Source organism: Ruditapes philippinarum, unplaced genomic scaffold (assembly GCF_026571515.1).
Source record: "Ruditapes philippinarum isolate M1 unplaced genomic scaffold, ASM2657151v2 ctg11011_1_1_1_1, whole genome shotgun sequence".
In the NCBI taxonomy this organism is placed as follows: Eukaryota; Metazoa; Mollusca; class Bivalvia; order Venerida; family Veneridae; genus Ruditapes; species Ruditapes philippinarum.
The window spans coordinates 1-66,390 of record NW_026861895.1 but is presented as its reverse complement, the minus strand read 5'-3'; the positions used below and the strand labels follow the sequence as shown (position 1 = coordinate 66,390).

The 66,390-nt window shown below is 32.4% G+C and overlaps 3 protein-coding genes and 3 long non-coding RNA genes across 7 annotated transcripts; 5 read left to right on the top strand and 1 right to left on the bottom strand.

Annotated features, from left to right (window-relative positions):
- Positions 1–11,166: 11,166 nt before the first annotated feature.
- Positions 11,167–12,435, bottom strand: LOC132717289 (uncharacterized). The gene is made up of 3 exons (XR_009623939.1): positions 12,255–12,435; positions 11,811–11,924; positions 11,167–11,288 (listed from the first exon to the last, which is right to left on the bottom strand). It is a non-coding gene; the product is annotated as an uncharacterized LOC132717289 (long non-coding RNA).
- Positions 12,436–14,802: 2,367 nt separating this feature from the next.
- LOC132717290 (uncharacterized) lies at positions 14,803–16,351 on the top strand. Its single transcript, XM_060700723.1, has 2 exons — positions 14,803–15,393; positions 16,124–16,351. The coding sequence occupies exons 1-2, from the start codon at positions 14,821–14,823 to the stop codon at positions 16,349–16,351; spliced, it is 801 nt and encodes a 266-aa protein (XP_060556706.1). The 5' UTR covers positions 14,803–14,820.
- A 551-nt stretch (positions 16,352–16,902) lies between these two features.
- On the top strand, positions 16,903–27,997 carry LOC132717288 (uncharacterized). 2 transcript variants are annotated; one of them, XM_060700720.1, is made up of 3 exons: positions 16,903–17,222; positions 20,515–20,584; positions 27,049–27,997. In XM_060700720.1, the coding sequence occupies exon 3, from the start codon at positions 27,332–27,334 to the stop codon at positions 27,947–27,949; it is 618 nt and encodes a 205-aa protein (XP_060556703.1). In that variant the 5' UTR covers positions 16,903–17,222; positions 20,515–20,584; positions 27,049–27,331; the 3' UTR covers positions 27,950–27,997. Both variants share the same exon structure in this region, with proteins under 2 accessions (XP_060556703.1, XP_060556704.1).
- A 2,021-nt stretch (positions 27,998–30,018) lies between these two features.
- On the top strand, positions 30,019–36,084 carry LOC132717292 (uncharacterized). The gene is made up of 2 exons (XR_009623940.1): positions 30,019–33,705; positions 34,113–36,084. It is a non-coding gene; the product is annotated as an uncharacterized LOC132717292 (long non-coding RNA).
- Positions 36,085–41,554: 5,470 nt separating this feature from the next.
- Positions 41,555–60,534, top strand: LOC132717291 (uncharacterized). The gene is made up of 4 exons (XM_060700724.1): positions 41,555–41,632; positions 53,896–54,470; positions 59,637–59,795; positions 60,218–60,534. Exons 2-4 carry the CDS (start codon positions 53,904–53,906, stop codon positions 60,464–60,466), a joined length of 975 nt encoding a protein of 324 aa, XP_060556707.1. The 5' UTR covers positions 41,555–41,632; positions 53,896–53,903; the 3' UTR covers positions 60,467–60,534.
- On the top strand, positions 56,980–58,777 carry LOC132717287 (uncharacterized). Its single transcript, XR_009623938.1, has 3 exons — positions 56,980–57,373; positions 57,688–57,755; positions 58,051–58,777. It is a non-coding gene; the product is annotated as an uncharacterized LOC132717287 (long non-coding RNA).
- Positions 60,535–66,390: the final 5,856 nt, after the last annotated feature.

The window sequence follows — 66,390 nt, the reverse complement described above, 5'->3', positions numbered from 1 at the left end:
GTTCTTATATGTCAACGATAAGTTTTTTTTTTAAAGATTTGTCTTTGTTAAAAATTTAGTTTTAGTGAAGAATACCAAGCGTAGTACCAACACCTTTTTTCACACAGAACAAATAGATTTATTTTAATGGAATTGAATAATTCTTTGTCATTTAACCCCTGATCTTTTAATCATAAATCAATATTTCTTTATTACAATATGTTTTGATTTTGATGAAAATATGTATACAATTATTGATCTTAAAGATTTATCAAATACTTAATCTTATTGTTCTACACGCCAAAACAATGTTGTGCCGCCTCGCTTTTTAGACAAGCCGAAAGACAACATTAAAAAAATTGAGAAATGTAAGCAAGGGGGTCACATTAATTAGTTAACTGTCTAAATCTAAATCCAATTTTCACGTGAGAAATACGTTGAAATATAAACATTATTGAAAACTATTGATTAAGGAATGAAAAGAATTGGACTTGACCCCATATATTTTCAATCACTTTTAAGAGCGTGCTTATTGTACAACCCTCTTTAATAATATTCTCCTAAATATAAGAGATGCAAACATGATATATAAGAAATATAAAAGTGAAATATTTTAATAATATAAAAAGAAAACAGCCCAGCTTATTGTATTTTTTTGGGTGAATAAGTTATATAATTTCAACCAAATGTGAACAATAAAACAAAACAATACAAAAATAACAATTTTATAAAAGTTTATTTGTACACAGCAGCGACCACCAATTCAAAAAGTAGGCAGGACCAAAAGTCCAAAGCAAAGACGGAATAGTTTCAAGTATCTTCTTTAGCTGAATGCAAGTAATAAGGATGCTGTAAATTAGTATTCAATAAATAGTTTGTTTTCAATATAATCAGCATTATTAGTTAACAACAGGTTCAGATTAAATATCTTGAAATCCCTCGGAAGCACTGAAAATACAGTGTTTAAATATATACCGAAAATTTTCTCACCCTTTTTTTTCCCTTTTATCAAGTTTACACAAAAAATCTTTCTAAGGATGTTTTATATTTCACGCTATTTTTAATTTGCACCTAATACACTAATATGGGCATTTGATAATATACCGTTTATGCGTAATCTACACTCTCATTTAGTAATTTATTTTGCTATAAACAGGATGCTTATTCGTTATTTTACAGCAGGTTTCCGATTAAATATTGGGAAAGGTAATCCCTTTAAGGGCACTCATCAATTTAAACAGGTTTGTTTGAAATATATTAACCAGAAAAATGACCACACTCCACGTCCTCTTTCCCCCTTTTATAATCAGACTACATAACATTATATTTTTAGATATTTTTATAATGTTATGTCAGCTATGTTTAATTCCCATAATACAATAATTTATCTTTTTGTTATTTTCTTTTTCATTGGAGTCCGCCCACTGGTAATATTTTTTTAAGTTATATGGATTTCATTGCTGGCGGTATTTTAAGTATCGTAATAAATCAAAACCCAAATAAACGCCCTAAAGGATTGTCCTTTGCAACTTAATCACAACGATTGGTCGATTTGTATAAATGAAGTCACGATTATTTAAAGTAACTTTACTAACGTTTTTTAAATACCTTTTTGAATATCAATAAACGTAGGTATCAATTACATGTTAACCTCAAAGATGAAATCTTTTTCAAAGCCACATTGGGGGAACACGTCAAGATGGCCGCAGAAAGCCCAGGTAAAAATTAAAAACTAGGGCAGAAAAACTTAATGTTATGTTTTATATAATCAGAAATATTACGCGTTTTGTGTTTGTAAATAGTTTATAAGAAATGAACAGACTTACCTAAAATTAACATATGGAGTGTTTTATGAAACAAAGAAGTAGAAGAAAGTTAAAGATAAGGTTGGTAAATAAGAGTGATGAATTAACAGATTTACGATTCACTTATAAACGAAAACATATGCATTTGTTTAAAACTTATATGTCATAGAACGCTTTGTTTGAATGATTTTGGTTTACAAACAATTGATAAGACATTATACCGGTGAATATCATTATCATATTCATGATTGATTTAAATAACAATTATTATTGTGTAGCACAATTTGATAAAAAGGTAGTTATTGACTATTCATTGTATATAGTAAGTAGATTTTTATTTTTTAATGAATTGAATAAAGAACTTGATAACCATAAAGATTCATACCTTAAAAATATTAATACCGGGCAGATAAAGGCTACTTCAGCTTAATAAAAAAAAAACTCAACGTTACAGCGACACTATCACTGCTCATTCAAAGGGTATTCAAAATATTTCTGCAACTACTGTTGTCAAAGGTGATTGTATAATCTTTATATATTGACGAGTATATATTGTTGCAGTATAATGCTTCGGAAGAAAAACCTTGGGGACAAAGTTTAGTTGTTGTTTTGCTCTTTTGATGTCAAGATTATTGTGAATTTTATCTAATAAAATTAAAAGAAAACTGTTGGAAAGAAGTTTTTGCACTCCAAAAGACAACAACAGTGGTTACACAGTATTTCAATGTTTCATGGGTAAATATTAATCATGAGAAGTTTGACCGCTTTATCATATTTGTAAATTGATCTTTGGTTGCCTTTTAATATGTTTTTACCATATATAGTTTAACTATATTGTCAGGTATGTCAGCGAAGCGATTACTTCTTTATCATATTTTACCCAAGGATGTTTATCTACTTGATTCTATTTGTCATCAGGTGTCTGCATGCATTATTATATTTGTCATGAGTGGTTTGTCTACTTTATCATGTTTGCCATGAAAGATTTCCCTGCTTTATTATATTTGACATGAGAGGTTTGTGTACTTTTTAAGGTTTGCAATTAGAGGTTTGGACAACTTTTATCATAGTTGACATGATAGGTTTGTCTTCTTTATCATGTTTGACATGAGAGGTTGGACTGTTTTATCATCTTTGCAATGATATGTTTTACTGCTTTATTATCTTTGAATTGAGAGGTTTTACAATTTCATCATAGTTGAATGAGATGTTTGTCTACTTACTCATGTTTGACATTAGAGGTTTGACTGTTTTATCATGCTTGTCATGAGATGGTTGGCTGCTGTGTCTTACTAGCCATGAGACATTTTCTACTTCGTCATGTTTGCCATCAGATGTTTGCCTGCTATTTTATATTTTCCTTGAGAGGTATGTTTACTTTATCATGTTCGACTTCTGTAACATTTGTACTAAGAGAGGTTTATCTAACTTTGTTATTTTCGCCATGAGATATTTGTCTACCTTATCAGTATGACATGAAATGTTTGTTTACATTATCATGTTTGCCATGAGAGGTTAGTTGATTTATTATGTTTGTCATGAAGTATTTGGCTACTTTATCATGTTTTCCATGAAAGGTTTGACTGCTTTATCATCTTTGTTATAAGAGGTTTGACTTTTGTACCAAAATTGCCGACTTCTATCATGTTTGCCATAAGACGTTTGACTGCGTTATCATATTTGCAATGAGATGTGTTACTGCTTTATCACGTTTGCCATGGGAGTTTTGACTTTTGTTTCATGTTTGCCATGATATATTTCAATTTTTCATTATCTGTTTCATGAGAGGTGTGACTGCTTTATCACGTTTGCCATGAGAGGTTTGCTGATTTTTTCTTTTCCACGTTGGATTTTGGCCATTTTTTCCAACCTTTTACTTAGAATGCATCCCAACTTTAACATAAGGCCCAAAGGTGGGTTTTTATGCTTTACCTAAGGGGGAAATGATTTTTAAATTTTTACGGTCAAAACTTTGAAACTGAAATTTTTACTACTATTTACTTTTTTTTATTTTTTTTCCAAGGAGATTGACAAATGTTTATATCTTTAAGATTTTTTTATTGTAAAGTGTTTTAAATTCTTTATTACACAGACAACCCATTTACATGTTTAAACGCAAGAATTTTGAAGTTTTTTGGAAAATTATTTAAATTTTCAGTTTTCCCGTTTTAAGGGAACTTTTTTATAATTCCAAAAGTTAGAGTCAATGAAACCTTTGAAAAAAAAAAAACTGAAACCAAAACCCATGAAGGAAATATTTTTAAGCAAAAACCTTAAAAAAGAAAAAATATATTTAAAAAAATCCCTTACAAGACAAGATCATTTTTTGTATAATATAAGTTACCTTTTTCTAATGAAAGTCTTCATTTTAATATAAATATATATTTTCAGGGCTTTTAAAATATAGTGAAGAAAAGGAAATTATTTCTTTAGATGCAACGAATTTCTTATATAAAATGAAAAAGTCTTTAGCAAATACAATTTGAAAAGAAATTAAAATCGTTGTTTTGTTACTAAATGTAATTCAACTGTTTCTAAACGATTCTATCATCTAAGGACATCATTTTCTTTCAATTTGATGATCTAAATTTTAACAGAAATGCGTTATTCCGAAGAATTGAGTTGATTGTATTCTAAACGCTTCAAAAAGACACTAGGTTCTAGTAGTCAAACATTAATTTAAGATATGATGTAAAACTTACAAGGCAATACCAAACTTGCATTCAGACCGCAATTCTATAATTATCTGAATTTTATATAACTTTTATATAACTTCAGTACAATGCTTTTGATTTATTTGACAAAAAAAAAAAACGAATTTGTTAATTCTAGATTGATATTTTTTATCTATGTCTGCCGACTGATTATAGTCATATGAATCAAAATTTGTTTTACTTTTTATGTCAGACTTTGTCTAGTTTGTTTCTGATTATTTGTAGGAAAAAGGGGTACGTAGCGCACATAAATATCCTGGTTAAGATGTTGGCGTTATATCTGTTATATCTTCGAATAAATGTGACATATATATTAACATCTATTGCACTCATATCGTTCACCTTCATCAATCAATGGTTTTGATGGTTTGTCATATACAATTAACTAGATTAACATCTAAATAATAGGCTAAAATCTCAATAGCATTAAAATCTAAATCTAAATAATAGGTGTTACTTTCGTTTTAAGAAAGTGAATGGACCCATAACATGTTCGTTTTGTATAATATCAGGAGAATTGTTCCACGAATAATATTAATCTTTGGTCAATAAAACAGTTATCTAGATTAGGCAGGTACATTTAATACAAAACTCAAGATCATGCAGATTAATTTATTATATTTACCTTTACTATAATGAAATTCGGGCTTTTGAAATATAATAGTTTAGTTAACAATTGACACTTTATTATATTTAAATAGAATGTTCTTATGAACGTTCTGCACCTTTATAATACTTCGTAGAATCTTCCAAGAATGAGAGCTATTTTTATGATCATATAATTGTTTTGTAAGTTTTGTCGACCAACAAGAAGGTTAACTATATAGCGAGTGTAATTAAAAACCCTAGATCACGCATGTGGAAGTATGACACATTAAACTTTACATTAATAAATTCGGGCTTTGGAAATATAGTAGTTTTTTACATGTGTTTACAGTACAAGTACAATTAACACTTGATTATATCTAAATTGAAAGTTCTCATCCATTGAACATACGTTTTTTTTAGATTTGTTACTGAGACAAATAGAAAGCTATGTTAAACATGAACGCTTAGTTATAGTAATTGTCATAATGTCATAAATTAAACGAGTTTTATTAACAACTGTGTTCTAATGATGCATATTTATAAAAATAAATATCAATATAATCTAGTATTACATGTTTACATGTACAAATAAGATTCTTTTTTATTTTGTGCCAACAATAAAATGTTCTTATATATTTACTTTTGTATGCATGCGACATTTAAAATTCTTTTACAAAAGGTCTTTGTTGATATCTAGATAAAGATTTTAAATCACTGCCTTCTTTGTATTCATAAAGTTTAAAATTAGGAAAAGATACCCAGCATAATTATTTCTTTTATCTTCAAATAATTTTGCAAAGAATATGTCATAAGATTATTATAACTGTTATAACAATAGACCGGGTAGTAGTCTAAGTGGATATAATACAAAAGGAATTCTATTCTTAATGTAATCTAAAAATGAATCAGAGTTTCTAAAGAAGTTAAATATCTTCGTGTTATTTGACACTCTATTTACATGTTATAATTTAGCGCACTTAAATACATAAGACTTGTCTTGTATGATATTCAATCAAGACCTAAATTATTTGAGAAATAGCTTGGTGTCTTTTCAGATCTATCGACCGATCATTTATGTTTTACTGAAACATGTTCAATTGCCTACTACCCAATGATTGGACGTTTGATATACAGCAAAGTCACGTGGTAGTTTTACATTCAATTCGGTCTGAAATCCATTATGGATAATCAATAAGGTGTATCAAAATATGTTAATCTAAAGTTAAAAAGTACCTTTTTCATAAGCTATTACATTGGAGATATGTCAAGATGGCCGAAAAAAGTCCGGGATAAACAGAACAACTTGCGGTAAGTTTTAATTAATTATGTCTCATTAATATGCACATTTTGTGATTATGATAATGTAGATGTCATGTTCATACTAGAGAGCTTATGATATTTAATGTTTGATTGTTTATGATCAAAGAAGCTAGGAAGTGACAAAAGTTTTATTATCTATTAAATATCAATTTGGTCAAACAGTGAAAAACGAACCGATGAATGGCATTATGAACGAAATATATTTAATACATGTATTTTATACTTATAAGGTAGATACGTTGACAACTGAATTAACCATTTTTTACCATTTAAAGGTAGACTTTACGTGATTTTTTACTTCTTCATTGTCGCGGGTCTGCTTATACTTGGTTTGCCTCAGGCGGACTTTATTGACGGACCGCGTGATGTGCCTTAGTTGGAGTATATTCATACTGGCTGTATGTTTTGTTGTGTATGATTTGGTTGTCAAACAGTTGCTTTTTACATTATACTAGTGAATATCACATCATATTTAAAGGCTTATAAGTCAACATTTGTTTAATACTAAATAGTATTAATGTTAGAAAAAATATAAATTGCTAATATTGTATATATTATTTATTGATAAGTCAGTTGATGTTTTTACATGAATAGAACTAATTTTTCAAAATGTTTATACAAATTCATATACATATATCATTGCTGTAGAGATTGATCGGGAATATTGTTTCTTTAAATATTTATCGGGGAATATTTTATTAAGACATTTCTCATGACGTTTAAGTTTTCATCTGTCCAAAATTATAAAAAAGATCTACGGACACTGTTCTTACAAAGGGTATTCTGAGCAGTGTTAAGAATTTTAACTAAATAATTCATACTAAGATAGATTCTACCTTTTTTATAATTGACGAGGACAGCTTGTTACATATCAACCTCTTCGGAGCAAAACCCTTCCGGATATAACGATTTAGTTGTTGTGACACGTGTTTCTCTACTGACGTTTATTTTATTTCGATATTTGTTAGAAAGACGTGTTTTCTCTACAGTAGGCCATTTTGCAGAGGTTTCAAATTGTTTTAATTTGTCATCGAATATTTGACTACTTTTGCATACATACCATTGATAATTTTAAATATCTGCCTTAATATGCTTAACTGCTTTATCAAATTAAATTATTTTCTCTTGGAAGTTTGGCTTTCTTGTTAACATATCGGCACATATAGGTTTTATAGCTTTTATTTTTATCTTTGGATGGTCATGTATCAAATAGTATTTCGATTGAATACTTTCCACAAATAAGGAACACCGTCTTACCCTTTTTATCTCAAGGTTTAATATCAAATTAATCATTCATCATTCAAAGTTTTGTTATCTTTTTGAAATAACATTCATGTTTATTCTCGCAAGGTGACTTATCAAAAACGCGATATCAAGATAATACTATTCTTCTATAAATGAATTTCATTGATATCAATTTTAAATGAAAAAATATCATCTGTTTTAAATATATATTTTTTCTTGTCTTTTAGAAGAGTTCAATACAGAACAGTTTTTTTAAATACATTAATTTCTATAATATATATTGAACTTGTCTTCAAGTTACTACGCTGTTTAACGTGTCTCTGTTTTATTTTGAACAAAGATAGAATGATATAAGTACAATACATGTAATAAATTATATAGTTTGATAACGTTTCTATAATATCTTATACCACAAATTAGTTTTTACTTTTTAAATAATTTATTTATTTTTATTATTAATTTTAACCTGCTTAAAGTGGGGCTTAGGTAGATGGTACTTGATAGCAAAGACTTAATGAATTGCTTTAGATGGTTCTCTAGGTTGGTGAGAAATGGTAACAAAATAAACTGCTTAAGATGGTGCTTAGTGACTGAGAGATGTTTACAAACACTGGATATTCTCTATATAAGATGTGCTAGGTGGATATACATGTATATGAGACGTAAACAAAACTTAGGTTACTGCTTAAGTGTATGGTAAAATCTTACAGGCTATAAACATTCTCTATCGTATCAATATGTTTCATGCTGAGTAAATGTTTGTTAATATTTGCATAAAATGACAACGCATAGTTTACTTTAAATGTTATTTTTGAAATGTATATTTTACCATGTAAATGTTTGGCAGTCTCCAGAGATAGATAGATAAATAGATATCATGTATATGGGCAAATGAGATTCAGTATGTTCAGTATCTGGAATCTGGTTGCTTAACACGTGTAGCAATTGAGATAAAAAAAAGAGTTCAAAGTTGATTATGTTATATTACGACCGTTGGATTATCTTTTCTCTATAAAAACAAAAAATGTATATACTAGAGTTATTGTTGGTTATTCTGACAAATTTGAATGAATTTTAATAAATAATTTTGAGAGATGATATCTAGTAGCTATTTGCTACGAAAAAGATAGTGTGGTCAACATCCATTTTTTTTTCGAAAAATAATAAATTTGAATAAATAAATAATTATTTGCCAAGAAATCAGTTAAGATATACAGTATACTGTAAATAACTGAGAGACCAGCTGGGAAAAGTGTGATACTTATCCAATCTCAGGTATTTGCCTGATAGAACTGGGAGTTAACTGGCAATCGAATAAATATCATATCCCAAACTTATACTCACAATTAAAATAAAAAAAGATCAGAAAGAATCTTGTTATCATCCATACAACATATCATTAAAGTAATCCAATTTGTGTTGAAAGTAATTACGGGAAAACTATTTATAATCAGGATGCGCAGTCTGATCAGGATCCATGCTGTCTACTAACCAACCATTTTACAAGTAGAGAAACTGATAGCGAACAGCATGGATCCTGATCAGACTGCGCGGATGCTGGTCGCAAACGCACTACGTTGGTTTTGTCGTGACGCGGCTCATTTATCTTTTATACAAATAAAACAACAAATCATAAGCATGAACAAGAAAGACGTTACAACTTACAACAACTTGCTTGCAACTTTGACACTATTATCAAGATTACAACGCTTTCATTTTGGATTGAGAATTTGACAAATCTGAAAAAACGGTTTGTTATAGTTACGTGTGATGTTTTGATTGAACAGTTATTGCAAATAATAATTTAATTGTATTACAAGTGTATATGAAAAAAAATATATTTATATGCGCAATATACATGTAAAACAATATTCATTCATGCGCAATATAAAACAATATTCATTCATTGCGAATAAACTGCCGTTCAGTCGGGTAATTTTCCCAAAACTTCAGCGGTAATATTTCTGTCGACTGACTCTTGTGGTCTCTTCCAGACCACCTAATGTTATCTTCTTATAACTTGAAGTTATGGTAATGACATATTTTTACCTTTAAGTCAGTAATAAATTCCCTACCATTAGTATCAATTTTTTGAAAATTGGTGTTTGAGCTTTGAAGTTATGGATTTCATAATAAGATGAGTGCTGAAATATGAGCAGTGAGTTACATACCTTTACTTAATATATATGTATATGTTTTTTATTATTTTTTGTGGGGAATGATTGACATAGAATTAAAAGTGATTATCAAATACAGGGCATTTTTGTCAAAATTGTGAAGGGGCCTGGGCCTGTTCATTTTGTGGAAAAAAGCACGATGCGTCATGAAATTGTGAAAAAAAAACCTGTAAAATAAGAACTCAGCACCGCTGCACGGGTCAACTCTGCCCATAATTATATATAACTGGTAATGATTACTATATGTTTTCATCATAACTTTCATTGTTTAACATTTTCACAGCAATAGACCTCTACTCAAGAAAAGTTTTATTGACGAAAGTACCAATTTGTTTGTGAATTTGTAGAGAAAGGAAGAGTTTACAATTTATACATGTAAGCTTGTTTTGTCTACTTCAGATGTTTTCAGTAAAAAATATCGTTAAAACAGCATTGATCGTATTAAAGAACAAACAGTATTAAATACAATAACATCTATTGTCATACAAATTCGATCCAAAAACTTAATTTAACATGTATCGTACTGTTTTAATCTCTTTTCTTAACCAAAATAATTTCAAACAATACGTACATGTACACAGAGTGCCAACCTTTTCAATTTCTCTTTGTAATTGATCGTACTTCTGAATACTTTTATAATAATTAACTCCTTAATTTTTTATTAACTAAACAATCTAAACAATCTGTATCCTAATATAAGTTTTTAATAGAGGGCCGAGTTGACCCGTGCCGAGTTGACCCGTGCTACCCGTCGGTACATTTTCCATGAATTTCCATGAAAACTTCCGGAATTTTCATGGAAATTGCCAACTCTGGATAATTCGGACTAGTTTTCCGGAGTTGTTCAAGGAAAACTGAAAAGAAAATCGCGAATTTCTCCATGAATTTCCAGAGCTTTTTTCATGAAACTTTTCCAGAGTTTTCCATGAAAATGTTCCAGAGTTTTCAAAGCAACTCTTGAAATTGTTCTGCTAAAATGACATTCTACTCCGGAAAAAATGTTCCAGAGCTACTCTGGAAAATGTTCCGGAGTTACTCTGGAAAATGTTCCAGAGTTACTCTTGAAAATGTTCCGGAGCCGCTGTGTAAAAAGTTCCGCAGTTAAAAATAGGATATGGGGTAAGATGCCATTAGCCTTGAAATAATTCTTGAAATACTATGGAATTCACTCTGGAACATTTTGGGATTACTGAAATGATCAGGTTGCATAATGAAATAAAATGACCTTTTAATTTGCATTTAATATGTTTTTATTAGCAATTCCAAAAAAGCACTCTAGTCATCAAGAATTCAAACACATATAGTAATTTGCACAGTTCACAATTATTTCTAAGTGAGTAAGTCAGAGTGTTTTATTCAAACAAATGTAATTTAACACCCATCTAGTACACATGTATATATCCTTCACTTCACATGATGCAACATCTTCTTGACTTGTGGTGTGACCTCTCTGATGGATACTGAAAAATATGAATAAATTGTATATAAATACATGCACTTGAGTTATATGCACAATGTCAATATAATTAGTATTGTTTAAATAGGATTGAAAAAAACATGAAAGGGTGAAAAAAGTTATAAGATGGAAAACTTTCAATTCAATGATTTTTGCAGAATATCAGCACAGAGTTATCAAGTAAATACAATGCTTTGATGAAAATATTTTTTTTTTTGGTCAAAATCAACATTATGATAAATTTGTGTCAATTATTTCCCTGCTTTTCCTATATCTATGTAATGACAACTTTATGTAATGGCAGTTTAAATTACTAAATGATTTTAACAAGTACTTAATTACCACTGAAAGTTTAAGATGTGTTCAGTGGAGTCAGAATAGAGATGTGTTCAGTGGAGTCAGTATAACAATAATATATGCATAAAACATGAAGAACAACATTTTGTTCAGTGTTTGGAAAATAGCATGCATTTATATGAAAACATGTTACTTCGACTTTTTTCAACAAAACAAACTAAATTATTACCAGGATAGTTCTGTAAGCATTCTGTATTCAACAGTACATTTATCACTTTTCCCTCATCTGACATCCTTTGAGTTGAAACATCTCATGTGACTCCAAGACTTGAAAGTTTGCAACCTAATATGTTGAAAAAATAAACATATGCACATGAGTAACAAGAAATTACAATTAAGGCATATTATGAATTTTATTAAATGTGAATTTGGAAATTCATTGCTTCATATGGAATCTGTTTCAATCACAAATATTTTGAATGGAAAATTATAATCTCTGATTTAAAATTTCCCGCCATTGTTTAAAAATGAAAAAGATTTTCTAAACTATAAATATTGAAAAGATACATGTATGTAGAAATACAATCACTAAAACCGTGTATACTTGCAAAGAAAATTTGAAAAAAAAACTAAAATAATGAGTGTTAAAAAGTAAAAATACATTTGTACTTACTGTTAGAAATGGTTATATATACAATGATATACATGTAGTTCCCTCCATTTTAACTGAATCATGAAATACACATGTTTAAAAGTTCATATTTCCAGAAAACTTTTGTAAATTTGTCCAGTTTAGACTTATTTGATCTAATATCCAATGCTCAAACATAATTTTTCAAGTTATAACTTTTAAGCAGTTATAAGCACTAATAAACATTATCTTTCAATGAGCTGTTCAAATGACCCGCCTGGAAGGAGTGTTCTGACCTGTGATTTGTTCTGCAAGGGTATTAAGTTACTTGGGAACTACAGTGTAATAAAGTATGTTGTAAACCTGCTTTACCTCTTTCTATTTTCTTATATCAGATAGAAGAGTTTAACTTTGGTGTTTATGAAAACAGTGGGTTCCACTTGAGGGGTCATAAATATTTAAATTGTGGCTGATGCTGATTTGAATGTCCCAGAAATTAATCACTATACCATGTATACATTTATGTATAAGTTACTTCTACACAGGATGAATATATAGATAAAATATATGCTTCAAAAGAGATACATAATAAATTTATCATCAATTAATAAAGAAACATAAGTGCATAACAATTACATTTGTTCTTAAATTTAACTTGTTTCTCTTTAATTTTGTATTTATTTTTTTTCTAACTTAGGGTAATATATAATAATGAACCACTCAGATCTGAGGCTTGATATGAGATACCTTGAAAATAATGAGAGTTAAATGAAAAAATACCTTAATGCGTTTTCAATGCCAAAGTGTGGCAATGGAGTTGCATGTGTTTTTTTCTTTTTTTTTTTTGTTTTTTTTTTTTTTTTTTTTTTTTTGCAATAAAAAAAGAAACGGTTGAGCTCTTGAGGGGCTTATTACGGTTTCATTTTGTTTAACTATAAGTGTTTATTTTGCTAACTGCTACTTTTAATTACAATGAGTACACATGTATGACCAATTTCAATGCTAAGTAATTAAATTCATTTGTTCTTGCTGTTTCAACAATTTACAATTGTGTCAATGCAATATTTTAAATTGTCTTTATTTTCATTATGTCTTAAAACCAGAAAACTGTCTTATATTAAAAAGATTATTTTTTATGCCTTGTAACTTAGGAAAAAATATTAAAGTTAAATGTATTAAGTGAAGTATATGTAAATGCAGAAATAAAATGAAAACTTCCTAAGTCCAAAACTTTCTCAAAAATGACTAAGTGTTTTCCAGAGTAAAACTCCTTGAAAATTGTCTAAGTGTTAACTTTCCAGAGTTTCAAGAACTGTTTCATGGTTATTTCTTTGATGAAAAAGTCAAGTTCCAGAGTTCTCCATGAAAATTGTTCCAGAGTACTCTGTAAATAGTGTGGAAAAAGCTTGTTTCCATGAAAATTCATGGAAATTCATGGAAAATCAGTTATTTTCCAGAGTTTTTCCAGAAATACTGTGGAAAATCTACAGACGGGTAAGTTGGTATAGGGCAGAGTTGACCCTTTACCATTTTTATTCACAGGAGCTTGACATTTAAAATAGAAGCAAAAAATTATCAAATAACGGCAAATGTACCTCTCTGAAATAAACTCATGTAATTCAACGTGATATACATGTATCATAATTCTGTGGGATAAAGTTGAAATATTACCTGGCATTTCGCTTCATTTTTGTAAACGGTTGATTATGATATCTGACCATTTTGTTTACAGTAGGGTAGTTACATAAATCTCGATATTTGCGAGATTTGCTTTCATTGGCGGCAAATAACCACGTGATGTTGATGTCTGCTTTATATGCGCATCCTGTATGTGTGATTTTTCTATTAATTATCACTAAAATCCGGTTAACATGCGCAAAAACCATTTAACTTGATTAAAACTATTTCTGTGTTATTTCAATTGGAGTATATCAAATTTTACCGAAAGGTAAACATTTTTTTTCAAAGACAAAGTCCCAATATTTTGTGAAATCTCTCTTGAAATTGGGAATTTTTTCTGCTGCTTTCTGAATTTTTTTTTTTTTGAATTGTTAAGAGGCCTTATATCAGTCCCTGTTATAGAAGGAAAAGAAGCCCTGACGTGTGATTGATCATTCATGAGTGCATTCCATGCATAAAATTAGGGTGTTCTATTTCAAGTATAACATAAATAGCTACAAACCAGGGAAGGGATTTTCCGTATGTCACGCTCTTACTGCATGCGCACGGAAATTACTAATTATCGAACGTATCAAATGGAGGCGTGGAAACTGGTTTAAAAATAATGTTTGTTCAATTAATGAACATTTGTAAAACATTTAATTATATGGTCACTAGTTTACAATTTATTCCATTTTTTTAAATATCGGGTATCGAATGCCAACCACAGGTGCTTGAAGCAAACTTTTTTATGTTCTATATGGCCTATATACTAAGTATATACTATAATCTTAATATAAATATATATAATAAAGGCTGATTATGTAAAATATTTGATAAAGTGACAAGCGCCTGTGATGCCAAATGTTTTCAAACATTTTTCTTCCAAAACGAAAATGAAAACATAATCTTTTTGTTTTGTTTGTTTAGATATTGATAGAGTATCAGGATGGCACATCAACTTCAGTTAGAGAAGGAAAAATACAGACAGTGGGTAAAGGCTGGTTTAGGACTTGGATATTTAAAGGAGGGACTGGCACAATTCTGTAATGACATAGCTGACCAACAACATAAGGATATCTTACAAAACATTCGGTCTAGACAATCACTACCGTCAAATGTGACGTGTGGCAGCTGTCAAGTTGAAACTCTCAAACCAGACCATACGTCAGAAAAGAATAATGGAAAGAAAGTTTGTCCTCTTGGGCAAATAAAATGCAGCTGTTGCTTTAAGGGCAAAATTGCTTGTCCGAACAACATATGTGGCGCCATCTATGACTATATTGTTGAGAATCAAGCATCCCCACCACCTGCACCTAACTGGAAAATCACCGATGCTCAACAGTGGTCGACAGACCCTTGGAGCATTTGTAAATGTTTTATAAATGCTCCAGGGTACGAGCAGAAGCAATCTGCTGGTGAAACTGATTGTACTGGGTTATTAATTCTAATGATAAATAACCAGTATTTTCATAGCCACATTGAATGCAATGTCATAAAAACAGACAACCTTTTTTCAAAGGTAAATCATTATTTTATTACTATCGGAAATTTTTCTATATAAACAAAGAAGGCCCGAAGCGTGCATTATTCTACAACAATGCACTCAGAATTGATATAATTTTCCTATAATATATTCGGTATCAAAATAAAGAGAAAATGAAAATATAAGGATTCACAACAAATGTATAGAAATTTACCAATCACGTTTTGATGTAACAATTCACAAGGCTTGTGGTTAATATTTACTGATAACAATTGTAGATTTGTATATAGCACTATTTGTATACAGGCCTTATTTTCCCAATGCAAACTTTGTCCTCTTTTTCCCAATCCAAAAAAAAAAACCCTATCCCGAAGTCGGTGATTTGAAAAAGGTACCATCTTTTTGTATTTGGTGTGGACGTTCTTGATGTTTCGGATATCTTTTGAATCCTTACCAGTTTCAGTAATAATATTTTATTTAGCTTTGTTTAAAGAGTTTGCACATCTTATATGCTTGTATATTTTTTCACAATTAATGAATTTCACAATTATTTTTTTTCCTAAATTGAATCAAAAATTAAGTGTAAGACACAATTCCCCCAAATTTGCAATGAATGTATACATGTAAGAAAAAAGGCCTGGTATAATTCATGATTGAGTCTTTTATGAAGGTTATTACCTAAACAAGTGTCAACAAAACAATTTTGATTGTTTAACAGTTTATATATGCATGGAACAATATTGAACCTGTGTTTTCTATTCAATAGGTACATCAGTATAGAAATAATATTTTCCACTCAAGCAGTATGGAATTGGAAGAAAGTGAGGCCAATTCTTATATTGACGATATGATAGCAGTTCTTAAAGATGGTAAGGAGTTATTTCAACAATCAGATGCCCAAATAGCGGTGAAAAAACTTCAAGATGTAAGTGTAAATAATGAATTATATCAGTTTTTAGTCTTTATGGAGTTAAATTATAATGATTTAAGATAACATGCCACTTAATTCAGGACAAAGTTAAGGTAACAGAGATTGAAGTGGTAATAATAATTCCCTTAAGTTAATTGATAAAGTCACATGAAAATATATATGTACCTATAAAATGTTAAATTATAAACAAAAGAGATCTTAGTTTGTAAAGAACTTCTAAATTCCAAAAACTTTGAAATCTGAACAATTTTAAATTTTATATAATTCATACCTCTGAATTTTTGAGGACTTCTGAATTCTGATATTGTGGTAAAGTTTGGATTATAGCAATACAAATTTACTTCCAATATCCGGACATTGAAAAAGGTTGTAAAGGATTATCATACTTGGGAATAAAACCTGGAAAATATTTTTATCTTCCAATTAACTGTGACCATATACCTTGACCCCCACTAGAACATAAAACTTTCAAACACGTCAAACCCTTGATATAATTGAAGGCTTAAGATAAAGTCTGACCTTATATATAATATGTTGTTTAGAAAAGTAAATATTATAAATCATATAGATACATTTTTATGAAAGAAAATGTTACAAAACTGATTTTTTTCATCAGCTGAAGAACAAAGATTTCATTATTACGACTGAAAGCTTTGAAGAGATTCTGAGGCAAATCAAAGAAGAAATGGGAAAAGTATTAAAATCAACAGAAAGTTCTGTAACTCAATATGATGATCTGAAGAGGAAGCTATTAGAACTTGAAACCAAGATGTCTGACCAAAAGAAGGGAAAACTGGAAAATGAAAAAGAACTTGAAGAGATAAAGAAAACAATTACAGAAGAAAAGAAGGAAAAACTTGAGATGGAAATTGAGCAAGCCAAATTGAAAGAGAAACTTACTGTTCTAGAGACACTTGTTTCAGAACAGAAAGAGGTAAAACAAATTTCTTTTTGATTGTTAATGTAATGATGTATTTGTACACATGTACTTGCAAAGGTCAAATAATATAATATATCTTGTTTGTTTTGTTAGGGTTTTACCCGTTGAAGGATTTACTTCAATCATTTCTTAGTTTTCTCAATTCAGCACTGATAAATGTTGAGTTTGTTGTCCAAAAAAAGATTTTGTTATACCCCCGCACAACAAAGTTGTAAGGGGGTATACTGGAATCAGCTTGTCCGTCCGTCCGGCCTATCGTCGGTTTTTTCTTGTCCGCCCAATAACTTAAGATTCCTTTGACCCTTAGTCTTCATATTTGGCATGGAGATTAGTCATGATTAGAAGATTACCCCTATTGATTTTGAGGTCACTAGGTCAAAGGTCAAGGTCACAGGGGCCTTGACTTCAAAAAGCTTGTCCGCCCAATAACTTAAGATTCCTTTGACCTACAGTCGTCATATTTGGCAGGGAGGTCATTCATGATTAGTAGATGACCCCTATTGATTTTGAGGTCACCAGGCCAAAGGTCAAGGTCACAGGGGCCTTGACTTCAAAAAGCTTGTCCGCCCAATAACTTAAGATTCCTTTGACCCATAAACTTCATATTTGGCATTGAGGTTAGTGGTGATTAGTAGATAAACCCTATTGATTTTTAGGTCACCAGGTCAAAGGTCAAGGTCACAGGGGCCTTGACTTCAAAAAGCTTGTCCGCCAAATAACTTAAGATTCCTTTGACCCATAGTCTTTATATTTGGCATGTAGGCTAGTCATGATAAGTAGATGACCCCTATTGACTTTGAGGTCACCAGGTCAAAGGTCAATGTCACAGGGGCCTTGACATCAAAAAGCTGGTCCGCCCAATAACTTAAGATTCCTTTGACCCGCAGTCTTCATATTTGGCATGGAGCTTAGTCATGATTAGTAGATGACCCCTATTGACTTTGAAGTCACCAGGTCAAAGGTCAAGGTCACAGGGGCCTTGACTTCAAAAAGCTTGTCCGCCCTATAACTTAAGATTCCTTTGACCCACAGACTTTATATTCAACATGGAGGTTGATCATGACTATAAGGTGACCCCTATTGATTTTGAGGTCACTAGGTCAAAGGTCAAGGTCACAGGGACCTTGACAAATAAAAAGCTTTTCTTCTCAATTGCTAAAAAATGTCCTGTCCGCAATGTATTGATTTTGACATTTTCACATTTGAAGCATGTAGAATACATAACTTAGCAATGCACTGGCTTAGTACGTGCTTCAATGCATGGCTTCACATCAGTGTTGTTATATTTTCTGGTCCTTCGGGATCATTGATGCCAGCACTTTTAAGTGTTGAGAATTGAGTACCGCTCAAGCCGGTGCTAGGGGGCGTGAGGGTTGTTGCACTTATTCATTATCTCTCATGTACAGACTTAATCAAACCGAGTCTGCAATTCTTATGTAATTTTGTTGGGATTAATGCTTCCGAGGGATCACTTTGTTTCCAGAATTTAGTAACCTCGGATTTGGCAGGGAGGTTGTCCTTGAGCTCTAAATGGCCACTGTTGATTCTGACAATGTGGTATGCGGGGGTATTCACGCCATGATGGTGGCAGTTCTAGTTATATTTAATATAAGATAAGGTATAGAACTATAAACTTTGATAATCATGTTGATAATTTTAGCTTCAAATTTGTACCACTTCGAAACAATTTTTATGCCCCCACAATGTGGTAGCATATAGCGTTGCACTTGTCCGTCCGTCAGTCCGTACGTCCCGAAATCTTGTGAACGCAACTCCTCTTAAACCGGATGGCAGATTTTGCTTAAACTTACAGGGATGAACAACCTTAATGTGTAGATGGTAGTAAAGGAAGGAATTTTTGCTGCGACTAAATTTAACTGAATAATGGCCCTTTGTTGATTTTTTTCACTAGATACTATGTAGAAATTTTGTAAACGCAACTCCTCTTAAACCAGATGGCAGATTTTGCTTAAACTTACAGGGATGAACAACCTTAATGTGTAGATGGTAGTAAAGGAAGGAATTTTTGCTGCGACCAAATTTAACAGAATTATGGCCCTTTGTTGATTTTTTCACTATATACTATGTAGAAATTTTGTGAACGCAACTCCTCTTAAACCGGATGGCAGATTTTTCTTAAACTTACAGGGATGAACAACCTTAAGGTGTAGATGGCAGTAAAGGAAGGAATTTTTGCTGCAACCAAATTTTACAGAATTATGGCCCTTTGTTGATTTTTTCACTATATACTATGTAGAAATTTTGTAAATGCAACTCCTCTTAAACCGGATGGCAGATTTTGCTTAAACTTTCAGGGATGAACAACCTTAATGTGTAGATGATAGTTAAGGAAGGAATTTTCGCCGTGACTAAATTTAACAGAATTATGGCCCTTTGTTGATTTTTTCACTAGATACTATGTGGAAATTTTGTGATCGCAACTCCTCTTTAACCGGATTGCAGATTTTGCTTAAACTTACAGGGATGAACAACCTAAATGTGTAGATGGTAGTAAAGGAAAGAATTTTTGCTGCAACTAAATTTAACAGAATTATGGCCCTTTGTTGATTTTTTCACTATATACTACGTAGAAATTTTGTGAACGCAACTTCTCTTAAACCGGATGGCAAATTTTGCTTAAACTTACAGGGATGAACAACCTTAATGTGTAGATGGTAGTAAAGGAAGGAATTTTTGCTGCGACCAAATTTAACAGAATTATGGCCCTTTGTTGATTTTTTCACTAGATACTATGTAGAAATTTTGTGAATGCAACTCCTCTTAAACCGGATGGCAGATTTTGCTTAAACTTTCAGGGATGAACAACCTTAATGTGTTGATGGTTGTACAGGAAGGAATTTTTGCTGCGACCAAATTGAAGAGAATTATGGCCCTTTGTTGATTTTTAGTTTTCAACTTGTGGCACATGTAGTCCAAAACATATTTGACATAGAGTCATAAGATTGACAGAACAGTGGCGTGTGGGGGCATCCATGTCCTATGGACACATTTCTAATTTTCTTTAAGAATATAAAATGTGACCCGATGACCTACTCCTTAATTGCAGAGCATTTTCTTACAAAGAATATTGGGCGAGTGATTAAATATGATCATGGTGATTATTTTGCTAAAATATAAAAATAAAATAAAAATATGTACACAATTCTGCACATACCTTTGGGTATTAAATACTATTAATACTTACATCTTAATAACATCTTGTTGATTAGTTTTGAACTAAAATGTCTTTTTTTTTTGGAGTAAAGAAGATGATTTGTTTTTGTAGGAGATGGCAAAAATTAAGACACAAACTTCTTCAGATCAAAGTCAGACAGAGTATGAGCAAACCAAGTTAGGTAAGTTAATATTTGTTTTGATGGTGTACATACAAGTGTATGATATTGTAATTAATATAAAAACAAAACATAGATCATAGTTACTTTATCATTTAAGAAATTTATATAATGATTTAGTACTCCGGATCATATAATATCATTGAATTAATAATGTTATTTAATTTTTGCATTATACCCTACCACATAATGTGGTTGGTGCTATAGACCCTTTCATTTAAGACCGTATTCAAGTTGTCGCCCTTTGATGACGTCATTGTGGGATACGTAGGACATTGTCGATACGATTAAGTACATTAATAGATGGATATAAACATCTTAAACCTTTCTTGTAAGATTGGCAGATTGAAATTGCCAATAGTTTGTGTAATTGAATAAGATATTACATAAAAAGGATAGTGCAATGAATAAAAATGTTTACTATAATAAGGTTAACGATTTGATTTAATACTAGACCAAATGGCTGGTTAACTGATCATGGTTACTATTTTCGTTTGATTCTAAATAATGGAAATTGTCGCACCGTGTTTTACCAGGCAGTTAAATTGTACTAACTTGCTTATACCAGAGATGTAGATAATTATGTTTTTGCTGCTAATATATGATATGCCAAGAGATATTTTAGGTTTCAACAAGATTGCATTTGAGAAAAATGCTATGCCACCGCATTAATACAACACTAAATAGTAGTGTAGGAACAGATTTTTGTTGTTTCTTTACAATTGAAGATTGTCATAATGCATAGATCCCTGACCTATCTTATTCTTATTATCAGATTAGTGGTTAAATCTATTCTTTCTCCCTTTAAGAAAACATTTGTTTTATTTTCTGTTTTTACTATGTGTACATAATTAGCTCATAATCACTGTCCCTGGGCAGGGCCAATTTTGACACCAGTGGAAAAATTTGAACAATTTTGGTAGAGGACCTATAGAGGATATTATAAAGCAAACATCAAAGCTCTATGCCTTGTACCTTCAGACAAAATATTTTTTTTTACTATATGTACATAATGAAAATCAATGACCCCTGGGGCGGAACCAAATTTGACCCCAGGGCTTTAATTTGAACAATCTTGGTAGAGGTTTACTTCACAATGTTTCATGCAAAATATCTTAACTCTAGCCTTTGTAAATTTAGAGAAGATGATTTTTTTTAAGTTTTCACTATATACATATAAAGAAAACCTATGGCCCCCGGGGAGGGGCTAATTTTGACACTAGAGGCAAAATTTGAATAACTTCGGTAGAGTACCTATAGATGATATCATTTAACAAATATTAAAGCTCTAAGTCTTGTACCTTCAGACAATAAGATGTTTTTAATTTTTTACTAAATGTATATATTGAAAATCAATGACCCCCGGGGCGGGGACATTTTTGACCCCAGGGCTATAATTTAAACAGTCTTGCTAGAGGTTCACTACACAATGTTTTATGCAAATATCTAACCTCTAGCATTTGTCAATTGCTAGATTTTTTTTATGCCCCCACAATGTGGGAGCATATAGCGTTGCACTTGTCCGTCCGTCAGTCCGTCCGTCAGTCCGTACGTCCCGAAATCTTGTGAATGCAACTCCTCTTAAACTGGATGGCAGATTTTGCTTAAACTTCCAGGGATGAACAACCTTTATGTGTAGATGGCAGTAAAGGAAGGAATTTTCGCTGCAACCAAATTTAACAGAATTATGGCCCTTTGTTGATTTTTCATTATATACTATGTAGAAATTTTGTGAACGCAACTCCTCTTAAACTGGATGACAGATTTTGCTTAAACTTCCAGGGATGAACAACCTTTATGTGTAGATGGTAGTAAAGGAAGGAATTTTTGCTGCGAACAAATTTAACAGAATTATGGCCCTTTGTTGATTTTTGGCACATGTAGTCCAAAAAATATTTGACCTAGAGTCATAGGATTGACAGAACAGTGGCGTGTGGGGGCATCCGTGTCCTATGGACACATTTCTAGTTTAAAAATGTTTTTACTGTAAGTTGTCTGGTAGACCCTAACCAAGTTTGTTCAAATTATAGCCCTGGGGTCAAAATCGGCCCTGCCCCGGGGGTCATTGATTTTCACTATATGTACATATATAATCACTGAAAAGCCTCCTGTTACAAGTTCAAAGTGCTATGAAACTATGAAAAATGCTTCAATACTAATCAAACTTGGAACAAATGTTGACTGGACCATTGCCGTTGTAACGACGTGCTCAGTTTTAAATTTCCTGTTACCATGGCAACGAGGGGTAATCTCAAAATTACCAAAAATCACTATTTTGCCTCGATTTTTTCCATCAAAATTTATTTCAAACTGCTGCAACTTCTCAAGGGATTGAGATAGAGTCAAAGGCTTTTCAGCGTTGGTTACACGTTACAGCATGATCGACCTGGGGTCATTTTTAGCCTCTCACAAGTCCAAAATTTTTTTGACGATGAGGGGGACTCCGCCCCCCTTCAAACCCCCCTAACAGAAGGGGGCACATTCCCCTTCTGGCAACCCCCTGATGTATCTTTTGGATGGGGCGGCGCCGAAAAAGTGCTTAATTTTTTTAGCAACATTTCTCAAACGAAAACATGTCTTTGGGGCCCAAATAGGACATTTTGTCACTATTTGAGGCCTAAAAAAGGGGGGTCGAAAGTGTGTTGATCGCGTATATATGAGGTAAAGGGTTAAAATGACATCTCCTCATAAACCGCTGAGCCAATTTCATTCAAACTTCACAGGACTGTTCCTTTGGTGGTCACCTTTACAAATTCTTCAAAGAATTTAATTCCATGCATAACTCTAGTTGCCATTGCAACCGATAGAAAAAAACTTAAAATATCTTCTTTAAAAAAAAAACCAAAGACGTAGAGCTTAGATATTTGTAATGAAACATCTTCTAGTGAGTGTCTATCAAGTTTGTTAAAATAAAAGCCCTGGGGTCAAAATTGGCCCCGCACCGGTGGTCTTTGTTTTTCCCTATATGCATATAGTAAAACTTATAAAATCTTCTTTTAAAGAACCCAAAGAGCTAGAGCTAAGATATAAAACATGAAACATCTTCTAATGTGTTTCACCAAAGTTTGTACAAATAAAAGCCCTTGGGTTAAAATTGGTCCTGCCCTGGGGGTCATTGATTTTCCCTATATGCATATAAGTAAAACTTATAAAATCTTCTTTTAAAGAACCCAAAGAGCTAGAGCTAAGATATTTAGCATGAAACATGTTCTAATGGGTGTCTACCACATTTGTTCAAATAAGAGCCCTGGTGTCAAAATTGGCCCCGCTCCAGGGGATCATTGATTTTCCCTTTATGCATATAGTAAAAACTTATAAATCTTCTTGCCACGGGGCGGATATTGATTTTATTTATGCGTAAAGCAAAAATTTAAAGGTTTGTTCAAATAAAAGTCCAGGGTCAAAATTGGCCCTGCCCCGGGGGACATTGATTTTCCTTATATGTGTATAGCAAAATCTTAAAAATGTTCTTTGAAAAAAACAACAAATAGCTAGAGTTTAGATATTAAGCATGAACAATCTTGTAGTGAGTGTCTTCAAGGTTTGATAAAAAAAGCCCTGGGGGCAAAACTGGCCCTAGAGGTGTCATTGCTTTGAACTATATATGTATAGTTTAAACTTAAAAAATCATTTTTTAAAAAACTCAACAAGCTAGACCTTAGATGTATAGCATGAAACATCTTGTAATGGATGTCTACCAAGTTTGTTCAAATAAAAGCCCTGGGGTTTAAACTGGCCCCACTCTGGGGGACTATATACAGGTGAGCGACTTCAGGGCCATCATGGCCCTCTTGTTTAGCTCGACTATTCGATAAGAATAAGTAGTGCTATTGTATTCACCCGAGCGTCGGCGTCGGCGTAACCACTTATGTTAAAGTTTTTGTAATACCTCAAATATTTTCAAAGTCCATTGACATATGGCTTTGAAACTTTGCACACTTGTTCACCATTATGACCCCAACATGTAGACAGAAGGAGGTAACTCTATCAAGCATTTTGACAGAATTGTGCCCCTTTTTCGACTTAGAATTTACGTTAAAGTTTTTGTAATAGATCTACCTCAAATATTTTCAAAGTCCATTGACATATGGCTTTGAAACTTTGCACACTTGTTCACCATCATGACCCAAACTTGTAGACAGGAATAGGTAACTGTATCAAGCATTTTGACAGAATTATGCCCCTTTTTGACTTAGATTTTACGTTAAAGTTTTTGTAATACCTCAAATATTTTCAAAGTTCATTGACATAATGTTTGAAACATGTTGAAATTTTATACTCTTTAATAGCATAATAGGACTCTCTCCAAGGCTTATAACTGTAATATGGATTTAAAGAAAAAAATTGCCTTTTTCTTTACATAGAAAATTTTACCTTTTAATCAAGGCTTTTTTTACTATCAAGCACTAAGAATAGTCGAGCGTTGCTGTCCTACCGACAGCTCTTGTTATTTTTTTATTGTCTTGATATTGAATTTATGTATTCATAAGTATTTTTGTCATGTTATAATCATAATTAAACGATCAGTATTTACGCATTTAACTTTTCAATTAGCTAACATTAAACGCGGTCTGTATAGTATAATCCCCCATTTACGCCACGTCCAGTAAGGAAAGTAACTATTCCCTAACTTTTATCGCTAAGATGAAAGGGTCTATACTGGAATTACTTTGCGGCATCATTAGGTCAGTCATTCCGACTATCTGTTTCCATTGTGCCCGCTCTATTAATCCTATATATAAGATTTTCTTCAAATGCTTACCTCAACCTGTCTACCTGCAGAACCAATGCCACCACATTACCAGCTCAAGGTCAATATTACACTTGGAGGACAAATGCCAAACATCAAACTTTTTTTTCTTTTTTTCTATAAATTCTATACCCCGAGTGTGATTTTCCTTAAACATGCCTCAACAAGGCAATGTGCAAAATCAATGTCTTGTTTGTTTGAAAAAGGTAAAAGGGTCATTTTTGGGAGGCAAAGGTAAAAATATAAACATTGTCCTTTTCCCTTTTATGCATCCTAAAAATTCCTTTAAAGGATTTTTAGTTTCACCTGCAACAAAGTAAACTGGTGATTTTTGTAAATCCCCTTTTCCCCGCCCGGGCCCGTATGCCCCGCCCTTCTTTCCGCCCGAAAACCTTTTACTTTAAACAAACTTTCTCATTAAACGTTTAACCCAAATTTTAAAATCCCCCCCACGGGAAAAATTGTTTTTTTGGGTTTAGCCCAACTTTAAAAATTTTTTCAAAAAATTTTAATTTCCAACAAAAACCCTCTGGTTGCCATGCCCAACCCAAAAAAAAACTTATCTTTTTTTAGAAAACCCCGTAAGACCTGACTTAAATTTTTGGCCCCATAAAAAACATCATCTATTTCAGTGTCTACCAAGTTTGTTCAAATAAATGACCTTGGGTCAAAATTGGCCCCTCCCAGGCAGGGGGTGTGTCATTGATTTTCCTTATTTGTAGATAGTAAAAATTTTAAAATCTGCTTTAAAAAAAAACAAAATAGCTAGAACTTAGCTTTTAAGCATGAAACATCATCTAGAGGGTGTCTACGAAGTTTATTCAAATAAAAGCCATTGAGTCAAAATTGGCCCTGCCCCAGGGGGTCATTGTTTTTCCCTTTATGTATATAGTAAACACATATTCTTTAAAAAAAACAAATAGCTAGAGCTTAGCTATAAAGCATAAAACATCTTCTAGTGGGTGTCTACCAAGTTTGTTCAAATAATAGGCCTGGGGTCAAAATTGGCCACGCCCCAGGGGTGATTGTTTTTCCTTTTATGTATATAGTAAAACTTTAAAAATCTTCTTTTAAAAAACATTTGCAGCAAGAGCTTATATATTTAGCATGAAACATCTTCTAATGGATGTATACCATTTTTGTTCAAATAAAGGCCCTGAGGTAAAAATTGGCCCCGCCCCGGAGTTCATTGATTTTCCTTATATGTATAGTGTAAAAACTTTAAAATCTTTTTAGAGCTAGGGCTTAAATATTTATCATGAAACATCTTCAAATGGGTGTCTACCAAGTTTGTTCAAATAAAAGCCCCTGGATTAAAACTGGCCCCGCCCCGGGTAAATAAAGGTGAGCGATTTCAGGGTCATCACGGCCCTCTTGTTTTAAATTGGCATAACTGTTTACAGCAACATGAAAAGCCATGCCACAGTTGTGCCAGTTCAAGGTCAAGGTAACACTTAAAGATCAAAAGTCATATATCAAACATTTTCGTTTCTGCTTTATAAATTCTACAATTGCCAAGGATTTTCTACAAACTTGGCACTGATCACCTTATGGCAATGTGCTGAAACAAGGCTACTGCCTCAACAGCTCAACGTTAAGGTCACCACGTTGACTCTTAAAATGTACTTTATCCTTTTAGGATCTTGATGTGAGGATGTTTTTATTAAGATTATTTGTAAGTATTTCTGAGTTTAAGGACTGCTCAATAAATTTTCAGTTTGTCGTACTCAATTGATGGAACATTATCGCAGTGATGTACTTAAAGTATCAGCAATACCTTTACAACCAGATGAAGAAAATTATAACTTCAGTGACATTTATATAAGACCCACTATAACAAATAAGATAGAAAAGAACAGAAGGGAGTCTGAGGAGAAAGAAATAGAGTCCATGTCAGAGATTTTCACAAAGAACGGAGAACCCCAGAAATTTATTTATGTTGTTGGAGATGCAGGTCTGGTAAGAGTAGTTTCTGTAAATATTTGATCAACTGTTGGTGTATGGCACACAGTGATGGACACAATAAAGATGATGAGTTTGAAGGAGTCAATGAAATGAAGAAATTTGATTTCATGTTTTATATTTCTCTAAGACATAACATAAAGATCCGAAGTATCCAAGATATGCTTGAAATGCGATATGATAAGATAAAAAAATTAGGTAAACTTCTGGAAAATGATTCTGAAAAGATGATTATTTTGCTTGATGGTTTAGATGAATGGTCTTTTGACAGTGAGATTAGGAATGAGTTCCAGGCAGGCCTTCCTGGACGTGACTTTACAAAGAAATACACCATTGTTACTACATCACGGCCATGGAAAATTCACAGTTTGAGAGTAAGTAATAGAGAGATTCATCAATTATTGAAATTAGAAGGGTTTGATGAAAGACATGAAAAAGAAATGATTAAGAAAACAATAACAGCACTGGACGAATCATTAGATCCTAGTGAGTGTGAACAAGAGCTTAAAGAACCGTCTGTGGTTAGCCTGAAACAGGTACCAATTATGCTGCAGCAATTGATTTGTCTATGGTGTGATGGTAAACTCAATAAAACCTCAAGGTGTGCTATTTATACTGGTATGTTAGAACTTTTATTTCACCTGGAATATCAATAAAACTTTAAGTAATAATACAGAACGTATGAAAAGTTCTCAGAAATGTTGAACTCCCCCAGTATTTAACAGATGTAAAGAGATATGTAGACTAAATAGTCATCTTATATATGGTGTGTCGCACTTGGCTTATGAGACATTGTTCAATTATCCGAAGGATAAGCCCTTAACATTTTGACAAATCTTGTTTGATGATTTGAAAATATCACATGCAGTGCGAGAAACATGTTTGAAACTGGGAATTTTGACAGAAGAATAAATGTCCTTCTTTTTCTGTTTCCAAACCTAAAAGCTCATTGTTCTCTTTCATTCACAAAAAATTTTGCAAGAATTTCTGGCGGGCAGTAAAAAAATTTGGTTTTTAAAATTTAAATAAAAAATTGGCATCAGATGACAAACGGGTTTAAGTTTCAAAAATTTATTTTTTTTTTGGGAAATTTGTTAAAAGAAAATAATATTAGAACGTCAAATTTTATGATTTTTGCTACGGGTTTTAAACCCTGATTAGTTTTAAAAAAGGGGTTTAAAATTTACATATGGTATGGTTTTCAAAAAGCCCTCTCGGGGTTTCCGGGGTTTCGGGGGAAGAACAAAAAAGGGTGGGTAATCTATTTTGAAATTATTGGAAAATTAAAAAGTTTATTTTGGTCAATTGGAAAAAATTAAAAAATGCAAATTTTGTATAGGAAAAAATCCTGTTTTTTATATGGAGATTTGGCCCTTTAAAAAGAGGGTGTCCAGTTAAAATTGGGGAATATTGTTTGTTCGGGTTTATGGAAAAAGCATAAATTGTTCCGGAACTCTGTTCTGTCTATTAATGTAGATGACATCGGCATAAAAAATGTTAAATTTACAAAATATTTACCAATGTTTCATCATCTTGAAAAAATTGAAATAAAATATGAATTTCAATTTCAACCGTTCTTAAAAACACAAAGTGATAGTACACAGAGTAATGAACAGATGATTGATGAGATAAACAATTGTGTTTCTGAGACAATAAAAGTAAATACTTTAACATTAAAATCTCTGTCTCTTGATGTCTCTTACACTGACGAGTATTTCCCAGTGTGTAAAACAGTTGTTAGTTACCTACCTAGTATGATCAATCTTGTAGCAATACGTATGAGTCTTATAACAATGAGTCATGATGATACTACTACATTTTGTAATTTTCTTGAGAGAACCAGTCATCTTGAACAAATACATCTTGATAATGTTGCATGTATGTGTAGGAACCAGCATGATGTAAATTTATCAAAACATAAAAACAACTTAAAGAAAACCTTTTTTTGTTTTGAAAACTGTTAGTGTTTAGATGCTGATTAACAAACCTTGAAATATTTACTTTTTAGAAAAATTTTGAAAGATAGAAAATTGTTTTTAAAAAATTTTTGGGATTTATTAGAAAATCTAACAAAAAAAAAAGGAATTTGGGAATTTTGTAATGGGTATACCAAATATCTAAAATTATTTTATCCCAACTTTTAACAAAAAAGACTAGTAAAGGTTTTAAACCATTGTTAAAAACAATTCAGTAAGTTTGGGATTTTCCCAGTATTGTGGGGTTACTGACAATAAATAAAATTTTAAACCTTTAGAAAATTGAAGATTTTAAAAGAACATTAAGCTTTATTATGTCAAAAGGGATTTTGGGACAACAGGGCCCAAAAGGGTTTGTTGATAGTTTTCCCTCTAAGTCCTCACACTGTATTTTGTGAGATTTAGAGCACTTGATATAAACGGGGAGTTTGGTGAAAGAGTTTTAATGATGGTATGTTTAAACAGTGATATATGAAGGACTTAGAGGAGCGAAGGGAAATGATGCTATACAGTATGTAAAAGATAAGGATCAGTTATTTCATGTTAAACAGGATGATACTATTTGGTTTGTATTTTCAACAAAAAAAGTAAACTTGTAGTAAACATAAATTATTGCATGTTAAAAGAGATGATTTGTTTGAATTTTCAACAAAAAGGGGATAAAAGTATCAATTTAGAACACATGAAGTGTTTAAACTAAATTATTAAAAAGAGATTGATAATTTGGTTTTTTCATTTTCAACAAAAAAAATGATCTGAATGTTTAACATAGTGAGATAGAATACATGCAGTTAACATAGTGCTAATAATCTAAATTATTTCATGATAAAAGACATAATTATTAAAATAAACATTATCAGCAAAAAAAAATACTTAAGTTACATATTGATATGTTAAATAATGAATGTAATCCAATATGATAGATAACAATCATCAAAAACAGTTCATTAAATATCAATTTCTGATCATTGTAGTAATATTGAAATTGATGAAAGTAATACCAGTTATATGATATATAAGACAAGGGAATGGTATATAAATACCAGTTATATGATATATAAGACAAGGGAATGGTATATATAAATACCAGTTATATGATATATAAGACAAGGGAATGGTATATATAAATACCAGTTATATGATATATAAGACAAGGGAATGGTATATATAAATACCAGTTATATGATATATAAGATAAGGGAATGGTATATATAAATACCAGTTATATGAGAAATATGTCAAGAGAATGGTATATATCAATACCAGTTATATGATATATAGGACAAGGGAATGGTATATATGAATAAAAATTATATGATATATAAGACAAGGGAATGGTATAAAGGAATACCAGTAATATGATATAAAGGACAAGGGAATGGTATATATAAATACCAGTAATATGATATATAAGACAAGGGAATGGTATATATCAATACCAGTTATATGGTATATAAGACAAGGGAATGGTATATATAAATACCAGTTATATGACATTTAGAACAATGGAATGGTATATATGAATACCAGTTATATGATATATAGGACAAGTGTTTGGTATATAAAAATACCATATATGTATATTATATGTTAAATATGCAAAGGAAATGGTATATATCAATACCAGTTATAAGATGTAAAGGAAAATGGAATGGTATAAATGAATACCAGTTATATGTTATATAAAGCAAAGGAATGTTATATGTAAATTCCTGTTATACAATATTTAGACAATGGAATTATTTATATCAACACCAGTTATATGATATATAGGACAATGGAATGGTATATATAAATACCTGTTAGATGATATATAGGACAAGTAAATTGTTTCATTGAGATGAGGACCATTTACATGTTATATTTTAGAGATTCCTTCTTTGATTGTTTTATATTGTAAAGATTGTAAAAATTTACAAATTGTAATTATGGAAAACCATAAATGTGTACAAGTTAATACTGTTAGTCAGTATCATTCAAACAGTATCGTTAAAGGGATAATATTTTCTTAATTTCTTGACATGATAGGACAGGAGTTATTTTGTTGAGGTTTCATACTATTTGAAGAAGATATATTATTTTTCATGTAAAAAATTTGTATGCAAAATATCAGATTATTTGCTCACTTTGTTTTTCCAAAATACTAGTAATCGTTTAAGCTCGACAATTCAATGAGTAGTTAATGCTATAACAGTACTTACCGCATTGGCGTCAAACTTAGGTTACTTTTATGTGTGCAAGTTGGTATCTAAAAAACTACTGAAAGAAAATTTCAATTGACATTCTTGTTCTTTAACATGACTAACACAAATCCCATACCTCTGATATTTTTTTCCTCATATTCATTCCCCTTTTACGACTTAAAAAATCTTGGTTAAGTTTTTATGTATAAGAGTGGATTAGAACTTCACACACATATATGAGAGTAAAAGGAAGTCACTTTCCGAGCACATATATATTTTACAGAAAAAGTTCCCTTTTTGAAGTTCTGCATTATCCATCACTGTGGATAGTCAAGCACAATGTCCTGTCAACAGTGTTTAAATGTTTATAGCTAAAGTCTGTCTGAAAATTACACTTCATTAATATCGATTTTCAATTTTATTCCGAGTATATATCTTTAGTATCATTTTTTTCCTTATTCAATATCCCGATTGATCAGTTTTGGCTTTTCTATTTTTAGCTCACCTGTCACAAAGTGACAGGGTGAGCTTTTGTGATCGCTTTACGTCCGGCGTCCGTCCGTCGTCCGTCCGTCGTCCGTCCGTAAACTTTTGCTTTAAATGACATCTCCTCATAAACCACTGAGCCAATTTCATCCAAACTTCACAGGAATGTTCCTTTGGTGGTCACCTTCAAAAATTGTTCAAAGAATTTAATTCCATGCAGAACTCTGGTTGCCATGGCAACCGAAAGAAAAATCTTTAAATATCTTCTTTTAAACAACCCTAAGAGCTAGAGCTTAGATATTTGGCATGAAACATCTTCTAATGAGTGTCTACCAAATGTGTTCAAATAAAAGCCCTGGGGTCAAAATTGGCCCCGCCCCAGGGGGTCATTGATTTTCCCTATATGCATATAGTAAAAACTTAAAAAATCTTCTTTTAAAGAACCCACAGAGCTAGAGCTAAGATATTTGGCATGAAACATCTTCTAGTGGGTGTCTACCAAGTTTGTTCAAATAAAAGCCCTGGGGTCAAAATTGGCCCTGCCCCAGGGGGTCATTGATTTTCCCTATATGCATATAGTAAAAACTTTAAAAATCTTCTTTTAAAGAACCCAAAGAGCTAGAGCTAAGATATTTAGCATGAAACATGTTCTAATGGGTGTCTACCAAGTATGTTCAAATAAAAGCCCTGGGTTCAAAACTGGCCCCGTCCCGGGGGTCATTGATTTTCCTTATATGTGTATAGCAAAAACTTAAAAATCTTCTTTGAAAAAACCCAAATAGCTAGAGTTCAGATATTAAGCATGAAACATCTTTAAGTAAATATCTACAAAGTTTGTTCAAATAAAAGCCTGGGGGTCAAAACTGGCCCTGCCCCAGGGGTGTTATTGTTTTTAACTATATGTGTATAGTAAAAACTTAAAAAATCTTCTTTTAAAAAACCCAATGAGCTAGAACTTAGATGTTTAGCATGAAACATCTTCTTATGGGTGTCTACGAAGTCTGTTCAAATAAACAAATAAAAGCCCTTGGGTAAAATTGGCCCGGGGGGGGCTATATACAGGTGAGCGACCTCAGGGCCATCATGGCCCTCTTGTTATTCTTTATTGTTTAACCTCAGTGGAGCTCCTTTAAGTGAACTATTTATTGTTTATGTTAGAATGATAATTTTAAACACTAAGCAAGTATAGATATATCTTGCTGTAAATTTATATGTACTAGTATATACTGTAACTACATAGACAGTATAACATAAGTTTTAATCAAAAAATGTTATACACCGTAGATGTAAATATGAATTTTAGCTCACCTCACCTGTCACAAAGTGACATAGTGAGCCATTGTGATCGCTTTTTGTCCGGCGTCCGACCGGCGTAAATTTTTACTTTAAACGACATCTCCTCATAAACCGCTAAGCCAGTTTCATTAGAACTTCACAAAAATAATCCTTTGGTATTCAACTTTAAAAATTCTTCAAAATTTTATTCCATACAGAACTCTGGCTGCCATTGCAACCGAAAGAAAAAAACATAAAAGTTTTCTTACAGAAAAACTTAAATATTTGGCATGAAACATTGTCTAGTCAGTGTCTACCAAGTTGTTCAAATAAATTCCCAGGGGTCAAAAATAGGGGGGGGGGGTCATTGATTTTCCTTATACATACCAGTTCTCAGCTGCCCCTTGGTGATATATACCAGTTCTCAGCTGTGCCTTAGGGATATATACCAGTTCTCAGCTGCCCCTTGGGGATATATACCAATTCTCAGCTGTCCCTCAGGGATATATACCAGTTCTTGCTGTCCCTTGGGGATATATACCAGTTCTCGCTGTCCCTCAGGGATATATACCAGTTCTCAGCTGTCCCTCAGGGATATATACCAATTCTCAGCTGTCCCTCAGGGATATATACCTGTTCACAGCTGTCCCTTAGGGATATATACCTGTTCACAACTGTCCCTCAGGGATATATACCAATTCTCAGCTGTCCCTCAGGGATATATACCAGTTCTTTCTGCCCTTGGGGATATTACCAGTTCACAGGTGCCCCACGGGGATAAAAACAAGTTCTTAGCTAATCCTCGGATAAGTTCTCGGCATGGTTTATACCTGTTCTTGACTGCCCCTTGGGGGATATATATAAATTCTCGACTACCCCCAGTGGGGGATGTATTCCAGTTTTCATCATAAGTCAGTGCAGGAATATAATAAGTCTCAGCTATACCTGAGGGATATATACCAGCTCTCGGATGTCAATATGCTCTTTCACACAGACAGCCATATTTTATAAAGTTATATACTATCAGATATTTATGTTCATAGATAATTTATGTAACGGTTCAATTAGAACTTTTTAATTAAACAATTGGTCATATTTTAGTACCAAGACATTATAACATTATAGGCATACATAAGTTATATTTCTGCTGATGTTAACATAATTATGATATGTTAGTTTACATGTATTGTAAAACATATGTTACATGAAATTACTCAAAAGTTATGTTGTAATCTTGTGTCTAAAAATGCATCCAGGGTAATTAAAGCATACTGGTTATGAATACACTTCATTCGTGATGAATTTAGTTCAGCCAAATCTGTACGTATGGGTTCCGACAATGCTAAAATATATATTAGATGTTTTCAGACAGTAAAGATATAACTATATTTTATTATAGGTATGTAAGATTTTTATGCTTGCTGATGTTAGTATATACCAAGATTAAGATATGTTATATATAAATATAGTTTACACATGTCTGTTTGTTACATGAAAGTTTGAAACATGAAATTCTGATTGAATGTATCTAGTACATAATGTAAACATATTATTTCATGTTAATAAATGTTTATTGTATAATTACATACTATTGCAATCCTTTTATGAAAATAAGATAATACTATTTTACATAAAGAAAGGTTTTGTGACATGTGACTATACGTACATTTGAAAATGTTATACGTGTTTGCTTTAAAGGCCCATTAAGCCTTAAAAAATGCAATCACTTTTATTTTTCAAAAGCTTATTTTTTTGTGTCCAAAGAGTCTTTCATTGTCCATATAGCACAGCCATCATTTGTTTGTTTTGCATTTATTCATGTTTGATTTAAAGGCCCATTAAGCTTAGAAAATGCAGAATGTTATTTTTCAAAAGTTTTTATTTTTGGTGTCCAAAACGTCTTTCATAGGCCATATATCTAAGCCAACTTGTGTTTGTTTTGCATTTTAGCAACCAGTACAATTATGATGAATAAGTATTATATATGGAAGTCAAAATTACATTTTTTTTTACATTTTGCATCTCTATTAACAAACTCAATTTTTTGGCAGGTGATAAAAATAGCACTTTTTCTAAATATATTAGTACAACATTATAAAACACATATTGGCCCTTTTACAAAAATAAAAATCTATTCATTTCTGAGGCGAAATGTGCCTTTAAACTTTAAATGTATATGTAGAGAAAATTCATCTGGTATATAAGTAAACATACAATTACATGAAGATGTTATTAATTGTTAACTAGATATATGAATGTTTATCTTTATTTCATGCTTAGATTTGTTATGTCTTGTGAACATATGCATCAGACATGTTTGTTTGTGACTTGGAATCTAGATTTTACAATTCTAGTATATTTGTAAACATTCAAATTACATGTACTCATAACAAATCTATATTGTCCATGTTTATGCATAAACAATTCTATATGAAGTTAAGATAAGTTCATGCTGTAATATGTTATGTCAATTGTACATTATATATTAACTATGTCTGTTTAGTGAATATTGTATGATTAAATCCATCTCATACATTTATAATCCTTTAATTACATATACTTGGTAACTTATATATTTATTGTTTTGGCCATGTTTATGCTAAAACAATACTACCGTATATGAAGTTAAGATAAGTTCATGCTCGAATATGTCGATTGTACATATACATATATACAAAACATGACTGTCTAAAACATGAATTGTTTATGGAAAACAGTATTCAGTATATGATCTTATCATGGAAGCTTCATAGAGAGCATTATACTGTTTTTGTTATTAATGTAGTACTATTAAATAAATCATGTTTGTTTGATTGGTTTTGATAGCATGAATGTGTGACTTTTCTTAATAAAAGATTGTACAAAATGTGATTTGTGTATCATTTGTTTTTCCTCTCTTGCAGAACAAGTTGGTTTATAAACCTTGTCAAATATTTACTTCCCACTATTTCCATATATAGCAAAGACTAAGCTGCCAGTACATAAATAACGTTTGTAAAATATATGCACTGTACTAGGGATGAGACATTGACTGATGAAAAAAAAACGTTTGTAAAATATATGCACTGTACTAGGAATGAGACATTGACTGGTGAAATAACATTTGTAAAATATATGGACTGTACTAGAAATGAGACATTGACTGGTGATATAACGTTTGTAAAATATATGCACTGTAGACTCGTGAAAAAACGTGTAAGATAAAACGCAATCGACAAGTCTACAAAATGCATTAACACATGATATATACAAGGCGTTACAGTTATAAGATGTCACATATGACTTTATACAAATTATTTCAATTTTGTAAATACGTTGTTACTGCATGTGATATGATCCGAGTTTTCTCCTTATAGTATATATTATAAAGCTGAATGTTATTCTATGATCCGGGTGCATTATAAGTAAGTCTGAGAAATCTTGCATAAATAACAACAAAATTACTTGAAAATTTACTCGGTTTGCTTGTATGACTTGATTGTGTCGGGGGACTGCGTTCCGTGGATGTCACCTTGCATTGATCTTTGTTCTCATTGTTTTGTTATCGAGTCTGTACACGAGGAATGATGATAAAGTACAACCTCCCTCACGCCCCATAGCACCGGCTTGAGTAGTACTTAATAATTTTCAACACACAAAAGTGTTGGAATCAAAGGTCTAGAAAGTAAAAAAAAAGACAACAACAACAACACTGAAATAGTACGGCTGCTACACAGAACTTGACACCTGCTGTTTTGAAGTATAAAAAATCAGCAAAAAGTTTGATCTTCTGGAAGCATATAATCACAATTCCTTTTGAAATAGTAAAAAAGTTCTACATCCCTCACGCCTCCTAGCACTGGCTTGAGCGGTGCCCCATTGGCAACATTGTTGGAATCACTTGGAATAAAGTTATACCAAGTTGGAATCAAGTTATATTATCATCACTATGTAAGTGGAGATACATAATTATGTACCTCTTTAGCCCACCCATAGATTGAGTTATGACAGGTCCAGTTAAATTAAATGTGTAACTGTGTTTATTTTATGATATGACAGAAAAATGCCCTGTCACATATATAATTATAATATCATTAGGAGAAATACTGAAAAAAATTACATTATGGGGCGATAAAAATAATCCAGGGAGACTAATACTGTTCGTATACATGTATGTATCAAAATACTTAATTTGTACATTCGGTAATAACAATTTGAGGGAGACTAATCATGCATTTATATTAATCTTTTTACAAGGATAAATTCCCTTTGATCATATTTCAGGTAGCCATACATATAAATTATTTTTTTTTAAATGCGGCGGCTTAAAAACAAGTTTTCTGTTTTCTTATAAAGTGATCACATGAATGGGTGTAACATTTTACAAGGTTACGTTCATTACCATTCATGGATACATCTTTGCTCTAATCACTTTACCTGTATTAAAGGACAAAGGGACACCTGAGGTCTTCCTCAATCATTAGAGCTGGAATGTCGTCTTGTGATCTGTTAAAAATGGCGTTATTTTTAAGGAAAGGCCTACATCGACTTAACCTGTAATAAGAAATGCAGCTCCCGAAAGACAATTTGAGCATTCTCTTGTTGAAAAATCCGGAAAGAAAGTGATCCCTCGGAAGCATTAATCACAACAAAATTACATAAGAATTGCAGACTCGGTTTGATTGAGTCTGTTCATGAGGGATACTGAAAAAGAGCAACTTCCTCACGCCCCCTAGCACCGGCTTAAGCGGTACTCGATTCTCAACACTTAATAGTGCTGGTATCAATGATCCCGAAGAACCAGAAAAATATAATAACACGGAATTGAAGAACAGGGCAACTTTTTACAACTGCCACACAGCACTTGACACCTGCTGTTGTGAAGTAATAAAAATCCGACATAAACCTTTGGTAGAATTAAAAGTATTTTGCCCAAAGATGATCGAGTCTATTATATCTTTATTTTTTTCTGAAACCGACCTCGGGTCATTTAACCCTGTATGGTATGGCACATGATATCATATAATTGCAGCTGTAATTATTTTCCTATTCTTTATTTTAAGTTGTAAACTGTTCGTGTTCATTAAAATAAATATTCCACAGAATCAAACGGGTGATAACAGGTTTTGTTTGTTTGTTTGTTTCATTTTACGCTTTTTCCCCAACAATATTTCAGTCATATAGGCGGGTAGTTTCCTAACCATCGTTCCTGGATAGTTACACCAGTACTAAAATTCCTCCGTGCTAAACTATCAAAGCATCTCCCGGGGATCGAACCCACGCCAGACAAGTAACTGGATTAGACTCTAACTCCTCGACCACGGAGGCAGTGAAAAAGCAGGTACTAATTTCTTAAGTTATAGTTTTGTGGAGGATCTGCTTGTGAATTGTGTATAGGTGCAAATGTATGATGATAATAATTTCAGTATAATTATGTATAATAATGATAATGAAGATATCAGTATTATAATGAAGATATCAGAATAATAATGAAGGTATGAGAATGACAATAAAGATATTGGAATGACAATGAACTTGATAAACAAATATCTTTATTATCATTCTGAAATCTTCATTGTCATTCTGGTATGTTTATAATCATTCTTTTATCATCATTTTCATTCTGAGATTTTCATTGTTATCTTGACTTCATCCAAAAATATTTGCAAAAAAAGTAAACATAAATATATTCATAACTGTTTAAACCAGGAGACCTATTTTGACCAGTTCCGAACACGTACATGTATTTTTGATGACGGACTGTACCCAACTGAAAACGTTTCCGCGTTTTCTTATCAGAAATAAAATGTTCTTTAATGTTGAAATATATGAATGAATATATGTAAGAAAGTGTGCCAACATTTCATTTGAGGTATATGTATTAAATTATAATCATTTATTTAAAATGCGTTTACTGTAGGCCACTATATATATATATATAATATAGTAGGAAAGTCGTAACTTAAAATATCCTACCATGTTATTATTTTATAAAAAGTACTGTACGTGTAGTGTAATATTAATATACATTTATCTCTGAAAACTGAATAATGAAATAAAATGCAGAATATAGATCAAAACAAAACATGGACATGGATGTCTGTGTCAGTGTTGACAGATATTATTTAAACTAAAGATGCACGTTTGTCAGTATGGACAAAATTAAAAACATAGATTATCTATAAAAAAAGTATTTACCAGTAATGGGACTAGAACTAGTGTTGTTCAAGCATTATTGCAAAACAAAAAACTTATTTTCATCTTGGACATTGTATAAGACCTTGTTTTAAACAGAACTTTCCAGAAATAATGAGAAAAATCAAATGCATGCAATGCAATTGCAGTTCTACTTCATCTCACGCCAAGCATGGTGGTGCTTTAAAGATTGCAATACCATATACATGTATACCCCGAATGAATATTAAAATAATAAATCAGACTGAAAGTTGGCAGTGTACTTACTTAGTTTAAGTATTAGCTCGCAAAAATAGTCAAATTAATATTACAAATGGCATTTGTAACGTTATGTGCACCGGAACTTGCTTCGGAACTGGTGAAACTAACCAGATTCGATCAAGCAGTATTCTTACTAGAAAAAGATAATATATTTCCTAATACTTGTTAGGCTTGAAGTCGAATCAAATATCAACTAGCTAGCAGGTACATTTTTTAAACCAACTTTTTGTTAATTTGTAAGCAGACACCAAACGTTGAAAAACTGAACCGGAACCGGTCAAACAAATGTATCACATTTTTATAGATTTATTTTATAACAAAGTAACAGATATATTGTAATTTTTTTAACAAAAAGAAAATGCTGAGGCCATTATTATACTTAATTTTATTGCATTAAGAACACATTTACGGAAACGCTATATTATATGTTATTTTGGTTTTGGAGTGATATATGTGGATATATTACCTGTTAAGATTTTATATCACCCGAGCCGTTAGGCGAGGGTGATATTTTATCTCGGCAGGTAATATATCAACATATATCACTCCAAAACCAAAATAATAATTTCATTACCCTTCCCCTGCCGAGTTTAGACGATTTTTAAAATAATCATTGCTGTTTCAAATGAAACGTCGAAATAAGATTCCCTTTAGGATACCCCTTCGTCACAACATGACGTCACATAAATACATGACGTATTTTTCCCGTAAGTAAACAAGAGAAAAGGAGTAGTCTATTGAACGCACTTTTTTGTAATTAATATCAAGCTTTCACAAGGTCATATTTGTTTTCGATACTGATGGTTATATGTATCATAACTCTACTTTGGTAAATATTTATCATTTGACAGTTAAAAAGTGTTTTTAAATCGGAATTTACACCGGGTAAAATCGAACCGTACGCGCATCATCTCCGCGCATGTTGTTTACAACGTTGGGTACCAAACGGGGAAATTTAGTGTGTATATTACCCGTCTGGCTCGGTTATATCATTTTCTTTCGGGTGATCAATATCCAATCAAAAAGGCGGAAAAAATCTGGAAGGGTAATAAAATTTTATGTAAATCATTATATAATACATTTTACCATTGTGTTTTTTAGTTAATATAGAAAAACAATCAAAACAAAATCTATTATTTTTTTAAAAGTCCAAATGTTTCATGCTATTTTTTGCCTCATTATTTAGAAAATTAGAAATCTATATCCCGGTACAACCCGTTTCCGGCAACTTAACAAGATATCGGAGCGTAAAATACTATTTATGTTGAAGAACGTAAAAGTTTGTCATGGATATTATAAAATCGTCTTCCCGCTGATTCATGATACAAATAAAATTTACTGACGGCATTTTTTGTTTTAGTTATCCATATTCAATATGGCCGATCCAATGTCCCAAATACGGAAGTAGCACAACCTGTTTCCGGCAATTGTAGTAAAAGTATACTTCACGAAAAAATATGCGTCACATAAGTTAACTAACATTCACAACTTAAACTGTAAGTAATATTTTAACTGTAACAACACTTTTAACTGTTAGGAACATATTTACAAGAGCCTGAGGACCTGATTTGATTGTCTCTATATCAACTTTGCCATATAGTCTATCCTGTAGGGTTGTTCTAGGTACATTAAAGACTTTTGAAGCTTTATTTGTTGACATTTTGCTTTCTTTGACAGCAAAATAAGCTTTTGACAAGTTGTCAGGATCATAGGTTCTATAAGACCCCCTGTCTGGCACATGATGCTGAAAAAAATCAAAACAACATCTATTAGCATTTATTCAATTAAAATTCAATTAGTAAACAATTAACCTATCTATTAATAAGGAACTATGGTTATGTTGTCACGTTATTTTTTCTGTGAAGTATACTTTACGAATCATTGACAGGGGGCGGAGCTTAGATTATGCTGTAAAATTGAATAAAATATCATATGGCGGAGGCTAGTCCAGGCTAAGATTTTCTTAAAATTTGAAGAAATTGATGTAAGTATCTTTTAAATCTTATAGCCGTTATGTTACATATTTTATACTGAAACGAAATGATTACTTCATGAAACAGAAATAACTAATGTGCCAACACAAATTACAAAAAGTTAACAATTAAAAACGAAAGTAGATTTATGAAAAGCTGGGGTCCGAATTCCCACATTAGGCTAATAATTATAGATGTTTTCAAATGGAAAGGTAACATCCATTTATTAAGCATTTGTAAATCATGTTTTTTTATCTGAAATCATAAGTTTGAGGAATACTTTATTAAACTAATTTTAATATGAAATTAGGCAAAGCCTATGAACGGGGAAGTCGTTAAAATATTCCTTTCATTCCTTCCGTTTTAAAGGTGTCATTCAGTATTACATGCACTGCTTCCGTTTTCACTCGGAACACTCGACGATTATTATTTATCCGAAAAGTTGAGATTTGGTACGTTATCAGAATGCCCCGCCTATTATCATTGAGTTACATTGTAAATGGCGGTGCCCGACTAGAACTGACACTGAAAATTTCGTTGATAGGTATAGAATTCTATATATTTTTTAATTGTTTTTTATTTGATTTTCTTTTAAATATACACGTGTAGTCTATAGCCGGGCAAGCCAAAGCCCGGACCCGCTTCGCGGGCCCGGTCTTTGACTTCCCCGTATTAGGATTTGATAATTTACCAAAACGGCAAAAGCATAGGAACGCAGATCGCGGCGCATATTTTCGATCACAGGGGGCCCACACAGTGTTTGGATGGTATATACTGCTTGATAGTGACCTTAAAATGAGATTTTAGTCATAACCTTATAATATGTATATAAATATAGACAAGGGGCATTACTCGCTAAATAGAGAATTTTCGATCACACTCAAATTCATGCGAGATTTTCCACTAATTAAATAAAAAAATTCCAAAAACTATACTGCGTTGCATAGCTTATATAATCCACAATTGATAAACACTAAATCTATTCTGATTCCCTTAGCCCATTTTAAGAAATTTATTCAAAACCGTTCACTTCTGTCACAAAATTGCTTAGTCGTACTAGATGTCGCAACACCAAATTCCACGGGTAAAATATCAATTTTAAAATGGGGAGGTACAAATAAAAGCATGCAAACAATAACACAACATAGTTTCTATTACCTACCTGCGCAAATAGTCGTTAAGCGCTCTATATTCGTCTGTTTCGAACGAAATCTTCAAATCAGAGCAGAAATCTGCTTCGACGTAGACATCTTGGGGAAACCCCGGTCACGTGACCAGCCGGTGTATCGAGACCTTTCATTGGTTCGGTAGGAACTTTGTTTATAACGACAACCAATGAAAGGTTTCCATACACCATGACCAGAATTTCCAACATGTATTCGCCGAAGCAGATTTCTTTGTCTATATTTATATACATATTATAAGGTTATGACTAAAATCTCATTTTAAGGTCACTATCAAGCAGTATATACCGTCCAAACACTGTGTGGACCCCCTGTGTTTTCGATCGTGTAACGGTTTTTAAAAACGTTTCCGCTTCATCTAAATATCTCTTAAGTATTATCCGAGCATATGGCCCAGGGCTCTCGATTGACACGGGGATCCGGGTTTTGACTCGTGAAAATCGGGAAATACACAAATTTGACACGTGATAAAATCTGCTCAAGAGTCAATTTGCCACGTGGGATTTTCAGCTATGCAATAATAATTACCTTAAATCCACACCTAATTACCTATCAAATCCTACATATATATTCAAATCACACTCATTAAAAATGTCAACAGGCAGTATAAGTCGTGTATAAAATGCTTTACACACAGCAATTGTTTATACCCTGTGCACTGAAGCGCAACAATTCAGTGGCTGCAATTTGACAGTGCTAAAAATAGCTCTACACAACTGATAAGAATTACATACTTCAGGTGTCAGTTATTGATGCTTTTAAAGGTTTATAATACGTCTTTGATTTACTTGGAGTACCTGTGCATTTGTTATTTCTTTTTCCATTAAATATTCCTGGTACATTTTGGTATTTAAAATTAATATGATATAGCATACCAGTAAAGATAATTTTTTTATATTTTATACATTTAATCAGAAAAGCTGCTGCTTATTTTATTCTTTCACAGCAATTCATTTTTTTGTTTTATTTGTTTTTGTTTTTTTTAGGTGGGGGGAGGGTATAGACATTTATAATTATAGATTTTTTTCTGTCAATTTAGACTTTGGAATCTCTAAAAATGACCTCCAATACAGTCATTTTTGTAACATAAAAATGATTCATGTAGTCAAATGACACTAGAAAAAAATGATTTGACTCACAAAAATTTTGGCCAAAGAGTCTTTGACTCGTGAAATTCTGACCCTACTGAGAGCCCTGATATGGCCTCAAACAATATATTATCACTTGGACCCAATCTGTTACTTTTAAAACTGGTGAAATTTTACGGTATTATAAAAAAAAGACAAGGAGTGACATCCGCCATTTGCCGCAACATTCGGCATGAGTTTTCCCCCTTTGGCTACACTTGATTACTATTTTTCAGTCTATGCGAAAGACTTCTGAGTTTTGCTGGACAGTAGGTCCTGTAAACTGAGACAAGTGAAGTTATCTTTTTTCACCACAATCAAAATGTAAACATAAATATTGTTATACATGTATTCAATGGATTTTGCTATTTAAACTTTAATTTCATACAGACTATATACAAGCAAAATGAGAGGGTAAATTTCAGCAAAAGTCTGGCATATGTAAACAGAATTATATATATCGGTAATTTAGTGAAGTTGATAGATTAATTGTTCAATGATTTTGGTACCTTCCCTTAGGAAAAGGAAAGGCATTTAACTTGCAGTTATTTAGCATTGTTTTTCTGACCAGTTTTAACCATTTATTAAGCAGTTTTCCTTGACAAATGTGATTATGTAGAAAGCATTTAAAATGCAGTTAAAATGCATTTAAAATGCAGTTATTTAGCATTGAAAAAGCATTGAAATCAGCCGAAATATGTAAATGAGATGACATCATAAAACTGCCTCCAAATATGGAGATAGCATTTCCAACCATTTATATGACCTCATAAATAACTGCCAAAAAATTGTGTTTGCATTTTCAACCATTTATATGACATCATTAAAAAACTTTCAAAAAACTACTGAAGCCTTTATATGACCTCATAAATAACTGCAAAAAAACTTTCAAAAAACTGTTGCATTTATTTGAGCTAATATAATACTGTTAACATCTGAAAATAAATGTTTACAATGTAAACTATGCCAATATGTAAAGTATTAGAGAAAAATATTTATCATTCATGATTTTGTAGTTTTACCGGTAATCAAGTTTTAGTTTTATTCTATATAAAACGTTAAAACAGGTCAAAGTAGATAATTGTGTTTCTTGAATAAACTGATGCAATTTTTTTTAGAAATTACTATGCATTGTAGGAGCATGGTCTATATCTATTTGCATATAAATTTATGTGTAGATATAATTTTAACTTTGTAACTTTATTGTTATGTCTCAAACAAATTTTGTCATAACCATACATTGATACAATTCTAATGATATTGTGATGCTCAGGCTATTTTATCAATGTTTTATTACTTTTATTTATTTTCCGACTTTGAGTACGAATATTTCTGAGTACGAACCATCGCATTGTTTTGATGATTACTTTCTATGTAACTGCTTTTATCTCACATTATTATGATTTTCAGATGCCATTTGTATATATTAATGTTTATTATCTATTCTTAAATGCTGACATACGTTTATTTTCATGTAATTTTGCTTAATATTTTGTCACATTTCTGAATTTGCCACTGGTCGGCCATTTTGAATATTAATGTGATGACGTCACAGGGTACTATAAATACTGCGCGTTAGCATATCGTTGTCATCTCATATCGTCTGGTAGAAAAGTACTCTATTGAGTAGATAATTGTAGACGATTAAATAACTGAAAATGGATCGGATACAGGTGAAATTCACTTGTTGTTATTGTTAAACAGTTATAATTACTTTGCCAGTGTAAAGAACGGTTGTTCCAGAAATGGTTCATACCAAATCTGGTATAATACCCAATCCGGTATAGTACCCAATCTGGTAACTACCAGATCTGGTATCTCATTATATTGTACCAAACCTGGTACTTGTTTACTGAAATCTGGTCATCTATAGGAATAATAATAATAGACTTTAGGCATCCATGACTATGTATATTTAAATAAATTGATCTATATAATATTTTAATTAAAAGAGTTTTAAGTTACAAATTGTCTTATGTGTTCATTTATAATTTGGTACTTGGGCCGTGTAAAACGAACCCTGGGTTAATGTGAGGCTGCAGACTGCCCTGGAAACACTAAGCAGGGGTCTGGGCACCACAATATTGTTTTTTCCATAGCTGTCCGTCTGTTGGTCCATCCGTCCTCATTTGGATTGTCAAACAACTGTTGGGATTTTGATCAATCTTCACTGGATTGATCAGTACCAAACCTAGTTGTGCATATCCCTAGCACTTTCTGTTTTGATGCACAAAATGGCCACCATAGCTAAAAATAGAAAAAGCTTTGTGAAGCTTCAAAAATCTAACTGCTAGTAAGATTTACACCAAACCCTGGTTATGCATATCTCTGTCACATTCCCTTTTGCTGCACAAAATGGCTTCCAGAGCTAAAAATAGAAAAACCTTGTTTGACTCGTATGTCTAGCTGCTGGTGGGATTTTGACCACAATTCGCAGGAGTGATCAGTCCCAACCCTTTGGTCTTTCTGCACGCAAGCATACTCTTCAAGTACAATGTAGACCTAAGCTTGTTATCAAGTTAGGATATTGCTGAATTAAGAAACAAACTTACAATTAATGATTATTATTAGACCACTTTGTTTAAGTAAATGTCTAAATATAATTAGAAATGACAGTGGATTAGTCTGATAACATGGTATGATATTAGTTATGTGATGTACCTTACATGTACATGTACTTTTGATGTACTTTTGATAGTTATAATATGCTTATTATATATACAAGTTGTACACATACAATATTGCTATGATGCACTACAAGGTATTAAGTGAATATTAGTGTGCATGAATTATATTTTCCTAAAAGCATTTAAATAAAACTTGTAAAAACTGCAGCTTCTGTCACAATCTTTTAGCTTAAAAAAATGGTTCAAGAAAATAACTTGTAAAAAATGGTAATGTAAGTATTGTTTAACATCACCATTTATTTTTAAATGTTGAAAAACTGGTAAAAAATGCTGGACACAAGTTTTTTAACAACAAGTTTTTACCAGTTTTTTAAGAACTGCTGTTTAAATGGAATCCTACAAATTAAGATGAAGGGCAAAAAATTGTAAAAAAGGCATTTATTTGAAAAAACTGCTAAATAACTGCAATATAACTACAAGTTAAATGCCTTTCCTTTTCCTAAGGGTTCACAGTATAGTTTAATTTTTGTCAACATCTTGGACGATCTTTCATAGCTAAACACTAGTCCAATATATTAGACGTTACAGGCTTGTTATAGTTTTTGTCGGTCAAGCCTGACGTCTAATAGTTATTGCTCAAAAACGCATAGCATCATATAAAATTCAAAAAATGTCTATTGTCTTGCCTTTCAAGCTTTATTCAAAAGCTTATAATATTTTCTTTCAATTTCATGCTCAATCATACACAAAAACTTTCAAACGATGTACTTATCAATTTAAAATAAAATATAAACATCAATCTATTTTTGTCTATCAGCCATACTGGTTAAGCAAGGTGCTTTACAGATTGATTCCAAATTTTTGAACGGAAAAATATATTCGAACACACTGACGGTGCATGGGCAATTATTTCGTTAAAAAAATATTCCGTTAGATTGTTCTGACTCAGTTAAACGCTTGCATTTGAATTAGCCAATCAGATTTCGCGCACTTTACGGACGCCATTTGTTTATCGGCTGTAAAAGGAATTGAAATACATGAGAGGATTTAATCATGATTTTTCGGATGTGACAGTTTAATTATTTTGACTAAAGGTATTTATTTTTTAGTTTTGTTCATAAATAGGTAAAAAATTATGTAAATACACGCTGTCTTCATTGTTTTTCGTTCCGCCCGATTTTCTGGCGGAACATGCTATGGGTTTTTGAGCAATTTCGATATGACGTTGCTTTGCCCAGAAGCAAAAATATCTCAAAGCGACGTCATATTTATAGGACTAAGCTAAACACCAGTTGAGCACACATGTAATTTAACATTTCTCTAAGTCTGTGGATTAAAGACGTAAATTGTTCCAATTAATTCACTGACACTTTCATCTGTGTAAACAAACTAATAGCGGTTGACCTTTCACATCTGGGCCGCTTATGTAATTTACACGGCCGCTTATTGACTTTTAATTGTACTAGTTGTCGGATATTTTTATCTTACGTTGTTACATTAAAGTTTGCATTATGAGAATGCATAACAGTTGACAAGCATTGCACGAGCTTATATTGTGTAATGACAACATTTTGATTTGTTTTGAATGTAGGTAAATGATCGGCCTTTACAAAATGTTCAATGTAAGGTTTTTATAAATCCTTAATTTTTACCGGACCGTCGGGCCGTCAAAACATATATTTTTATCGGACCTTCTGATTTTTAACCGGTCAGGTCCGACGGTCTTTCGGAAAGACTGATTTTTTCAGAATTTTGTTCCCGTTATCGTTGTCAACTATCTGGTATCGTAACGGTTTATTGTTACACGTGTTGACATGCACTAGTGTTTGACATGTATAGTCGGCATTATAACGGGCGTATTTGTGTTATGATTTGTTTACATGATGGAGAAAACAGACATTTTAGTAATATGGTCTAATAGATTTTGCCTAACTGAAAAAAAGGAATATTAAAACATGATCCATAGATAAATATTCAAGGCACTCATCTGGTATTCCTTATTAGGAAATGTGAAAGTTTTCCATGTATTGAGTGACATAAAGAGAGTACTAGAAAAATTAAAACAAAAATCAAGCATATCAAGGGGGATAACTTACGTCGAACGTTGCGGCAAATGGCGGATGTCACTCCTTTTCTTTTTTCAATATACCGTAAATTTCACTGATTTTTAAATTTGCAGATTATATTAAATTGAGATTAGATAATTAAAGACCACCCGCTCGCATAATATGAAAAGATATTAAAAGGTCGGACAAACAATTTATAAAGCCGGTACAAATCCGGATTTATGCACCGCAATATGCGGTCCTGTTCCAGAGTTCCTATGACCAAAAGGTGTTTGGTGAAAACGAAAGTAGAAATTATAAACCAATTATTCCGTTCCTTAATTATTTTAGACCTGAATCTAACCAGTTTCTGACCTCAATTTAACCAATATATAACAATAATGTAACTAAAATTTGTCCATAATCTGACCAAATTCAGACATTCTGAAAAGTGCCACAGACGCGCATAGGTAAATCTGTCCTTATTTTATTAAATCTATATACGTAGAGGTGTCATCGATAAGGATTTTTGTATCGATAAATCGGTAATGAATTATCGGCGATACAGCGATATATCGATTGCCAGGCTAAATTTTAGCTTTCAAGTGTTTTTAAATGTTTCCTAAGGACTCTGACAAAGCAGTTATATTTAGACAAATGCAAAAATGATTAACTATGAAAACTGAACAATTTGTTTCTTTTTTTTATCATATAGCTATAAATAAAAACTAAAGATTAGTAACTAGAAAGTTTAAAGCCTTTTCCATTTTACTTTAGTTGTTGCTATTACATAGTTACTGATAATGCTAAATCCCGTCCTTGCCGTTCCAATTAAGCCAGGTTTAATTGGCAAATTATAGTGTTTAGAACCTGATTAATTATTAAAGTTTAACACTGACAAATTTTCTTGGCATTTTTCCTTTTGAAATCTGAATTGAGGGGTCTTAACATTCACTTAGCACGCATGTGAGATACCCGGATGTAAAAAGTCCATGCTTTTCCAGGGATTTCCATGGAAAATAAGAGGCTGGAGTATTGGAACAAAAAATTCCAGCCTTTTCCAGCCTGAAGCTGAGAAAAAATGGGCTGGAAAAACAGGGAAAAAACATGGAACATTTTCCATGCTGCATGGAATATTTTCCATGTTTTCCATGGAAAAGCATCGACTTTATTCCATGCTTTTCCATGTACATGGAGTATTGGAACAAAAGTATGGATTTTTTTCCAGGGTATTCCATGTGTCTGCCAACCATAGAGGCTGGACTTTTTACCATGGTAAATAGTCCAGCCTTGATGAAATAACATGGAAAAAAATCCAGCCTTATTCCAGCATCCCTGAATGTTCTTAAAATTTAAAATTCTCTGACGGAATTCAGCACAGGAATGTTTGGGGTGGAATTTTTATTAGTTAACATGGTCACATATTTCTTTCTCAAAATTTAATACATATCCTTTAGTCCAAATACAGAATAGAACATCCTACATTCACTATAGCACAAACAGTTTTTTTTCTAGCTGCAGGTTTGGTAGCTAGGTTCTGGTTGTCTTATAAATTTTAGCAATTATTTTGCTCTTAATCTGTCAATGAGAAACTGTTTTAATCTTTAATTTGTTTCAAGTGTTTCTGATTATTTAAATTACTATTTCTTTTATTGATGTCCATTTTCAGTCCTCTGCCTGTGTTTCCTAGAACTTCTTGTGGTTGTGCTCACCTTTAAAGATAAAATTCATAATAAATTTAACACAGATGTGGTAAAGACTTATGTTTTATTGCATATAAATATTATGCAGTTATATTTCGTATCTTTTAATAACATCAAATCTAATGTTTCAAATGTATTAACTATTAAATATTAACTATGCTTATGCATATTCAAAAATACTAAAGCAATGCAGTATATCTTATTTCAAAGTGCACAAGTGTTTAAGAATTTCTCTGTAAATGTATAAGAATTTAGTAAATTTGTGACAATTTTTATCACCCAGTTTGTATTTTTTCAAGAAAAGACATGGAATAAAAAAGTACACGTATTGAGATTTAAAAATATACCTTTTCATGATTAATGCTGCACATCATTATTAAACACTGTTGGTAATTCTCACAGTCAGCACTTATGTCCAAGCCTGCAAGTATGTAAAATGTAATTTTAGATTGTTCCTTTGAAAACACAATACATACATGTAAATAACAAATGATAATGATGACCCTGTTCAGCTGTAGAAAACTACTGATTGTACCATTTAGTCCTATTTAATCAAATTGATTTAATTTGTTTTATTTGTAGGAAATGAAAAAGATCTACTAACAATTGTCATTTTAACAATATACATTATAAAGAAATCATTGAATAATTTATATTTTACATATTATACATGTATAGATTAAAAACAATTATCAGAAAAAACAAATGCATGAAGTTGAAAATATAAAAACAACCTTGATCTTGTGTTACAAATGTTGATAGTTTGATATATAACCTGTTTCTGCATTGATGTAACTTAAGGTTTATAAATACCTGATTCTGTTGTATATCTCTTTGTCCCAGGTGATTCTAATTGTTATCATACCAATACTTAAACACTTTAAAGTCTTAAACAAAACAATATCTCCAAAACTGCTAAAATATCAAGTACATCCTCTGTAATTTGCACTCTTTCTGACCCAGATATCTTAGAATTCAAAATTTACAACAGTTACTGGACAGGTCTATCATTATGTAAAGCAGGGTTAATCTGCTCATCATTTTAACTTTTGATTCTTTGAGCGTAAAAGAAAATATCAAATAGCTAATAGATATATAGATTTTAAAGATCATTACAAATTTTTGTACAAAAAAGATTGCAATGTCCTTCTAGACACATTCTTCATATGAAATTTATAATGTTATCTCTCCCCAAAATAATCACATGGAACAGACTGATCTGAAATGACCAGTGGAGTAAATTAGTCATGCACAGATGGTTAGAAAATGCTGGTCAATGAGTTTTATCAGAGCTCTGATCTGTGTAGCGTAAAATCTCAGTGGATGTAGTATTTATTTTCCTAAATATTGGTCAATTTAATATAATATTATGCACTGTTTTGTTTTGTTTATTTATTTATTGTTATCCAAAAACATGAATTCTTACAATTTAAAAATGGCAAGCAATGCAATCCCATCTTGATTATTATAGTGTATAATGATTTAATCACAGACTTTAATTAATTTATAGTTATACTTTAAGCCTGTAATTAAATGGATATTATTTCATTGTACATAACTTCATGTAGATTTATTTAAATAATAATATGTATTTTGAACAATCAATTCATTTATGTCTTTAGCATAGACATTTTTTCTGAGATACCCTTTTTCTGATCTACATAAAAAGTATAAAGTGTCAAATTTCAAATCACTTACAGTAACTTGCATTAAAATAAATGATGATTGTTTATTTTCTTCGTAAATTTACAATATTGTGCTGAATATATAAAGTAAGATTTCTTGTAATTTTTACAAGTTTTTTCCAGCATACTTAGAGAAAGTTTAACACATTTCCAGCATCAAAAAAATCTAAGTTCCACTTTCCATGCTACATGGAAGTAAAGTCCATGGTTTTCCAGGCTTTTACCACAAATGTCCAGCCAATTTCCAGCCTATTCCAGCAATGCTGGAAATGGCTGGACAAAAAAAGTCCACATAGCATGGAAAAAATACCAATTTTCCATGAATTGCCATGAAATTCCATGCTTTTCCATAGTTTTCCAGGGTTTACCAGCCTCTCTTCCAGGCTTACCCTGGAAAATCTACACCCGGGTTACAACGAAATTAGGCAGCATTCGTTAGAGACACTGGGAGGTAACTTTGGCATTGATTTCCGTTTTCATTTAAAAAAAAAATTGTTTCTGGCTTCCATAACTTTATATGTTGCTTTTATTTTGACGTTTTGCAACAGTAAACAGGTCTATCAGTTCTATAAAAACTGTTCGCTGAAGTCTCTTTAGCTAGAAATATATGTGCATTTGATATCCGATATTTAAAAAATGGAATCGATATCGAATCGGATAACAAAGATCGTTGATACACCGATATCGATTGAATCGATGACACCCCTTGGCCCTATATACATGTATATGATATAAACAAGGCATACAAGTTGTGGCCTCCCATTTCCAGCACCCGTTCGTAAAAAGCATTGACACGTGTAAAATACCATCTATTCCATCAAAAGTTATTGTAGAAGTTAATCATCGATCCTGGTGGAAAATTTTAGGGATAATTAGGGCTCATCAGATGGATGGAAGTCATTTGAGTGTCGGCACTTCTTTGGTAGGGAATACACATGTGTCAACATCAATGATTGGCAGATTCTTTTGAAGAGCAGACTAGTCAATTGTCAGAGGTCATCATGTGTGTAAATTTTGCGTATGTTATTTAAGTTGGAAACATTATATCTCATTTATTTATTGATGCTACTTTGTTGGCGAGTGTTTTCGTGTATTTTCGCACAATTGAATATTGAAAGTCTGCAATGAATTTTTGTTAAAGTTTAAAATTTTTAAAACAGGGGGCAATTATCTGCCCTTTAGAAATTTAAGAAGACAAATGCTGGGTGTGTTATTTTTTTTCAGACGTACAATGTACATAATGTATTTTAGTAAATTACCGTGTGTAATAAATTGACCATTGGTCACCCAAGAGAGCGGAATGTCCCTGCAATATTTCACAGTGATCAACAGTGACGATATTCCGCAGCACAAATTGCACCCGATCAGGTGATAATGTAGCAGGAACGTTGCCGTGACAATCCAACCGTAAAATAATCGCAGGGATTGACGGACTTTAGTAAATTGTTTAAGCTGTGTACTGTACATTTATGGAAAGTAGATTTATAATTGATATTGAGATATGTTTCTTATTTCTTTTATGGTTTATAAAGTTTCCTTGCTTATAATTCCAAAGAAAAAAAGACATAAAAAATGTCTCGAGATGACATCTAACATGTCTTTTAAGTTCTACTTGAGACGTAGAAATGGTTGAATTGATTTTGGCTGCTCGATGAGGAACAAATAATATCTACTTCTGTACTATATGGTGACTATTTCTTACAACGAATCTTAGATGAGCAATCTGGGGCCAATATGGTCCTCTAGTGATAGTAGCAATGCCTTCATTGTAAGTCAAAGTTCATGGTCCCTTAACTAGGGCCAGCTTTCAGGGCATACAAGTGTTTGTGATCAGTCATTGTTAATGTTGGTTTTCCTTGGATTCTTACAAATTGTAGCTAAAAATATTTTTTGTTTGTTTAAGAAATCAAGATGGCACATGAGATACATTTAAAGAATAACAAATACCGGCAGTGGGTTAAGGCTGGCCTAGGCTTGGGTTATCTTAAAGAGGGACTTGCGCCATTTTGTGATGACATTGGAAGACAGCAGCACAACGATATTATAAACAAAATACAACAAACAAAGACTCCTCAACCAAACGTACCATGTGGCGTCTGTCAGATAACAACTCTCCAGCCAGATCATGTCCGAGTCTCAAAAGGGATATGTCCCCTCAAACAAGATAAATGTAACTGTTGTTTTCCTAATAATAAGAGACCCTGTCCAAACAACGTATGTGGTGCCATCTATGACAGCATTATACAGTATCATGCATCAATGCCACCAGTACCTTTTTGGAAAAACAGTGATGTCCAACAGTGGTCAACAGAACTGTGGGAGGTTTGCAAATGTTTTATAAATGCTCCTGGGTACAAGGACAAGACATCAGCAGTTGACACTGATTGCACTGGGTTGCTTCATGTTATCATAAATAACAAGTACTTTCATAGTCACATTGGATGCAATGTTACAGGACCAAACAATCTTTTTTCAAAGGTAACTCCATTTGTATACTATATGTTTATTCTAAATTTTGTAGAATATTATGCTCTACTGTAATATTAAGTCTGCTAATTAAGTATAAAAGCAAAAGAGAATATTTTTACCTTAGTACAGTTATTGGTTAACTCTTTATTATACCCCCAAAAACGAATTAGGGGGGTATATAGGAGTCACCCGGTGGTCGGTTGGTTGGTAGGTCCAGCAGTCCGTTGCATTTTCCTTGTCTGGAGCATAACATGAAAACTAATGTTTGGAAGTCAATATAACTTCATACAATGGTAAAGCACATTGAGAGGAAGTGCAGTGCACAAGAACCATAACTCTATCTTGACTAATTACAGAGTCACTGTCCCTTGTTACTTTTCCTTGTCCAGAGCATAACTTAAAAACTACTGGTTGGAATTCAAAACAACTCCATACAATTGTCAAGCACAATAAGGGGAAGTGCAGTTCACAAGAACCATAACTGTATCTAAAGTAATTACAGAGTTATTGCCCTTTGTTACTTTTCAATTGCTTTCTTTTGTCCGGACCATAACTTGAAGACTAATGGTTGGAATTCAATATAACATCATACAATGGTCAAGCACATTGAGAGGAAGTGCAGTGCACAAGAACCATAACTCCATCTTGACTAATTACAGAGTTACTGCCCTTTGTTACTTTTCCTGCCAGAGCATAACTTGAAAACTACTGGTTGGAATTCGAAACAACTTCATACAATTGTCAAGCACAATAAGGTAAAGTGCAGTGCACAAGAACCATAACTTCATCTTGACTGATTACAGAGTTATTGCCCTTTGTTACTTTTCCATTGCTTTTTTTGTCCGGAGCATGACTTGAAGACAAATGGTTGGAATTCAATATAATTTCATACAATGGTCAAGCACAGTTAGAGGAAGTGCAGTGCACAAGAACCGTAACTTCATCTTGACTAATTACAGAGTTATTGCCCTTTGTTACTTTTCCTTGTCCGGACCATTACTTGAAAACTACTGGTTGGAATTCAATACAACTTCATACAGTTGTCAAGCACATTAAGAGGAAGTGCAGTGCACAAGAACTATAACTCTGTCCAGAGAAATTATAGAGTTATTGCCCTTTGTTGCTTTTCCATTGCTTTTTTCTTATCCAGAGCATAACCTGAAAACTACTAGTTGGATATCAATACTATTTCATACAGTGGTCAAGTATATTGAGAGGAAGCACTGTGTACAGAAATCATAACTCTTTCTGGACTTATCTAAAAGTTTTTGCCCTTTGTTACTTTTTATTGTCCAGTGCATAACTTGAAGATTAATGGTTGGAATTCAATGAAACTTCATACAATGGTTAAGGGCAGATAGATGAAGTGCAGTACTGAAGAACCATAACTTTATTTGGACTTATTACAGTTATTGCCCTTTCCCTTACCAAAATGACTTTAAGTGACTTATATGTTTCTTATATGCAACTTATACTTGACCTATAAGAGAACTATAAGTTACATATAAGTCACTTATAAATCACCTAAAAACCTGTCTAAGTCAGTTATAGGTATATGCTACATATAAGTCACTTTTGGCCATTTTTTCCCCAACATATAAGTCACATACAAGTCACCTATAAGTGCCTTATACTGGTAAAGTTTGAAGTAACCAGTTTCTATGTTAGATATAAGTGAAAACTTAGAACTTTTGCGAGACTTTTTATTACTGAGCAAAACTGAAAACATTACTAGGTACAAAAACATGAGAAAAATTGATAAAATTTATTGAAGTTGATTTGTAATTCTTTGCTTTAACACAATGGGTATCAAAATACTCAGAATTTAAAATACTATAATCTTAGACCTTAATCACAAACAATTAAGATTTTTTTTTAAATGTTGCTTATTAATTTTTGAACACAGCTTGGGGTTTTTAAATAAGATAATAGGAAAAATGATTATCAATTAAGTATATTACCTGTAAAAAATTTTGCACAGATTCTCAGTGCGGAATTGGGACAGAAACGGCATTCAATCAGTGATTTCTAGGCTACCATGGACAGAAATGAAATTTCATGTCATTTCTTCTCACAAGGAAAATATTTCACATAAAAGTCACCCAAGGCATAATTCTACTCTTGTTTTTTTTCTAACTTGAAACAGTCATTGAAATCTATATGTTTTTACCTGCTGTACTTCTTACAGACCTAATTTCGCTGAAGTAAGATATTCTAACAAGAAAAAGAGGTGAATTTTTTTTAATATACAAGTGTTATTCTTAAGACATTTAGGCCTAGTGTATTTTAGATATTTTAAACAATAAAAAAAACTGTGCTTGAAAATAAAACAGTTTATATTGCCCTTTTAATCTATATAAAATCAAGCAACCAATATGCCTGATGATTGCTTATATTTTCTACATCCACTGATACACCAACATAGATCAGAGGTCTGATAAAACTGGCCAACTGCCTTTGCCACCATCTGTGCATGACTAATTTTTTTGACTGGTCATTCCCTACAAATCAGACTGTTCCATGTGATTATTTTGGGGAAAGATAACATTTTCTATCCTGAATTTGTAAAAAAAGGACATTGCATTTTCTTTTTCAAAAATGTATAATGATTTTTAAACTTTACATATCTATTAGTTATTTGATTTTTTTCACATTCAATGATTGTAAGATAGAAATGATGAGTGCTTTGACTTTTGGATTTACCCTGTTTTACATAACATTGGACCTGCCCAGGTACACAGTTGTAAGTCTGAAACATTTAGGTTAGCAAGCTGGTGGAAATCATAGAGAATCTACTTGATGTTTTAGGAATTTTAGAGATATTGTTTTGTTTAAGATGTTTAAGTATAGTTATGGTAAATAAGAATGACAAGAAGAATCACCTTGGACAAGAAGATATACAACAAAATCAGGTAAATACCATTGAGTTACATTTATGCAGAATTGATACAGGATATATATTAAACAATCAAAGTAAGATGGCAGCAAACTAAAATTTGTAACTTGAGAGATCAAGGCTGTTTTTATTTCTAAGCTTCATCGATACATTAGATTTACTAATACTTGTAATTGATTTAAATCTAGATTTAATAGTTAAATTAATTGAATTTTTAGAACTAAATAGTACAATCATTAGTTTTATGCAGCTGAATAAGACAGGGTCATCATAATCATTTATCATTCTATTGTTGTTTTCAATGGAGAAATCTTTTTACATACATTGCAGGCTAGTGGGACCAGTTCTTACTTTGAGATGCCAGGTGAATAATGATATGCAGTATTGAGCCTGAAAAGGTATTTTTATTCCCTATACTTACTGCTCTAAATCTTTACCAGAAAAAAGCATAATAAATGTTGTTGCAAATAGTGCAGTTAATCAATTCTTATAGAGACTTTTAGCAATTCTTAAACAACACTGGTGACGTGTGCACTAAAATGAGATACTGTGTAACTTAGTATATTTGTATATGCATAAGCATAAATAGCTAATATAGTTTGATGATATAAAAATATGAAATATAACTGCATATACAATGGTCGGAATTTATTCCACATCTTTTTTAATTAATTTTGAATTTTATCTTTAAAGGTGAACATAGCCACATGAAGTTCTCCGAGGAAACAGAATCAGAGGACTGAAACAGACATCAATAAAAGAAATAGTAGTTTAAATAATCAGAAACATTTGAAACAAATTTATGATTTAAACAGTTCCTCACTGACAGACTTCCAGCAAAATAATTGACGTATAAATAAAGTGTTTGATTTCAGGAAAACCAGTAAAAAACAAAAACTTGCTGCTAGAAATGAATATTGTTTTTGTTATTGTGAATGTAAGATGATTGAACTGAAGGATATTATGTATGTTGAATTTTGTATTTTGCTCATTTATATGACTATGAATATAAATTAATAAACATTTTTGAAATTAAATTACTAAACTTTTATTTTCATTCTAGCTTTATTGACATCAAGCAACATATATGCAACTTACATGTGACTTGTATGTTACTTATAAGTGACTTATATTAAGTCACTTATATGTAACATATAAGTCATTTATATGTAACATATAAGTCACTTATATGTTACTTATAAGTTGAGCATATCTTTGACTTACATGTCACATATATGTGACTTATTTATAACTTATACTTCACTTATATGTCAAAATGCCAGACATATACTGCACTTACATCTAATTTGCATTTAAAATACATATACTTGACTTATAGGTGAATTGACTAAGTGAAGTATAATCTACATATAAAATAGCCTATAAGTGACTTATAAGTGAATTTCGTAAGGGTTGTTACTTTTTTGTCCTGTGCATAACTTGAAAACTTCATACAATGGTCAAGTGCAATAAGAGGAAGTGCAGTGTTCAAAACTCCATCGTCAGTATTTATATAGTTAGTGCCCTTTGTTCCTTTTCCTTGTCTTTCTGGACTTATTGCAGAGTAATTCAATAAAACTTCATCAATGGCCAACCACATTGAAAGGAAATGCAATATACAAGAACCAAAACTATCTTTAATTGCCCACAACCATAAATGTATTTCAATTGTTTAACAAGGTATTCTGTTACTAGTAACATCCTCATTTCAGAAGCAGTCTTGAGGGGGTATTAATCATATTTAGTGATAGTTCTAGTTGAATTTTTATAAGAGTTTACCCATTACCGCACTAAGATGAAATTATATCCATATAACTATGAGGTTAATGCAGTTTAATTTTGCCAGAGAAACAATTTGCATTAAATGAATAATGATTCAAAATTGTTACGCATAAAGTTGTATTCTTAAATATATTTCAGCAATACAATCTTTTCGCTAGCTCTTATTTTTGTGGGAAGGAAACAAAACTATTTCTATTTTAAGCCTCACTGTAAAATGTACAGAAGTAGGTTATTTGTGCTTTATAAGTAAATGCAACACGTAAATACCATAACTTCAGTAAAATATTATTAAAATTTTATCAAAAACCATTTTCTATTCCATTTGCTTTTATATAATCTGCAGTTTAAACACAATCATAATAATGATTATTATGGTAAGTTTCTTTAAAGTAACTCCTTATTTACAGTTTTAATTCACAACTTAGGAATTGTGTTTAGTCTCATTGCTGAACACTGTATTTATGTGAATGTTGTACTATTTGTTTTCTGTATATTAGGTACGGCAGTATCGAAACGAAATTTTTCACTCTAGCTCTATGGAGTTAGAGGAGAGCAAGGCTAATTGTTATATCGATGACATGATAGCTGTTCTACAAGATGGTAAAGAACTTGTACATCGACAAGACACACAACAAGCTGTCAGGAAACTTCAAGATGTAAGTGTACATAAAGAATTATATTTGTTGTAATAATTTAAAATAAGCTCAGCTCTAAATTCAGGTAAATTTATGATAATAGAATAAAATGCTTTAATTTGTTTCATTATAATCAAATTTAAATAACAACTGCCTTAAATTAACTTTTATCAATGAAATCAAGTAAAAATACCTACAAAATGTAAATATATAAATGCATATCTTAGTTTTTAAGTTTTAGGTTAAAGAAGGAAAAAATAAAAATAGAAAAATAGTCCGTAAATCCTGCCTTGATTTGAGAAGTCATAACATAAAGTAAGAGAGTAAAGATTAAAGAAAAATTGAGATGATTTTGAAAAATAGAGTTTGACCTTATATATGATATGTTATAAATATTATAAATCACATAGCAGCTACATTTGAAAATTGTTTCTTGTTATAAGCTAAAGAAGAAGGAATTCATTATTACCACTGAAGACTTTGAAGAAATTCTGACACAAATCAAAGAAGAAATGAGAACAGAAAATGCAGCAACCAAAGAGGAATTTGAGGTGCTCACAAGTAAATTAACTGAACTAAAAGCACAGATGTCGGAAGCTGAGAAAGAACGTACAGAGTTAAAAAGAAGATTTACTGTTCATGAGACAGAGCAGAAAGAGGTAGAATGTGTTCAATTGTTTGTTTCCCTTTGATATACCAGAACAATGTATGACTGTTTGTTTCTGGTTGATATACCGGTACATGTATTACTGTTTGTTTCTGGTTGATATACCGGTACATGTATTACTGTTTGTTTCTGGTTGATATACTGGTACATGTATTACTGTTTGTTTCTGGTTGATATACTGGCACATGTATTACTGTTTGTTTCTGGTTGATATACCGGTACATGTTTTACTACATGTTTCTGGTTGATAAACCGGGACATATGTTAATGTTTGTTTTCAGTTGATATACCGGTACATGTATAACTGTTTGTTTCTGGTTGATATACCGGTACATGTATTACTGTTTGTTTCTGGTTGATATACCGGTACATGTATTACTGTTTGTTTCTGGTTGATATACCGGTACATGTATTACTGTTTGTTTCTGGTTGATATACCGGTACATGTATTACTGTTTGTTTCTGGTTGATATACTGGCACATGTATTACTGTTTGTTTCTGGTTGATATACCGGTACATGTACTACTGTTTGTTTCTGGTTGATGTACTAATACATGTATTACTGTTTGTTTCTGGTTGATATACTGGTGCATGTATTATTACTGTTTGTTTCAGGTTGATATACTGGTGCATGTATTACTGTTTGTTTCTGGTTGATATACCGGTACATGTATTACTGTTTGTTTCTGGTTGATGTACTAATACATGTATTACTGTTTGTTTCTGGTTGATATACTGGTGCATGTATTATTACTGTTTGTTTCAGGTTGATATACTGGTGCATGTATTACTGTTTGTTTCTGGTTGATATATCAGTACATGTATTACTGTTTGTTCCTGGTTGATATACCGGTACATGTATTACTGTGTGTTTCTGGTATATACTGGTCCATGTATTACTGTTTGTTTCTTGGTGATATACATGACAGTACATGTGATAACTTATGGATGTTTGATAAAGCAGAATTATTAGCTTGTCAAGGCACACAATAAGGTTAGCAAGCTTTGTAACTTCATGATGGCAGTTGTACCCACTTTTTAGCTCACCTGTCACAAAGTGACAGGGTGAGCTTTTTTGATCGCTTTTTGTCCGGCGTCTGTCCATCATCCGTAAACTTTTACTTTAAATGACATCTCCTCATAAACTGCTGAGCCAAATTCATCCGAACTTCACAGGAATGTTCCTTTGGTGGTCACCTTTAAAAATTGTTCAAAGAATTTAATTCCATGCAGAACTCTGGTTGCCTTGGCAACCGATAGAAAAACTTAAAATATCTTCTTTTAAAAAACCCGAATAGCTAGAGTTTAGATATTAAGCATGACACATTGATTTTCCTTAATTGTATATGTAAAAACTTAAAAATCTTCCTTTAAAAAAACCAAAATGGCTACAGCTTAGATATTAAGCATGACACATCTTCTAGTGGGTGTCTACCAAGTTTGTTCAAATAAAAGCCTTGGGGTTAAAATTGGCCCTGCCCCAGGAGGTCATTGTTTTTCCCTTTATATAGTAAAAACCTTAAAAAATCTTCTTCTTTAAAAAAAACCCCAAAGAGCTTGATTTAAGATATTTAGCATGAAACATCTCTTTATGGGTGACAACTAAGTTAACCCTTTACCTCATATATACGCGAAACAATGCACTTTCGAACCCCCCTCCCCCTTTTTTAGGCCTGAAATAGTGAAAAAATGTCCTATTTGGGCCCTAAACACATGTTTTCGTTTGAGAAATGTTGCTAAAAAAAAGAGCACTTTTTCGGTGCCGCCCCCCCCCCCATCCAAAAGATACATCCGGGAGTTGCCAGAAGGGGGATGTGCCCCCTTCTGTTTGGGGGGTTTGAAGGGGGGCGGAGTCCCCCTCATCGCCAAGAAAACTTTGGAGTTGTGAGAGGCTGAAAATGACCCCAGGTCGATCATAAGGTAACATGTAACCAATTCTGAAAAAGCCTTTGACTCTATCTCAATCCCTTGAGAAGTTGCAGCACTTTGAAATAAATTTTGATGGAAAAAATCGAGGCAAAATAGTGATTTTTGGCAATTTTGAGATGTCCCCTCGTTGCCATGGTAACAGTAAATTTAAGACTGAGCATGTTGTTACAAAGGCAAAGGTCCAGTCAACTTTTGTGCCAAGTTTGATTAGTATTGAAGCATTTTTCATAGTTTCATAGCAGTTTGAACTTGTAACAAGAGGCTTTTCAGTGAAAAAGGCCATTAAGGGCCTTTGGGTTAAATTTGGCCCGCCCCGGGGGTCATTGATTTTTAACCAGGTTTTCCGAAGGAAAAAACTGGTTATTAGATTGAGGTATGTCGGCGGGCGGGCGGATGGGCGGGCGGGCGTTAACAATTTTCTTCTGTGCGCAACTCCTACATTTTTCAACGGATTTTGACCAAACTTTCACAGAAGCTTTGTCATCAAGTGACCTGGCGCATATTGTCGGGGTTTTGTGATTGGATAATATTTGACCTAATTATGGCCCTTTGTTTTTTTTTCCTTATATAGAATATATAATGAATAATTTCTTCTGTGCCCAACTGTTCCTACATTTCTCATCGATTTTGACCAAACTTTCACAGAGGCTTTGTCATCAAATACCCTGGCGCACATTGTCGGGGTTTTGTGATTGGATAATATTTGACCTTATTATGGCCCTTTGTTTTTTTTCCCAATATAGGATATATAGTGAACAATTTTCTGTGCGCAACTCCTCCTACATTTCTCAACGGAATTTGACCAAACTTTCACAGAGGCTTTGTCATCAAGTGCCTTAGGGCATATTGACAGGGTTTTGTGATTGTATAATATTTGACCTAATTATGGCCCTTTTTTTTTTCCTTATACAGATTATATAGTGAACAATTTTTACCATGCGCAACTTCTCCTACATTTCTCAACAGATTTTGACCAAACTTTCACAGAAGCTTTGTTAACCAGGTTTTCCGAAGGAAAAAACTGGTTATTAGATTGAGGTATGTCGGCGGGCGGGGAACGGGCGGGCGGGCGGACGGGCGGGCGGGGCGGACGGGCGGGGCGGGCGGGCGGGCGTAAACAATTTCTTCTGTGCGCAACTCTCCTACATTTCTCAACGGATTTTGACCAAAACTTTCACAGAAGCTTTGTCATCAAGTGCCCTGGCGCATATTGTCGGGGTTTTGCGATTAGATAATATTTTGACCTAATTATGGCCTTTTGTTTTTTTTCCTTATATATAAAATATATAGTGAACAATTTCTTCTGTGCGCAACTCCTCCTACATTTCTCAACGGATTTTGACCAAACTTTCTCAGAAGCTTTGTCATCAAGTGCCCTGACACATATTGCCAGGGTTTTGCAATTGGTATATATTTGACGCTAATTATGGCCCTTTGTTTTTTTTCCTTATATAGAATATATAGTGAACAATTTCTTCTGTGCGCAACTCCTCCTACATTTCTCAACGGATTTTGACCAAACTTTCACAAAAGCTTTTGTCATCAAGTGCCCTGGCGCATATTGTAGGGGTTTTGCGATTAGATAATATTTGACCTTATTATGGCCCTTTGTTTTTTTTCCTTATATAAAATATATAGTGAACAATTTCTTCTGTGCGCAACTCCTCCTACATTTCTCAACGGATTTTGACCAAACTTTCTCAGAAGCTTTGTCATCAAGTGCCCTGACACATATTGCCAGGGTTTTGCAATTGGTATATATTTGACCTAATTATGGCCCTTTGTTTTTTTTTTCCTTATTATAGAATATATAGTGAACAATTTCTTCTGTGCGCAACTCCTCCTACATTTCTCAACGGATTTTTGACCAAACTTTCTTAGAAGCTTTGTTATCAAGTGCCTGGCACATATTGTCGGGGTTTTGTGTGATTGGATAATATTTGACCGAATTATGCCCTTTGTATATTTTTTCCTTATACAGAATATATAGAGAACAATTTCTTCTGTGCTCAACTCCTCCTACATTTCTCAACGGATTTTGACCAAACTTTCTTAGAAGCTTTGTTTTCAAGTGCCTGGCACATATTGTCGGGGTTTTGTGATTGGATAATATTTGACCGAATTATGGCCCTTTGTATATTTTTTTCCTTATACAGAATATATAGTGAACAATTTCTACAGTGCGCAACTTCTCCTACATTTCTCAATGGATTTTGACCAAACTTTCACAGAAGCTTTGTCATCAAGTGCCCTGGCGCTCACTAAATTCCCATGTTTCTTCCAAGACATCATTCAAGTATTTTTTTAAAATTGTGAACATACTTTTCTTGATATCGCACAAAACACCACACGCCAATATTGTTGACAAAAGAAAATGACAAGAGACGCAAAAATGCAAAAATTAAGCAAAAATAAAGTACTGTTTACCTTTCTAAAACATTTGGGAAAAAAAGGCGAATAGACAACATAAAATTTCTCAATCATTTTTGTTTGAGGAATATTAAAAAAGCCATAATTCCTCCTAAAAGTTCAATTAAAAACAAATGCCCCTTCATGACAAAGCTTCTGTGAAATATTTTGCTGAAAACCTGGTTGCATCGCATTGCGATGTTCCTTGTTATCAAATGCCCTGGCGCACATTATTGGGGTTTTGTGATTGGATACTATTTGACCTAATTATGCCCATGCGTTTTTTTTTCCTTATACAGATTATATAGTGAACAATTTTTACCATGCGCAACTTCTTCTACATTTCTCAACAGATTTTGACCAAACTTTCACAGAGGCTTTGTCATCAAGTGCCCTGGCGCACATTATCGGGGTTTTGTGATTGGATAATATTTGACCTAATTATGGCCTTTTGTTATTTTACCTTATACAGAATATATAGTGAAAAAAAATTCTGTGCTGAACTCCTACATTTCTCAACGGATTTTGTTCAAACTTTCACAGTAGCTTTGTCATCCAGTGCCCTGGGGCATATTGTCGGGGTTTTGTGATTGAATAATTTTTATACCTCCCGCACAACAAAGTTGTAAGGGGGGTATACTGGAATCAGCTTGTCCATCCGTCCGGCCGTCCGGCGGTTTTTCTTGTCCGCCCAATAACTTAAGATTCCTTTAACCCTTAGTCTTCATATTTGGCATGGAGGTTAGTCATGATTAGTAGATGACCCTTATTGATTTTGGGGTCACTAGGTCAAAGGTCAAGGTCACAGGGGCCTTGACTTCAAAAAGCTTGTCCGCCCAATAACGTAAGATTCCTTTGACCTTCAGTCGTCATATTTGGCATGGAGGTTAGTCATGATAAGTTGATGACTCCTATTGATTTTGAGGTTACTAAGGTCAAAGGTCAAGGTCACAGGGGCCTTGACTTCAAAAAGCTTGTCCGCCCAATAACTTAAAATTCCTTTGACCCACAGTCTTTCATATATTTGGCATGGAGGTAAGTCATGATTAGTAGATGACCCTTATTGATTTTGAGGTCACCAGGTCAAAGGTCCAAACAAGGTCACAGGGGCATTGACTTCAAAAAAGCTTCTCGCCCAATAACTTAAGATTCCTTTGACCCACAGTCCTTCATATTTGGCAAGTGGAGGGATAGGTCATGATTTGTAGATTGACCCATTTTGATTTTTGAGGTCACCATTGTCAAAAGGTCAAGGTCACAGGGGCCTTGACTTCAAAAAAGCTTTTCCTCCCAATAACTTAAGATGTTCCTTTTTGACCCACAGTCTTCATATTTAGCATTGGAGGCAATTTCATGATTAGAAGATGACCCTATTGACTTTGAGGTCACCCGAGGTCAAAAAGGTCAAGGTCAACAGGGGCCTTGACTTTCAAAAAGCTTGCCCAACCTTATAACTTAAGATTCCTTTGACCCACAGTCTTCATATTTGGCATGGAAGTTTTAGTCAATGATAAGTAGATGACCCTTATTGATTTTTTGAGGTCACCAGGTCAAGAGAGGTCAAAGTCACAGGAACTTTTACTTCAACAAAAGTTTGTTTTGCCCAATAG

Coding starts and splice junctions, on each gene's coding strand:
- LOC132717291 (XM_060700724.1), top strand. CDS start 53,904: ATGGCACATGAGATACATTTAAAGAATAACAAATACCGGCAGTGGGTT. Junction 54,471..59,636: donor CAAACAATCTTTTTTCAAAG/GTAACTCCATTT, acceptor TCTGTATATTAG/GTACGGCAGTATCGAAACGA. Junction 59,796..60,217: donor CTGTCAGGAAACTTCAAGAT/GTAAGTGTACAT, acceptor TCTTGTTATAAG/CTAAAGAAGAAGGAATTCAT.
- LOC132717290 (XM_060700723.1), top strand. CDS start 14,821: ATGGCACATCAACTTCAGTTAGAGAAGGAAAAATACAGACAGTGGGTA. Junction 15,394..16,123: donor CAGACAACCTTTTTTCAAAG/GTAAATCATTAT, acceptor TCTATTCAATAG/GTACATCAGTATAGAAATAA.
- LOC132717288 (XM_060700720.1), top strand. CDS start 27,332: ATGGCACACAGTGATGGACACAATAAAGATGATGAGTTTGAAGGAGTC.